We start from the raw sequence: 72,089 nt of genomic DNA on the forward strand, positions 1-72,089 counted from the left end.
AACAGAAACAATATTGCAAGGCCTAACGGGAGTTCAGGCATACCTAGATGACGTTCTCGTGTCCGAAAACAACCGAGGGCACAGAAGCTTAAGCAGTGTTACAACGCTTCCGCGAGCACGGTTTCAAGTCGCATTCAGACAAGTTCAGTTTTTATGAGCTATCGGTAACTTATCTCGGCCATTATATCGATGTGAAGGGTTTACACCCAATCCAGAAAAACGTTGAGGTTATCAGATTAGCCCCGGAGCCGCGGACGTCAGTGAACTCGGTTCATTCCTAGGCTTGAAAACGTTTTATAACAAGTTCATGTCTAACTTGCCTACGATGATGACACCATTGTTGAAGCTTCTGTAAAAAAGCGGTAAGATGTGTGTGGGTTGCGAAAGAACAAACTGCTTTCGAGAGTGCAAAATATTCACTTTGTTCAGCGCCTGTGCTCGCCCATTTCGATCCTGACCGTGAGCTCTTGTTAGAATACGACGCGCCGCCTTACGGAATTGGTGCCGTTCTCTGCCATCACATTGATGGCGAGCAGCAACCTATAGGATTCAGATCCGGAACGTTGACAGCTGCCAAAAAGAACTACTCTGAAATTGAGCGAGAGGCACTCGCTCTTGTATTGTTGTTACAAGGTTTCTAGATTACCTTACTGGCAGAGAATTTGTTCTTCTTACCGATCACCAGCCGCTGCTGGGCCCGCTAAGACCAGATCGCCAAACACCCGCAATGGCCGCGGCAAGAATTTAAAGGTGGGCGGTTCTGCTAGGCGCTTACAAGTAGCGTCTACAATACGAGTCCAGTACGCAGCTAGTAACCGCTGATGCACTGACTCATTTGCCTCAAACTTTGCAGCGCGAAGTCGGTGCCTATAAAGACGCGACGGAGTTCGTGCTCATGCTTCACCAGTGGGACGAACCGGCTATTCTGGTGAAGAAACTACAAGCCTCGAAAGCTATGGACGTCACACGTTCTGCGGTGTACAGGTATGCCCTCGACGGCTTGCCAAGAAATGCGAGCAGCTGTGAACGAGACATTGCAGAATACCACAAAAAGCAGCACGGGCTCTCGTTTCAGCAGGGGCTGCTGTACAGAGGCCATCGAGTTGTAGTCCCATCAGTTGTCCGTACGAGGCTTTTGAAATTGTTGCATGCTGCCCATCAGGCGGTTTCTACCGTGAAGGCGGTTGCCCGGTCAAAGTTCTGGTGGCCCAGGCTAGACGACGACATGCAGAGAATTGCCTCGAGTTGAAGCTGCATCCAGGCTTTCCCAGTGCCACCTGCGCAGAAGCCTGTAAGCTGGCCTGAAACGCATGACCTAGGCTACACGTCGACTTCGCAGGACCAATGCAGGGCAAAATATTGTTGATATTAGTTGGCTCGCGTAATAAACGGTTAAAGGCCATTCCTTTGGGGCAGGCAATGTGCCGGAGCACTGTCGACGCATTGCGCACCCTCTTCAGCCGTTTCGGGTTGCCTCGCACAGTTGTCTCTGATAACGGTGCGCAGTTCGTCGGCCGGGAATTTCTTCAGTTTATGCACCGAAATGGCATTGTTCATATTCGCAACACTCTCTACCATCCTCACAGCAATGGAATGGCCGAGCGCACAGTGCGCACTGTGAAAGACGGGTTGAAGAAGACGGGTGCAACATACCTTCACACATCGTTAGCCAGGCTGCTATGCCATTATCGGAACGCGCCGCAAGAGTCCGGACTTTCACCTTCGGAAATGCTGCTGGGTTACAAATTGCGAACAAGGCTTGATATGTGTTTTAGCTCCAGGAAGCCGCAAGCACCCCGACGAGATTGGTGGGCGGTGAGCAGTGGACGATCCCGCCAGGTTATGCTGTGTATGTTCGTAATTACGGATCGGTGACAGGTTGACCCCGGGCAGGGTCAAGACAAAGGCGTGTTCCAGAGTGGTGTCTGTAGACAGACGACGTCATCGTGCACCGTCATGCAGACCAGGTTCGCAAACAAATGCCAGACACAAGATACGCTACAATCCCAAGCAATGGTCCCGAGGGAACCGGTGCGCAGTCCAGTGACGGAACGGCAACCCTTCATTCAGCACCGGCGGACGTCACAGCAGTTCAACCCCAGCTGATGTTCAACCCCACCCGTGAAATAAAGCCCGTCGTGCGTTTTGGATTCTAAGAGAAGAGAAATGCTGCAATCTGCAAGTCACCTGTTGCTGATGCGCAGTTGAACACTGCGCATGCCTCGTACCTTTCTTCCTTCCTTCTCCCCCACCCATTTTCCTACAAGTAAGCGTGCTTCGAATAAACGCAAGTCTTGCTGGTCGACGCCTGTCTGTTCATTGCGGTGCAGCCTTGTCGCCCGCGTTTGCAACAGCACCTTTATCAACATTCTTGTTAACATTTATCGCATGTTCCAACTAGGCCCAAATGAAGTTTTATTGAAGTTGTTGAAGCTCGCCGTGATTTGTTTGTCGGAAACAGAAATTGTCATCATCATCATGAACCGGCAGGCACTCCCTACATCCTCTTCTTCCTCTTCTGCTTCGCTCCCAGAACACGTGCGCCGATTTCTCAGGCGTAGCCTGTAAGTATACCCGATGGGTTAGAGTGAACGAGTACAGAGAGAGCAGTGGCGTAGCCAGGAATTTGTTCGGGGGGGGGGGGGGGGGGGCTCACGTTGCAGCGCGACCTCCTCATTGAATTTTTCGAACGACTACGTATACGAATAACATGTATTACCGGTAACAATTTGTATTAGGTGCTGCAAATCACTTCTTGAATGCTGCGCACTGTCAAGAACGAGTAAGAAATGTAATTTTCATAAAAATATGATGTTACCATGCCCGCAAAATCTTTTCAGGAATAACTGTCTTCAATCTTTTCAAATTTTTAATTTTTTTGTGCGTAAGAGGTACACCAAATATCACGTAAACTTTGGAACGTTCAGTGTTAAACTGAAGAAGCGCCTGATAACAAAACAATGAATTCCACAAAATAACCAGGATGAGATCAAATATTTTAATGCAGATTGTTTACGTAAAATGTTCATCTTTTCGGCACAAATGATGCGGCCAGGGAAAAACTAGAATGGGAAAGTACACTTCGAATACGGGCAAAACATGTCACCGGAAACAGTGCGTAGTATGCTTACAGAAAACATCACAAATGTACATTTAAATATGCAATCAATATACGGAACTAAGCAATGATCACTATGCATAATGCCCAAAATAAGGCAAAAGAACATGCTGCACAATCACAGAAACTGATATGTCCTTGGGCCAAGCTGCTGTCTCGGACGCACCATGTGGACAGAACTATAAAGGAAGAGCGCAGAAATAACGAAAGAAACTATTTCAAAACTGTTTTAAAAGTGCGAACAACTATTGTGCACTCAATATAAAAGGAGGGTTGTCGCTTCTAGTTCAAAAAGCAATAAAGAGCAGAACCGACAAATGAAAGTAACAAACAATGCCGCTAGTACGGCTTCCCAAGAGCTGAATTTGTTTGGTAACGCCGCGTATGCCGACCTCTCAGTGAGAAGGTGAAGCTGTCGATTCGCTGTTAATATCCACCTGATGCCCGTATTCGTATGTTTATATTAGGTCACGGTGTTAACTGCTAAAAGGTACAAAATCCTCACAGCTTGAAAAGTTAGTGAACAATAATATTGCGTCAGAATTACGGGCTCATTGACCTGAACTCTGGAACAGCAGTGTCTTTTCCTTTCGTTTGCGCTGATTTTTGCCCTGCTCGGTATCAAAGGACAAAGTTGACCCGGCGAGGAAGCTTAGCGAAGTGGTCAATGACTTCCGACAAGCTGATGTCGACATTTCTGTGGGCGTACAGAAGTGCCAGGCCTACCACGCGTTCCTCAGACATCGTGGAGCGTAAGTAGTTCTTAAGTAACCCCATGCTTGAAAACGTTCTTTCTGCGCTGGCAGTGGTCACTGAAAGGGTGGCTGGAATATGGAGTAGCTTGTACACATTCGGATAGAACCTGCTGTCGCAATGAGAGAGGGCATCGGTTCCTGTACTGGGGCGATGGTTTGCTGCTTTGTTCACCCATTTTGCCCACCATAGTCGCAGTTCTCCCAAGGCAGCCCACGTTTCGACGTCATGCGCGAAAACTGTCAGGAGATTTTCTGCTCCTTTCTCCCGATCATCTTGGATTGGTGGTACTGCGGATGGTACAATTATTGAAAAGTTCTTTAGAAGTACCCTTTGCTTTTCGAACCGTTGATTTAACTGGGCTAGTACGTGGTCCATGAACGGAATGAACAGGGTTCTGCGAAAATATTCTTCCGCGCTTTCGAATGCATTGTTCCCAAGGTTTTGCTTCCGGACACCGGCTCGACGGCTGGTGATCTCCACATTCAGTTTTTCTGCCAATACCTGCACTTGTGCAAATATTTTCGAGAAAGAAGCATTCGCGGTGTTGCAGTCATTTTCAGTTGTCTGCTGTACCGCTTCTATGTGGTCAACGGCAGCGCTCATGTCGATACTCCTCGTCTGCAGCTTCTTTGACAGTGGCACAGCCAGTGCTAACACGGGCTCCGCCAAATGCAGGCTTAAAGGAACGCTGGTGACAAGAGTGCCAACATTAGACTGTTTGCTTGCACTGGACTTTCACCATTTCCGTTAAACTTAATCTCCTGTAGTGCTGCGATCAACGGCTCAAAGAGGCTCACAAATGAAAGCACTGCTTCTCGACCCAGCGTGTTTCGCATAGTCCCAAAAGGCACTGCCTTGTAGACTCAGGACAGCTCAAACTTATCATTTTTCGCAAAACGTGTGAGCGGCTAGAAGATTTACGGAAAAAGACTGACGTCGACTTTAGAGTACCAGAACAGTTTCAGATGTCTGTGATGAAGCATGCCGCACACAGAAGTAGATTAAGGGAGTGACTGGTGCAGTGAGTGCGGCTGGATATGTCTCACGAACATCAGCTTGAACACCATTCATTTTGTAATTAGTAGTTTGTATTAAATGCGAAGCATTTCTTAGCGAACCTCTGGCACTTTGAGCGTTTCTATCTACGTATCTATCTATCTATCTATCTAGCCGCCTACGTCTGGGTGCTCTCATGATTGCCTCCTTAACTTGGTGTAGACCAAAATTTGCATGGGAGGGTAAGAGCATTTGGCGAATATGAGTGCCAGGTCAGGACATGAATTACGTTAAAATCCTGTCGCGTACGTCGTCAAACCCTTTCCACCAGACACGTGTGGCACATACCCGTTTACCACAGGCTGCGGTGTACGGGTATGCGCCACAGGTGATTGACAGTTTATGTCTACCCAGGAACGGCGAGAACAGACATTGGTAACCTAAATGCTAGAGCGTTAAGGAAAACCAACATCGGCACCCTTGACTCAACGAATGGAAAAAATGAAAATTAGGATCCCGGAGGAATCGAACCCAAGTAGTCTGCGTGGCAATCAGGCATTTTACCACTGAGCCACGCCAGGTCTATAAACTGGTTTGCAAAAACAGCCTACGCAGGCGTAATGTCGGTGCAACGTCAATTGTGGTTGTGGTGCTGGCTATCTAATTTTACGAGAAAGCAATAAACACTACATGATACTCCTACGATATGTACACTCCTACGATACAGGCGTCATATCAGATTAACATCTGTAGTTCCAGTGATGGCTCCGCTTTTATAGCAGTCTAATAAACGTTACGTTTGTATTTCTATCGTTCAGCAAGCTATATTGAAGCATTGCTCGACCCCCGAGAAATACATTAACGAAAGTTACATATGATATCCACATCACCGCACCGTAAAGTGCACTTCGTCCACCACAACGACGCAGTGTCCTCTTCATTTCTTACGAGGCTGGGCGATGGCCTCATGCTGACCGAGGATGATGCCAGATTGATTGACAGCCATTTGTAGACTAGGCTACGTAGGCCACGTACGCCCAAGTAGTCTACGATTACGACAAACATCATCCACTGATGTTGGTCTACGTAGCACTATCCAGGGCTACCAGCCTCGACGGCCTATACCTCACCAACGCGAAGTTTGGCTTCAGGTTCCGGCATTTCGCCGGCTCTGTCGACAGATAATTTGTCGACGAAATGACCGAGGCATCCACGAATTCCAACAGCTCTACTATACCACATACTTCCCTAGACATGGACCCCTCGTCACCACGATCACGACCGGATCCTATAACAAGTCATGACCAGTTGCTGGTGCTCACTGATAACGGTGATGATGCCCTTGTTCAAGAACTCTCAAGAACTTCTTGCACACATGCACATGGGTTCGTGAAACGTGCGTGCGTTCTCGGGACATGTATAAGCACTATATATCAGCTTACCGCTTCTGGTGTTGGTAATACCCACGTTGCCATTGGCAGCGTTACCCAGCCGTAAACAACTGGTTATATAACACATATGCGTACCTTCAACATGTATATCTGTGCCTATAAAATTTATACAAATCTTTAGCGTCATTTTGTAACGTGTCGCTTAGCAAACAAAGTTACGCCACAGTCACCTACCCGCCGCATGCTTCGCATGACGTCGACTTCCGCGGTACGTGGGATCTGCCGAATTTTTTTTAGTTGTCGCATTGACAGCAAAAACAGTAAGGCACGGAATGCTAAATATTTTTTGTCGTGTTCTTTTCCGCGCGATTTTTTGTAACCACGGAAAACAACACGCGAAAAAACGTATTGGCGCCTTGCGCTAAATAAATGTGAAAAATAATCTCTGGGGATTAACAGCTTATCTGAACTGGGGATAAAAAAGAGCATTCGCATGCAGTGTGTGAGCGGACCGACTATTCGTATGGCGAGGTGATCTGGGAGGACCAAAAGTTGCCTTGTAGAAGTACTGCTAAAAAAGAACGGATCCCTGAGGTTCTTGGACCTGAGGCTCAGACCTTTTCGAGTAGCCATGTATATGGAGATATGAGCCTCGTGCAAAAAAAAAAAAACCTTTGTTGCTTTTGCCTCTGCACACAGCAAGCTGGTCCAGCGCGGAATTGCTCGTGCCTGTTTACACAATGCATTGACCAAGTCTTGCTACCATTCGATGCAAGAAAGCTTCTGCGGGCAAATTGCTCGTTTGAAGGCAGCTGGATATCCACGCCGCCTGCTGGCATCTGTTTCAGAGACGTTGCACAAGTTTTCAAAGATCAGTGACACGTGCACTGATTCGCAGGCAACAGTTCGTAAGAAGGTGGCTGTGATTCCCCACCTGCATGGTATATCACACAATCTCAATAAGATTGGTCTAAAAGCGGGGATTTCAGTTGTGTTTTCTGCGCCTAATAAGTTGTCGCAGTTATGTGCCAGAACCATTCCTGTAGGAAGGCCTTCCAACAGCTGTAAAATTAGGCACCGAAATGAATTTGTTGAATATGTGAAGGGCGTAGTGTATAACATACCTTTGTCCTGCGGTCAAAGTTACGTCGGACAGACAGTTGTGATGGTTTCTTGGCGGCTCATTGTGCGGAACGCACATGCGTGCCTTTATTTGACAGTACAACAGAGTTGGCAACTCACCCTAAGGATAGCACCAGGATCATCATTGAGGCGGCAGCGATTGCTAATGGAGCTGCGTCAGCAAGCCATCCATCGCACTAACAAAAAAGGAACTAGATTACTTGAATTCACCCGCACGTGTTGGTCCCGCGTAGTCTTGCTGTTTTTTGTTTAGGTTTTTCCTGTTGTGCGTTGACTGATACCGTTGTAATCACATGTGTCAGGTATATATCTGTGTGTTGCTTTAATAAACGATAGTTGGAAGTTGGCGCTTGTACTCGTCGTTTCTTTGTCCGCTGTGCACTTTTTGCGCTAAAGTTTTAGTAGTATGCAATACCAACTAGCCCGCTCCCACACCTTGCTTTGTAGAAGTAACTGGAGAGTAACTGTTAGACCCGGGGACGTTAGTCCTCTAAAAAAGAATGTAGTTAAACGTGCATTGCCTTGTAGACATTCTAGGTTAGGAAGAACACAATGGCAGACGCCGGCTGCGTGAAATTAAGATAAAAATAGGAATAATCGTACCAGAGTAAATTTTTTTATTGTTCAAAAAAGAAATAAGAGTGATACCCTGTTTCACAAACTGCATGGTTGAAAAAAATTCTTGCAGAAAAGCCACCTTCCGGAACCTTTCAACTGTCCACGGCATTGTCGTGCTCAAAAAATAAACACATTTTAAACGACATCCTGGGTGGTTTTCGGTGAAGGTGGTTATTTCGGACAGCGGTGTATAATAGAACGAAAAAAAATTTCAAGGGGGGCAGGTGGCGAGGAGGCTGAAGGCCAATAAATCCCACCCCCCGGGTGACGCCCCTGGTCGGTGGTGTATGAGAGCACGAAAAATTTCGGGGGTGGGGGGCTGAAGCCCCATAAGCCTCCCCCCCCCCCCCTGGCTACGCCCCTGAGAGAGAGAGAAACAAAGAGCGAGAGAAAGAAAGAAAGAGAAAAGTTCTTGGCTAAAAGATTCTTCACGAGGCGGAATTCGGACCCGCGTAATCTGGATCCGAAGGCGAGCGTCCTAACCACTCGGCTATCCAGGCACTTTAGCAGATCATATCAAAGCCGTGTATAGTATAGTGTAGCAAGGCGGTGCAAAAAGGAAGTGAGCGTGAGGAGGAGAGATGCGATGATGAGTAGAAGGAAAAGGTGGAAGAAGAGAGTAAAGCGTAATAATAATAATAATAATAATAATAATAATAATAATAATAATAATAATAATAATAATAATAATAATAATAATAATAATAATATCTGGCGTTTAACGTCCCAAAACCACGATATCAATATGAGAGATGACGTAGTGGAGGGCGCCGGAAATATTGACCACCTGGGGTTCTTTAACGTGCATTTAAATTTGAGTACACGGGCCTCAAACATTTTCGCCTCTATCGAAAATGCAGCCGCCGTGGCCAGGGAGAGTAAAGCATAGCACAGAAAGAGGGAACTAGAGAGAAAGAAATGCAGAAAACGAAAGAAAGAGAGAGAATCAAGAGAAAGAAAGAGAGAATCGAAGAAATAGACAGAAAGTAATAGAGTGAGAAATAGAGAGGCTGAAAAGGAGAGGAGGACGAAGAATGCTAAATTTGCCCCATGCTAAATTTTTTTGGTAACCGCTAGAGCAAGAAGTAAATACTTACATGGTTCATTCACGCTACACCATTGCTATTGTTGTATAAGCAGAACACCAGATAAAACGTATAAATAAAAATTGTAGTGGCTGGGTACGGCTATGCCAGGATATACGTAGTGTGAGCTAAGGTTCAGATCATTGTTCTTAGCTCTCCTGGTTGTCTGTGATTAGCTTGATTATTATGCTTACTGCTGCTTCAATGACACACACACGGTATACGCATTATGTAACACATGTATATTTATTTTTTGCTCAACGCCATTTCTTTGTTGCCAAAAAGGCGGCTCGGTGGTCAGTGTAGTAACACGCTGCCGTCTCTATCGCCCCAACGCCCGGCTCAGCGTCAGACGGCCACTGCGCAACAAAGGCGCACAGCAGGGCGCGCGCCGGCGCCAGTATGTCTGCCGCGGCTATGACGTCACTCCTCTGGAATGCGCAGATCGGCGAGGCGCGCGGCGGCGGCTCCGGTGCGCCGTGTGACGTCACTGCTTCTCGCGCATGCGCAGCACGGCTCTCGGACTGCCACGCGAAACTGCTCCAGCTCGGCCAGTGTAGCTAACGCTACAAAACAAGAAAAAACGTCGAGCACGGTGCGAAAAGGCCCGACTGCCGCCGAAGACCAGCACACCAATCAATGGGAGATTGCGCTTCTCCCACACGTAAAAACTTCGAGGACGCTTGAGCTTCGCCTTCAAAAGTAGAACGCGATGGCGTAACCGGTCGCCCCGCGCATCACCTTCTGAAATGCTAGCCTGGCTTCGGTTCTCGGTGCATGCCTCAGCCGCTCACTCAGCCGTGCCGTAAAGAAATGAGCGACGGTGCGCGTAAGATCGGCTGTTTCAAACTATCCCAGAATGCTTAATCCAAATACATTTGTTAAGCGCCCACTACGCCATAATTCCTTTTGCTAATCAGCGAAGGGCCCACTACGCGTCCGTAAGGCAACACGCAAACCTTGGTAGCTGTTCCCTTTGTTGATGCTTTTGCCGACGATGATAATTAAATATGTGTGAGGGATTTGTAATGAGTGGGCTTTTAATACACCCACTCGTTGGGCAATTCACATCATTTCACGCCTGGCGCGATTCTACGCTTCTGCCACGCAATATTGCGTGCGTCATAGGGACTCCTTCCACTACATGACATTCATATGGAGCTTTTTTTTGAAGCAGCTACAAGAAAGGTCGTAGCTCTGTGGTAGAACACCTGCTTGCCACGCAGACGGCCTCGGTTCGATTCTCACTAGGGGTGTGCGAATATTCGAGTTTCGAATTCGAATCGAATAGTAAGTAATCGAATAATTCGATTCGGCTTTCGAATAACTATTATTCGAAGTTGCGAATAATTCGACAGGACGAATATCTAAAACGTGAAAAAGGCCAATGGTGCAACTTGGTTAGGGGGGGTGGCTAAAACTAATGCTAACCTCGTTACAGAGGCCTCCAGTTAAATCTTTCACCGACATCTTGGTTCAAAAGCGAGCGCATGCCGATCTTAGAGGAGATTATGTCATTTCAGCTCGTAGAAAAACACATGAGAAAACTGTCAAGCCCTTCACAACTCCGTTCGCGAAACGAAGGCACGGACTTCTTGCGTAGTTCGGTTGCGTATGCCGCAAGCGCCGTAAAACGTCCTGACTTTGGCCTGCGAAACCCTCAGTCATTGGCTTTGCATGTAAAAATTTGTTCACGCTGGGCAGTCGCCACTGCCGCACCGAGCAACTGGTTCAGAAACTTCCATCGTTTCGGCCCGCAGGTAAGACGCTGCTGTGAAAGGGCACCCGAAGGTTTTTGGGCCCGGAGCACCTATGGCGATGAAGCACAACATTACCGTTGTCATACGAGCCGTATTGCGCGATCATAGGAAAAAGAGTCACCGTACACCCACTATTAGTCGTTAGGAGGTTTGCAGTGGCGCTTTTCACTATAATGGCGGCTCTTCTATCAACATGCTTGCGCGTCCATTAAAGCTGAAAGAAATAAAACTGTCGGCACGCCGTAGCGTCCCTGATTTTTCCTTTGTCTTGCCGTAACTGGCGGTACACATTTCGTGTAAATATACTATTCGATATTCGATTCGATATTTTTGGCCACTATTCGGCACTATTCGATTCGAATGCGATTCGAGGTGAAATTACACTTTTCGCACACCCCTAATTCTCACTCGAAACCGAAGACATTTATTATTTATTTTATTTGCATCATTCTCGATATTATGTCACGGACAAGAAGATTCTTCGCTCACAACCAACGATGCCGACACCAGCACCGGAATTACTGCGAAACGAGCTCTTTAACGCTATCGCGCTAATAGGAACGTTACGCCGGCTTCGTGCATTAATATTGCAATGGAGGGCGTATATACCACGACTAGGCTGCCGTCAACCATAGGTCGGCAAAAACTGTGGAGCTCACTCAGACTCACTCGTGGAATATATTTTGCCCTTAGGGATTACTCGGACTCAGACTCACGGAAATATTCCTCAGCCGAACTCACTCGGACTCAGACTCACTAAAATTTTTCTCAACCGGGCTCACTCGGACTCAAACTCACGTAAATATTACTCACTAGGACTCACTTAGACTCAGACTCACGACTCACTCTGAGTCTGAGTGAGTCGACTCGTGAGTCCGTTGGCATACAATTAGATATTTTCTTCAGGACGCCAATGCACATAAACGCGAATATCTCGCATAGTCAGTACTCTGCGATACTCATTTTGATCTGATACCTTCACATACGAGTTAACAATAATTGCAAGCTAATAAGGACATATTTATTGAAAGGTGTGACTCACACGAGATCTTTTTATTAAGAACTTGCTTTGAAAAATTTTGCGGGAGGGGGGGGGAGGGGTCAAGGCACGCCTCTGATCAATAAATATTGAGCTGTCGTATGAAAGCTAGTGTGTTGAAGTATCTGTGAGTAGAAGTGAGTATCAATGTGAGCCTCCATAAGGCTGATAGTAATGCTGAAGTTGAGAAGCTATCACCATAAGCCGGCAAAAAAATTTGGAGCTCACTCAGACTCACTCATGGAATATATTTTGCCCTTAGGGCTCACTCGGACACAGACTCGCCAAAATTTTCCTCAAGCGGACTCACTCGGACTCAAACTCACCAAAATATTACTCGCCCGAACTCACTCAGACTCACGCTGATGGCTCGATCCGAGTCTGAGTGAGTCTGAGTGAATCGACTCATGAGTAAGTTTGCCAACCTATGCCGTCAACGCACTTTATTCGTCGACAATCTGCTCAAACCACTCGCAACGAAGCGTCGCTGTGTACAATTGCATACACACCGCCGACCACCTATCTACACTAACGCGATGATGGTGCAGCCACATGTAGCCCGATCTCGAGGCGAATCTACAGCTTCTTGATTTTTAGTGGGCCGGAGGTGAGTGGAGGGACCTGTCTGTGGCACATACCCGGCAGGAGCTGTGCGCACTACGTAGGGATTTCTACACACTCAATTCGTAACACTCTGATTCAGCTATGAAAGCTATAGGAAAGTTCTATAAAGGAGGGAATATTAACCCGTTGAGCACACCTGTGAAATATGCTATTCAGTGAAATGCTTGTGAAAATTTAGTAAAGCGCTGTAACAGCTTCACGTAAGCTGTGAACATGTAGCAGTTTTTTTGTCTCGTACTTCCAGGAATTGTCTCGTAGAGGCGCGTCTGAGTTTCGCGTGTATTTTAAAATGCGCCATAGCTTTCGTATTCGTGATGCTCTTGGCATTTTCAATGCGTACATGCGAAGTATATACCTCGTTGCGGGATCGGCATTGAGGAGAACTGGAGCGCATTGCCTAGATTTCTTACTTTTTCACCATTGCCAGAATATCCGCGTCCAAACGTTCATTTGTATTTTTATCTCAATATGGCGTGCATGTGCGCATGGACTAAATGGTAGTTCCAAGGAATGGCACTCGACGCAAATCAAGCTTCTTAAAACGCTACTTACTCGATTGAGAGATGGTATAACAACAAAGCTCAGCACTCTATCGTTGCAAGATCTCCAGTGTGGCGCGACAAGGCTAGAGAGAGAGCAGCATTTTATTTGAAAGAAGCACTTCCAGCATGTAATCGTCGAGCCTCTTCAGCCCACGAAGATCGGTGGCCTGACGGGGATGTGAGTGTCGCACATGCAGCGGAATCCCTGGCAGTAGCCCGTGCTTCCAGGGTAAAGCCGCATGCACCTTCTTTGGCACGCGAAAATCATTCCCCGTGCACAACCGAAGTCACGACCTGCGATAAGAACTGGGTTAACGCAATACCGACATATTTTGCCACCGGGTGCGTTCAGATAAGAACGTTGGTCCATGTCCACGGACACCCTGTCATTTCACTGAAAAAAAAAATTTCCCTGTCAGAGCCCTCAGGGACACGAAACCAATCTTCGTCTAGTGAAAAAAAAATTGCACTAGCCCAAAAAATTTGGAAGTCTCCACTCAGCAGAACCGCTTTTTGCGAGTTGCGCGAAAATGAGATTTTTGCCGACATCCTACAAAAGAACTACTGTAGGTGAAAGTGTCCAAATTTTTCTTCGCCTACTATGAGTAACGTGCCTATACAAAGCGTTGTTATCTCGCAGTCTTGTTGCCCAGAGTTTATGAAAAAAATCGCAAATACGGCAGATTGCCCAATAATGCTCTAAATGCAGATTTTTTCGCTCCGCGTCTATAACACTCAGAGTTTCCAAAACTTTTCAGATCGTTGCCGCACATTAGGTTAACGGTTGTGCTAATATGATTGCCGAGAATGACGTCAAACGCAAACCGAAAATGCATAAGTGAAGGCATGTCTCTAACAATGCAATAGTATGAAATCCAATGAAAAGCCACCACCTTCGATTTTCCTTAAATCCCCACAATTAAAGCTAAGGGCGTGCTCTAACTTAATCTGTAAAAATATGTTGCATTATTTTTGTAAGGTCGGAGTTACAAAGCCACCAAAGTGTCTGAATTGACGTTCACGCGTAACCACTTATATGAGCGAGCATGTCGCCATAGTTACCACACTCATAATTTTTAGGTCTTAAGTATGTTGTCACGTATTCACGAAACATCCAATTGACAGAAAAAAAGAAGATTTGCTTCAAAGTGCAAAATTTGTACGTATGTACTAGTCGTCGTACTGCTCCTGGTGAATATTAATGAGAACTAACAGACAATAACGCCAAGGAAAGTATAGGGGGTGTTATCTGTAGTATTTAGAATATAAATGTGAAGAAAGTAAAGTGGACGAAAAGATAACTTGCCGCCGGCAGGGACCGAACCTGCGACCTTCGAATAACGCGTCCGATGCTCTACCACTGAGCTACGGCGGCGGTCATCCTCCCGTCCACTTTATATGTGCATTAAACCTTGGAGTGTTAGTCAGCGCCATTCGCAGCCATGGCGGCGAGCGTGGAACTCTTTTTCTGCCTTTCTGGCGTCACGTAGCACGTGATCTTTTTACGAGCTGGCAGCTGACCAATAATCCCTCGCATACTACCTGAAGGCATCAAGTCTGCCAGAACGAGACCCTCGCTATGAATGAAGGAAAGAAGATGGCTCTTAAGGGCTCGTTTTGTTTGTTAGACACAATATTAATGAGAACTAACAGACAATAACGCCAAGGAAAGTATAGGGGTTGTTATCTGTAGTATTTAGAATATAAATGTGAAGAAAGTAAAGTGGACGAAAAGATAACTTGCCGCCGGCAGGGACCGAACCTGCGACCTTCGAATAACGCGTCCGATGCTCTACCACTGAGCTACGGCGGCGGTCATCCTCCCGTCCACTTTATGGGGTATATATGTGCATTAAACCTTGGAGTGTTAGTCAGCGCCATTCGCAGCCATGGCGGCGAGTGTGGAACACTCTTTTTCTGCCTTTCTGGCGTCACGTAGCACGTGATCTTTTTACGAGCTGGCAGCTGACCAATAATCCCTCGCATACTACCTGAAGGCATCAAGTCTGCCAGAACGAGACCCTCGCTGTGAATGACGCGTTATTCGAAGGTCGCAGGTTCCGTCCCTGCCGGCGGCAAGTTATCTTTTCGTCCACTTTACTTTCTTCACATTTATATTCTAAATACTACAGATAACACCCCCTATACTTTTCTTGGCGTTATTGTCTGTTAGTTCTCATTAATATTGTGTCTAACAAACAAAACGAGCCCTTAAGAGTCATCTTCTTTCCTTCATTCATAGCGAGGGTCTCGTTCTGGCAGACTTGATGCCTTCAGGTAGTATGCGAGGGATTATTGGTCAGCTGCCAGCTCGTAAAAAGATCACGTGCTACGTGACGCCAGAAAGGCAGAAAAAGAGTGTTCCACACTCGCCGCCATGGCTGCGAATGGCGCTGACTAACACTCCAAGGTTTAATGCACATATATACCCCATAAAGTGGACGGGAGGATGACCGCCGCCGTAGCTCAGTGGTAGAGCATCGGACGCGTTATTCGAAGGTCGCAGGTTCGGTCCCTGCCGGCGGCAAGTTATCTTTTCGTCCACTTTACTTTCTTCTCATTTATATTCTAAATACTACAGATAACACCCCCTATACTTTCCTTGGCGTTATTGTCTGTTAGTTCTCATTAATATTGTGTCTAACAAACAAAACGAGCCCTTAAGAGTCATCTTCTTTCCTTCCTGGTGAAAGTAATTATTGGAAAAACTTCGTCTAGATGCACACTCGAGTCGGCTTTTCGCATGCAACAGTTTCTTCAGCCCTAGTGCAGAGAGGACGCGAGACAGGCATTGAACGAAGGCTGGGTCCACGCAGAAAGTATCCTGGAGACGGCACCCACTACCTGCGCCTCCTTGGGCCTGGCCTAGGTCGTCCGACAATGACGTTTCGTCTTCACCGCCATCTTAAGAGGAGATGTTTCTGTTTAGTAAAATACTAAGTTTATCTCTTCAGCAGCAGTTTGCTCAGGAACAAAATTTTTGATGGATACAGACGCATCTGTACATTTTACGCCGATCTGTTTGAAGAGGCTGAAGGAGTTTCGAAGACGGAGAGATCTTCTTCTGGCATAAAGCTCATGAACAAGGCGTTATCCAAATCCTTCATACTCCGAAAGTTCCGCTTATAGCTGAACTTTTCCTTGTGCTTGTTCAGATAACGCTAAACGCTCGCTTTGAGCTGTGCAACTGAGCCATACATCTCAGGAGAGTGAGTACAAGAAGCGCTGCATGCTGCTCAGTAGAGGACTGCCTGGCAGTCGGCGACACAATTGACGGACAGGGTCGCCAGGTCGAAAAAACAAAAACAGCCAGAAAATTAGAAAAACTAGGCATAAAGTAACCAACTTGAGCCAAGGGCAGTAAAAGTAGCCAAACGTAGGCACGCATGTGCGACAACAGCTGCCAATTTTTTATTTAAATGGCTAAATAGCTAAACTTTCGCCTGCAAAAATGTAAATATGTGCAGCACAAACACTTCAAAATTAGTTCCGCAGATTCCAGCATAAATTGATGACTTCAGCAATCATTTCATGGATGATGCCGTAGTCCCGTAGTGCTTGCGTTGTTGAAAAAAATGCCCCCACCTCCCCGAAGGGAATTGTGAGGAAATGCGAATGCATTTCTTGCACCGAGAGTACACGGCATAGTAATCGCTTCACTACATTTATATATACGTGCGAGCGAGCGGACGGGAGAGTGGGGCGCAGGGAGGAGAGAGAGCGAACGGCGAGAGAAGGAGCGGCGAAACACTACACCTACCTTCTCCTACACTCTCTGCACACACGCGGGAGCTCCGCCGAGCTCCCGCGATGCGAGCGCCCTCACACGCCAGAGCGCGCTCCTCCTCTCCACTCACTATCCGCTACTTCGCCCGCACCACCTGCTCCGGTTGCTAGGGGCGAGGATAAGCGCGCGCGCCCACAGCTTTTGCTATGGGAGAGGGAGTGAGAGCGGATAGATAACACCTGCCGACGCGCGGACACCGACAGACGCCTGACATGCCCCGACTAAGAAATACATTCACATTTAAAGAATGTGGCAGATCCCACGTACCGGGGCAATCGATGTTACGCGAAGCATGCGACGAGACGGTGTCTGTGGGGTAATATTTTCGTATTGAGCAAAACGTTACGAAGTGACGCTAAAGAGATGTAGAATTTAAATGTTGAAGAGAAGCCCATGTTTTATATATAACCAGTTGTTTACACTTGTGTAACGATGCCAACAGCGAGTATTTATATGCTGTATTTTCTGGCTTTGAGTGGCCTTACCAGGGACGTCGACAACACTGGCGTTTAAAGGGTAACTTACGGTGTGACGTAACGTCAATCCTCAAATTAGTGTACATACTGTAGAAGGGTACGCATTTGGGCTGGTTGGTTCATGATTACGGGTGAGAAACAGCGCTAAAAAGACAGGACAAGAAAGGACACGAGACGACGGCGCTGACTAACAACCAAATGTGCTTTATTCCTTCAGTCAGCATAAATATACTTCACCACTAACGTAATGAAAATACAGAAAACTCAGCCTGCGCAGAGGCAGTAGGGCGATCAACGAGACATGAATTCTATCTCCTTCGGAAGGAGGGAAATCGAGGGGAAGCTTACACATGCCTCGCCGCTATTGTAGATGTGATAAGCTTCTGAAATGAGGCGCGCGCGCTCGTCATGGTATTTTGACAAGAAAGTGGTATCGTTAAAAGATGGATGGCAACCGCAACTGTTACAGTGAAGAGATAACTGACTATCTGTAGCTTGTTTTTGAACCTTGTTCAAATGCTCGCGCATGCGGTCATTAGCTAATTATGCTGACTGAAGGAATAAAGCACATTTGGTTGTTAGTCAGCGCCGTCGTCTCGTGTCCTTTCTTGTCCCGTCTTTTTAGCGCTGTTTCTCACCCGTAGTGTACATACGTCAGTATTATCGAAAGTGTAATTTATGGGGCAGTCATGCGAATATCATACGTAACTTTCGGTAATGTATTCCTCCGGGGTCGAGCAATGCTTCAATATAGCTTGCTGAATAATAGGAATACAAGTGAAATGTTTATTAGACTGATATAAAAGCGGAGCCAACACTGGAACCATAGACGTTCATCTGATAAGACGACTGTATCGTAGGAATACATATGTAGTGTTTATTGCTTTCTTCTAAAATTAGACAGTCAACACAGCAACCACAATTGACGTTGCACAGCCATTACGCCTGCATAGGTTGTTTTTCCAAACCAGTTTATAGACCTGGCGTGGCTCTGCGGTAGAATACCTGATTGCCACGCAGAATGCTTGGTTTCGATTTCTGCTGGAATCCTAATTCCTGTTCTTTCCATTCGTCGGGTCAATGCTGCCGATGTTGGTTTTTCTTAATGCTCTCGCATTTAAATTACCAACGTCTGTTCTCGCCGCGCCTGGGCAGATGTAAACTGTCAATCACCTGTGACGCATACCCGTACCCCGCGGCCCGTGGTGAACTGGTATGTGCCACACGTGTCTCAAGGAAAGGGTTTGACGATGTACGCGACAGGATTTTCACGTTTTTCATGGCATGACCCGAGAGTCATATTCGTCAGATCCTCTTACCCTCCCATGACGATTTTGGCCTATACCAAGTTCAGGAGGCCATCATGGAGCACTCAGACGTAGGCGGCTAGATAGATAGATAGATAGATAGATAGATAGATAGATAGATAGATAGATAGATAGATAGATAGATAGATAGATAGATAGATAGATAGATAGATAGATAGATAGATAGATAGATAGAAACGCTCAAAGTGCCAGAGGTTCGCTAAGAAATGCTTCACATTTAAAAACTTGGAGGACGCTTGAGCTTCGCCTTCAACAGTAGAACGCGATAGCGTAATCGGGCCCCGTGCGCATCGCCTTCTCAAATGCTAGCCTAGCTTCGCTTCTCGGTGCATGCCTCAGCCGTGCCTTAAGGAAACGAACGACTGTGCGCGTAAGATCGGCCGTTTCAGAACTCTCTTAAAATACCTATTGCACGTACAATTGGTAAGTTCCCCTACGCCATAATTCCTTTTGCCAATCAGCGACGGGCGCACTGCGCGCCCGTAAGGCAACACCCCATTCCTACGCAGCTGTTCCTTTTGTTGATGCTTTTGCTGCTGCTGATGAACAAATATGCCTGAGCGATTTGTAATGGATGGGCTTTTAAGCCACCCACTCGTTGCGTAATTGACATGTTTTCACGCCGGGCGCGATTCTACGCTTCTGCCACGCAATACTGCATGCGTTAAGGGGACTCCTTCCACTACACGACATTCATATAGCGTGTTTCTCAGAAGCAGCTTCAAGAAATAGCTCTTGAAGAGCGTAGCTCTCCGCCATGATCGACGAGTTCTGTCTTCCGAGAAGAAGCTGCTCGAGTGCGCAGTGTTGTTGAGACTTTTGAGCCCGTTCCGGAGTGGCTTGCACTTCTGGACGCTTGTGTGCGTTTGCCTGACTTTTGAAATGCCTCCTACCGTAGGGAACGGTGTGGGTGTTGTGTATTTTAAGGTAATTCTAATGTGACGAATTATGTAGTGCGCGGTTCACAGCAATAACAGGTCATCTTTCCAGGAAATAAAAAAGAAAAAGAAATAGTGTAACTCTGAGGTAGAACACGCTTGCCACTCAGACGGCCTGTGCTCAATCCTGACTCGAACCCGAGCTTTATTATTTACTGTATTTACATCTGTCTCGATTGTTCATATAATGTTTTTTTCCGAAGCACTTTAAGGTAATATTGTTGCTGTGTGGTAGAACACCTGCTTGTCACGCAGACGGCCTGGGTTCGATTCTGACTCGAACCCGAAGAGTTGTATTATATATTTTATGTGCATCATTCTCGATTTTTTGGTCACGGACAACTTGATGATTTTTCGCTCGCAACCAACGACGCCGTCACCGACGCCGACGCCAGAATTTCTGCAAAACCAGCTCTTCAGAGCTGTCGCGTTAAAATGGCTGTCTCTTGAAGCGTCTTGCATGCGTTTTCTTAAAATGACAAGAAGTTGTGACAATAAAAACGAGTCTACGGCATGGCATGATGATTGCGCTCAAAATCACAGTTGCTGACATTGAAACATAAATTGTAGCCTCTTTCGCAATAATTTCTTCCCTGATGACGAATCCGGAGTCGCAGTCCGTACCAAAGTCTAAGAAATGATACAAGCAGTTCGTCGGATATCGTAGAAGGATTGGTTGGTGGCCAAGTTGGTACGATATTATAAAGGGAGCACTAAAGAACCAGGACAGAAAAGGCAAAGCCTGCAACACAAGTGCTCACTAAAAACTGTTGTTAGTCAGCGCTTGTGTCGCTGCCTTTGCCCTATTTGTGTACTGATTTTTCAGGGCTCTCTTGAAATCTTGGATACCCGATTTCTAATGTCGATGAGTGCAGGGTGCCATGGATGTGCAGCGCTTTCGATTCCTGTTTACTTCCAATACTGGTTTGAAGCTGCGTTCAGCAATAGTTGGTATGCTAACTGAGGCCCCGTGCAACATCTCTCAGTGAGTCCCAGCTGCATGTATCCAAGAGAATTTTGCTTTTGCGTGCGCGAGGCCTGCTCGGCTGCGAAATTATAAATGTGTACCTTTTTATCTTGTAGCGACACGCTCTGCGCATAATTCCGCGCAGATAGTGGGTGCCGTCTCCGGGACCCCTTCCGCATGGACCCAGCCCTCGTTCAATGACTGTCTCGCGTCCTCTGTGCATTAGTGCTGAAGAAACTGTTGCATGCGAGAAACCGACTCGAGTGTGCATCTAGACGAAGTTTTTCCGATAATTACTTTCGCCAGGAACAGTACGACGACTAGTATTTACACCGAATGTACAAAATTTGCGCTTTGAAGGAACTCTTCGTCTGTTTTTCTTTCAATTGGATGTTTCGTGAATATGTGACAACATACTTAAGACCTAAAAATTATGACAGTGGTAACTATGGCGACATGCTCGCTCAGTTAAGTGGTTGCGCGTGAACGTCAATTTGGACACTTTGGTGGCTTTGTAACTCTCACCTCACAAAAATAATGCAACACATTTTTACAGATCAAATTAGAGCACGCGCTTAGCTTTAATTGTGGAGATTTACGGAAAATCGAAGGTGATATTTTTTTTATCGAATTTCAAAATATTGCATTTTTAGAGACATGCCTTCACTTATGCATTTTCGGTTTGCGTTTGACGTCATTCTCGGCAATCACGTTTAGCACAATCGTTAACCTAATGTGTGGCAATACTCTAGAAAATTTTGGGAACTCTCAGTATTATAGACGCTGAGCGAAAAATGTGAAATTAGGGCATTATTGAGCGATTTGCCGTATTTGCGCTTTTTTTTCATAATATATGAGCAACAAAACTGCGAGATAACAACACTTTGTAAAGGCACATTACTCATAGTATGCCAAGAAAAAATTTGAGACTCAAAGCTACCAATAGTTGTTTTGTAAATCCTATTTTCGCGCAGTTCGCAGAAAGCGGTTCTGCTGAGTGGAGGCTTCCCAATTTTTTCGACAAAGGCAAATTTTTTTTTCGCGTGACTGGGGACTCTCACCGCAAAATATTTTTTTTTCAGTGATAATAAAGGGGTCCCCGGACATGCACCGACGTTTTTATCTGAACACACCCCGTGGCAAATTGTCAGCCGGAAAAAAGTAAAACACTTGAGCATGAAAAACGCAACTCATGTCCCAGGAACTCGCCGCTTCTGCATTTTATTACGTTTCTTGATATGTCCTTAAGATGATGATGACCATCGCCGTTGCTATCACCTTCAGTTATAGTGACAATGCTTAGATAGGAACGGTAGAAATGAAATGTAGTTCTTGTAATAGGTGACTGCCGCGTAAGCAATTAAGAGTATCTAAGCTGAATTTCATGTGACGGCTGTTTAGGTAGACATTCTAGGTTTATCTGATCGAGAAATGACGTGCGTCAAGGCAGGCCAACAGGCCGATAGCGACGGTCAGTGTAGGCTGTAGAGAGGATAGTGGCAAAGGACATGTTCACTGGTGTCCCCATCACGAAAGAGGTTTTTGTAAAGCGAAAGACCTAGATCACATAAGCAGTAAGGTGCCTGCCTGCTCTCTAGTGCTGCCAGAAAAGGCGCATAATTGGCAGAAAAGCAATAAGTTAAAAGTAGTTTGCCATTGCGGAATAATTCGGCAAGTGGGCAAATTAACCACCTTTCGACATCGTGTGTTTAAATGTGCTAATTAAAAAAACACCAAGTCAATGAACATTTACACCGACCCATATTACAGATGACGAGACTCTAATGTGAACTGCTGTAACAAGAAGGAGAATATTATTTTCTATTGATTGTTCAATTCTATACATTAAAGAAGCATAAAATGAATCGGCTTTTACAGAAACCCAAAGCCATAATGTCGAAATTCTGATATAATACCTGCAACGGAAACCACATTCCTCATTCCTCAATATTTCTTGCCATCTTTTAAAGGGGCCCTGCAACACTTTTCGAGCATGCTCAAAAAGCGCTGCCGATCGGTAGTCGAGGCTCCCGAGAACACGCGAGCCAAATATTATAGCGATGCGCACGGCCTGGAATTTACAATAAATTCTCAAAGTCAGCTGAAAATCGCTCCCTCTTCTCTCGACAAATGATGTATTAGTCCGCAAAATATGACGCGATTGTCGGCAGTTCCACCATTGGCTGATGTTATAATCACGATAACACGCTCATTATTACTTTCGTTGTTAATCTTGAGTTCAATAAGTAGATAATATGTATGTTTATGTTCTGTTATCGCGTTAAAAACACCGAACAAACATTAATATTAGCACTTCCGGTCTCACCGACAGCTCGTAGTTGCGTGGTTCCGTTTTCTTCGCCATGCGCAGTGCCGAAAACGTGAATATTTCTGTGCTTTTGACCATCGCCGGTTGCCGTTGAGAGTGGCAGCCGTTCGAGTGTTGCCTCGTCAGCTGAGAACTGCATCGTCGGCACGTTCTCACGACCGACCGAGGCACGGGCGCAGCGTGTCTCCGATAACAATGCTGGCGTACGGTAATGGCGGCGCTTCGGGGTCGTCTGCCAGTGCCGTCTTAAGAGGCGGTGTATCGGAGTATGGGCCGAAACCGATCTCAGCTGCCATTCGTTTCAAACGAGCGCGCAGGTTTGCTTCCATGGTTGGCAGAGCGATGAAAACACTACGGCGTTCGAGGTGCACACCCAACATTACCAAACCGACGCGCAGTTTGCAACCACGCGCGATACACAGTGCGATCATCGTCCCTCCGCTCGACGAGAACGACGCAAGCCGACCGGAAGTGGCGGTACAGACCACGTGGTTGCGCCCAGACGTCAGAAAGAAAAAAATGAAGAAAAAAACTCCGCCGGCGCTCTTCGGCGGTGCCTCGCTCCTCTGCGCTGCCTCCCTCGACTCGCTGCCTCGCTTTCCGCGCGCTCGCGGCGTTGAGTTGAGGGAGAAAGCTGCGGAACGTGATCTCTATAATTTGGTAACACCACTTAGACTTGACGGATTCGAAAAATTTTTGCGGCATATGACTCGTGAAGAGTCATACGTCAATAATGAGACTATTCCAACATAACTAAGAAAGGTGTTGCAGGGCCCCTTTAATCCTATAGCTTAAACAAGCACCAAAAGAATAGGCATTTACGCGAGAACAAATCCATGATATCGATTCTCTGAAAAAAAAAAACATCGTTGATCCCTCCGTCATAGGAATCGGAACAACACGAAAGTAAAGCGTGCCCTTACAGAAGTACCTGAATGTTTACTGTACATTGATATCAGAGAATTTGCAAAATGTATATTGATGTCTGGCAGCTATAGCATCGTTTAACGTGGATGTACCCACTTTGATCATTGGTGGTACATCTCCATCCCGACGAATAACGTCCATGTTAAATGACTAAACAAACCCTTGTGGTAGCTGTAGTAGTTAACGGTGAAAGCGTAATCAGAGAACGAGGTGTGGTAGCCACAAGAGCGTCGCATATTGGACGCAGAACTTGGTCGCCATCCCGCGGCATGTTAAAATGTGATTGAACACCACGGCCGGACTAGAGGGAAACGCAAAGCGTGCCGTGCCGCCCCGGTAGCCTGGCCGCAATTTTTCTTGGGGCGAGCGCGTGAGCGGGGAACGCGTTGTTACAGCCACCTGAGGCAGGTGCGCGTCGCAGAGCTATTTTTGGTTTGGATTAGCGTGATGCCATGAGCGAGGCCGACGCTGTTACGACGCTTGCTCTAAGGTCGCCACCTCGCGGTGTGTTAAGGCATTGACAAAATTGAACTTCTATTGAAAACGCGCCCAATGGGACGGACGTGTAACGCGTTGCAGGTGCTTATCGCGGAGGCCACAGTAATTACGAATTACTTTACCGCTCCCAAAGGGCAACACCACCCCGCCGACCAGGAGAGTGGTAGATATAAAAGGCGGGTTTGTAAAGCCTCTAGAGTCTGTGACCGTGGTGCAGCAATAAAGAAAAAAAAAGTGACCGTGGTGCAGTGGATAGCGTGCCCGGCATCTGTTGTTGCGGACCGAGCGGTCGTGGGTTTGATGCCCGTTGTCGGAACTTTTTTTCTTTGCCATCTGATCGTGTATATTTTTTCGACATCATTACCGCGACGGAAATACGTCAATGAAGTCTTGGTGGACCACGGCGTAAAACACTTTCGTGTTAAAAATTGCTGTAATGAAAACCACGTTACTCATTCCCAAGTTTTCCACGGATTGTCTAATTCTATGCTGTAAAAAGCATGAATTGAATGGGCATTCACACAAACCCCAATCTACGGTGTCGTGATTCTGATATAAACTGCTGTAATAAAACCACATCCCTCATTTCTCACTAGTATTTCCGATAATGTGTTTTATTCTCTATATTAAATAAATATCAAGTCAAATGGGCCTATGCACAAAACCGAATCCATGATGTCAAGATTATGATATGAGCAGTGAAAACTACAATATTATTCCTCAGTATTATTTTCTATCTGGAAAGTGCTGTGATAGCTGGGACAGTACAGGACACCTGGGGGGCGATCGGAGATCTGTTCGTTCCGCTTGCTCATTCTCCTGGGGAAGATCAAGCGCGCTGATTGGCTGAAGCGGGAGATGCCACTCAAGGCAGGGGGGTGTCGCCATTTCTTTTTTTTGCTTGATCTTTTCGTTTTTGGTGACGTCATATCGCGGCATAACGAGTCGGGTCATCGGAGATCTCTGTTCTGCGCCGTTCGTTCTGTACCCATTCTGGCGGCGTACGCGATTGGCCGAAGCAGGAAAAAACCACGTCTCTGAGGGGCGTAGCCATTTTTCTTTTTGCGTGATCTTTTATTTTTTGGTGACGTCATACCGCGTCATAACGAGCATGTCGTCTGTTACAAACGAACGGAGCGCGAGACCGTTCGCACGCGTTCTCTCGAGCGAACAAACGGCTTCGCACGGCATGATGCGGCGGTTGCGGGTGCCGCAACAACTGATTTTGAGAAAATGGCGCTTGCGACGTGTGCTTCTCTTGCGGTTGGAGGTGCGAGATGCGTTTGAAGACATGAGCGAGTGCGGCGTCGCTTTCTGTTCTCGAAACGAACAGTGCGAACAAAATGAACGGGCCTGCCACTGGGCTGTTGTCTTACGCGCAGGGACTTCTTAGTTCAAAAGCGCTACCTGCTACTGCCACGTATCGTCCCGGTACTCACTCGTGAACGACGGCCCTAGTGGGCACGACGGCGTAGGTATCTGTGGGTGCTCTTTTATAAAAGCCAGCAGAAGCTCCTTTTGATGATTCGACACCCGGGAGCCAAGCCAGACATTCCGGTGGGACGACATCTTGAAAAACTGCGCGAACCGCTACTTTTCTCTTTTTTTTTTTCGTGTGCGCGACTTCACATAACGACACATTAGAAAAACTAACACCAATAAATATCAGCGCTCAAACCTATTGCTGTTTCAGAAACTGTTTGAGCTTGAAAAGAAAAACAATATCTTTTCGTATAACAACTGTATTTATTAGAAGGCGAGGAACACTTCGTTTTGAAATATACGGTCCCCTTGCCGAGGACCAACGATGCGCGTCTACTTCCGGAAAGCTCGCCGCTCACCGCTTGACGATTGGCTGTCCTCTTCCTCTCGGCGGAAGAGAGCTGCGCACCGCCCACTTTTGTGACGTAACACCGCCAGAACGAACGCGGAACGAACAGAGATCTCCGATCCCCACTTTAGTGGTTACGTTTTTATTCCATGCATCGTCTTTCATATCTCATTTATCAGCCCTTATCGGCAAATGGATTATATCAGTACTACCACACGTTTCCATGTGCAGCACACTCCTGAACGCACATGTCAAAGTGGCATTGAGTTCACTTTTGTGTCTTATCTGTTTTCCAGCTACAAACACGTCTCTGAGATAACACGCGGTGCTTGCGAGCCAAACGAGCGGCATAATTTTCCTGCGGGTTTGTTTTCGTCGTCATCTTGTGCCCACTTTTACTGCTACGCTAGCATTTGCCTCTTGTGCTCTGCAATCATCCCTTAGAAATGACAAAAGTATGTCGTGCTTTGCGTTTACGAGGTATACATTTCCCTTACCGCTACTAGTAAATGTAACAACATGAAGATGCCGAAAGAATTGAATTTCTAGAAAAGTGCAAATTATGCTGCGAGTCATTAGATTCCTGCAGTCTCTAGCAGAAGCTAAAGTAACCGGGGCCCTGGTGAATATCAAGTACACCGCAAAATGGATAAACCGAACCACTTGAAACACATGTCACTAATATATCGGGTCAACTATATTCAAGTCTTAAAATTTAGCATTTGATCCAGTCACACAAAAGTGTTCCGAACCATATTGTGCCCCCGTGATGCTGGTTAAGAAAATATCCGCTTAGCATCGTTCCTGGTACAAAATAGTCACTCACGTTGACGCAGGTGGGCTTCCTCACTCACGACGGCCGTTACACATCCTGAAAGAGAATTTTGTTCTCAAGTTAGATCTCTCACTAAGAGTTAATAACAACCCATGCTAAACTTGCAGTGTGTCGGAACGAAATGTTTTCTTTTCAATTTTACTTTCGTTCCACCGCAAGAAGTTTCTGCTCGTTTTTGTTCCGGAACGAAAAAAAAAAATGTTACGTAATGGTTCGTTATGTTTTTTTATGCAAATATCCAAAGTTAAATAAAGGATGAAAACATGGGATTTGTGGTATAGTCACTTGCGCTTTTCTTAAGAAAGTGGGACGGGGGTAAACACATTATTCCCGCGTTCTTAAGAGGAGCAGAAGTAACTGTATTACGAATTCTTACCAACTGGCGCAAACCAGTACCCTTCTCAGTTATAGGATTTATTTAGTAGTTATGGTAGTTCTTAGTAGTAGTTATAGTATTATATTAGTTATAGACTCTGCCTTAATACTTCCTTTTCAGTTGTGTCTCTACCATGACACTCGCTCTTAGCCGCTGTGCTGTGCTGCATACTGCGATGGGTGCGGCGTCTATCGCGCAAATTATGATGTCTTTATAGTCTCGTTATAGAAGTTTATCTTGCGTGGTGCTTCGTTACGTCTGAAGAATGCAAGAATGGGATTGTTTTGCGTCTTGCGGCTTTCACACATAAGTCAGTTGAAATATGTCGTGGATGTTTGTTTTACTTACATACGGTGCCATTGAGTGATATGCAAATTAGATTCTAACAATTCTCACACCATCGGTGCCGGCAATAGACACTACAGAAAAAGCATTTACGTAACAGAGCATAGATTGGTGTACTGTATCTTCGTTCTTTCTTCTGATTATTCAAGAATTGTTCAAGTCATAATTTGATAGTTAGCGCAAGTGCTTTTCTTTCCTTTCCTCTGTTTGCATCCCATACATTACGCAGGTATCTGTGTGGTTTTTCCCGTCCGTTTAATGCAATATGTTTTTGTAACCTGCTTGTAAAATACGGTCTGTGCTTTATTCATATTTTTTAATTGTCTGCGTCATTCCTACGGTTTACATATGTACATCCCATTTGAGTTTCCTGTTATGTCAAGGCGATGTTAAGGACAAAGGTAAAATGATGTGGTCGAGCCGGGAGTATAGAGTAACCAACATTCTGGCTACGACTTAGTAAAATAGTGAAACTGAGTTTGCATTATAATAGTAGAAAAGATAAGAAAACATCTTAAAGATGTTAGGAAGGAGATTAAAAAAAACAATATAATACCAGGTACTCTATGTTTCTCATGAGCGTCCCCACGAGCTGTTTCATGCTATTTTCCATGGGTGCTGAGTTTTCTATTGTTTAGCATGTAAGTTTACGATACGTAATGCTCAAGTGGCGCTGCTTTTACGAGGCGCCTGTATCATTTATATACAGTGTTTCAGGTAACTAGAACGAAATATTTACAAAAAAATACGGCAGATCCCACGCACTGTGGGAATCGATGTAATGCGAAGCAGCCAGCAAAGAGCTGTACACATCGCCTTGTTTGTCTTTGAGCCAAATGAAATCATTCATGCCATGACATCTAGTTCACCATATATCGCATGTTTGCCATGCACGCATGCATGCACAATCTGGTATATACCATGCCAATGAAACGTATATTCTGGTATATACAATGACCATATACATATACAATATACATGACCTGTTATTTATGTTCATCACGCACTCGTGTCATGCCATACCAATTTTGGTATACATCCAGTTAACAAAACGGCCGGAAGTGCACCATAACAGTGTCATGTAAATCATTCCGTACATGACATGCATAACATGATTCGCATATTAAGACCTGTCATTTATGTTCGTCCTACAGGCACATCGCGCAATACCAATTTTGTTGTATATCAAACGAGCAAAATGGCCTCGAGTGCGCCATGAGCATGGCATGTAAATCATGTCGTACATGTCGTGCATGTCATGACTTTCATGCTACCACCTCTTATTTACGTTCGTCATACAGTCGCGTCACGAAATACCAGTTTTGGTGTATATCAAGTTAGCGAAACGGCCACGAGTGCGCCATGGTCATGGCATGTAAATCGTCACACATGGCATGCATGTCATGCTTTTCATGTTACCACGTGTTATACATGTTCTTTATACAGTCACATCGCACAATGCCAATTTTGGTGTATATCAATTTAGCGAAATGACCGCATGTGCGCCATGAGCGTGGCATGTAAACCATGTCGTGCACGCCGTACATGTCATGATTTTCATGTTACCACGTGTCAGTTATGTTCGTCATACAGAAATGTCTCGTCATATCAGTTTTCGTATATATCCATTCATCTAAACGGCCGCGAGCGCCCCGAGTCCATGTCATGTATATCATGCTGCACATGACATGTGTGTCATGATTTGCACGTTAGGACCTGTCATTATGTTCGTCATGAGCTCTTGTCACGCCATACCAATTTTGGTCTATATGAAATTAACGGAACGGCAGCAAGAGCCCCATGGCCTTGGAATGTAAATTATGCTGTTCATGACATGCATGTCATGATTTTCGTGTTATGACCTGTGATTTATGTTCGTAATAAGATCATGTTATGCCACACCAATTTTGGTAAACATCCGATAAAAAAACGGCCAGGAGAGCACAAAGTCGTAGGTGGATAGATAGATAGATAGATAGATAGATAGATAGATAGATAGATAGATAGATAGATAGATAGATAGATAGATAGATAGATAGATAGATAGATAGATAGATAGATAGATAGATAGATAGATAGATAGATAGATAGATAGATAGATAGATAGATACGCTCAAAGTCGCAGAAGTTCGCTAAGAAATGCTTCGCATTTAAATGTGGTTAACCTCAACTGAATGAAACCAAGGCCATGAGTTTCCGTCATGTGGCGCTCGTTAGGATATTTTTATATTGCGCTCAATTGATTGATTAACTAAAATCAATTATGCAATATTTTTAATATTCACTGTTGGGCCAAGTGTGTTTCGTTACGTTGTAGGGGGCATTTAAAAACTACCGATCGAATTTTTGAGGCAACGTACGAGCTGCGTGGTGATCTCTGCCGGCGTTTAAAGAAAGCCCACGAAATATGATCACATGACTGCTCTCGGGCGCTGCCGTACTGCAGCGCTCTCAAACGAGCTTCGAGCGAAACAGCCGGCACACGGACTATGGACGAAATAAGCGGCCACAACTCCAGGCATCGGCTACACAATGCGTCAGTATGTTTGACAGCCGCACTCGTCAAGGAAACGCCATCGTCCCCGAGAAGCGGTAGGCTATAATCCGTGCGCCCGTTGTTTCGCATAAAACACACGTCAGCCGATAAGTAGAATATTACAAGTCATTGAAGCGTTGTGTCCTCAATGTATACCTCACAAAAAAGCGTCGCTACCTGCGTTGCAGTTGCTGTAAACGTGTTGGGTGATCCGGTATTGCGAAACCGCTAATATGTTTACGGACATAGTAGACTGCACAGCAGTATTCGGGATCGTGCGAAGGCTTCTTATGGTGCATCCAGACGACGGGCCAAACCGCTCTTTTGGCCCGCGGCCTCGCTGTCACGTGACCCTTCACTTCCGGTTGGGGGAGTCCGTAGCTGGGCCGGGGATCGGGAGGGCCAGCAATGCTGAAAACTACAGTGTACTGAAAACATTTTCACGAACCGCCCGTCCCCATCGTCGCCTGCGGGCCGCGTGCTCAGAGGAGTGGGGTGTCAACAAGACAGGTTTTTTTTTTGTTCTTTTTTCTGTAGCCGAATGCGCCGGCGGCTCTTCGAACTTGCGGTTTCTCTTTCGAGACGCGCGCGCTGCATCGTCTGCGATAGGCCTCCAACGCTCAAGTTTGCGCAGCGCCGTCCGCCGCCCCAGCGGAGAGAGGGGAAAACTCCGGTAGCTGGGACGGGTCGCTCTTGCTTGGTTTTCCCATCGCGCGCGCGGAGAACGTGCTCCCCGGGGCTTTTATCTCGCATTTTTCACGCTATGGGTGCCGTTCCTTCGTCGTACTCGAAAGCAGGCACGCAGTCCTGCTGCATTGTGAACTGTCACAAAAGTTTAAAAATGTCGAAGAGCCGAAAACTTCCTGTCATGTTCTACCGTTTCCAATGCAAGCAGTCCGAGGAGCAGAGGCGTCAAGAGTGGATTATGGCAGTTCGCCGCGATGCTTTCGCGGTCTTGTCACCTTGAAGCAGTTTTTGTCGTACACAGTATTACGAACTATTAACGGGGAGAAACGCGATGATCGTGCTCATTTGAAAGGGAAGTGCGTTTGTGAACCGAAGTTACAACAAATAGACAGCCGCTGTACGTTTCGAGATTGCGCGCTGGCTTTCCGAGTCAACCATTTGTAATGTTACAGCAGCGGAGCATTTGGGCTTATTACACCACAGTTTAAATAACGTACCGTGAGTACTAAGTGTTTAATTCAGCTGATTGCGGTACATTTCCCGTCGCGGCTCCCTGTAAACAGAATTAAGCTGTATGTTTGCACTGAGCGTTTATATTGGCCTTGCATGCGACACGCCGTGATTGCTTAGAAGGCTGAAGTGTTGCGCTGCTAAAATCGTGGTCATGGGTTCGATTCACGCATACAGCAGCTGCATTTCGATGGGAGCGAAATGCACTAACACCGGCGTACTTAGATTTACGTACACGTTAAAGAAACCCAGGTGGCCGAAATTAATCCGAATTAATCCACCACGGCGTGCCTCGTATTAATGTCATGCGTTCGGCACGTAATAAAAAGCCTTGCATGCCGCTTTGGAAACGAGCTGAAAAAAGAACCAAGGTGGCAATTAAATTTTCGATGGCTTCGCGAATTCAGATGCGCTTATTATTGGGCACAAATCTCGGCATAATCATACACATGCGCGATCCCAGTGGGTATTGCATAGTATCAGGGGCGTAGCCAGAAATTTTTTCGGGGGGGGGGGGGGTCCAACCATACTTTATGTATGTTTGTGCGTGCGTTTGTATGTGTGCGTGTACATATACGCAAGCAAAATTGAAAATTTTCGGGGAGGGTTTGACCCCCCCCCCCTGGCTACGCCCCTGTATAAAGCGAGCTGTCGAAACAACCAAAGCGACATTCGAATAAGCGAACACGGTGCGTGATGAGGCGTCGATATTATTCGAAATGAAACACGCCTCTGCAAGAAACATCCATCGTCGAAGTGGGCATGAAATATTTATTTATTTTTTGTTTGCGTATATCATTATGCTGTCAAAGGGAGCTCTAAAAAAATCCAACGCGACATTAAACTTGCGATCCGACGTTGTTATCATTCGATGCAAACGTCGGCAAAAGTGAAACTCCCACGAAACTGAACACTGCGCATTGCGATGCAGCCAGTGACTCAACAGGGCAGATGTAAATTTATGCTCTTCACACTGAGCTCATAATAAATTTAAAGCCGCACGACGAACTTGGCATCTAAGCAATTGAAAAGTTATCAATAGAAAACGCACTCGAAAGCGTGCTGGTTGGTTGCTGACAGCTCCGAGTATACACGACTGCCGCAACGAATGTGCGTTTTACCGGTAACATAATTACAGAACTCGCGCAGTCACCTCCCTACTCATGTCAAAGAAATGTGCCCGTTCAGCATCTGCACGCACGTAGCGCTCGCACAAACAGCATCGCCCTTGACGACCTGCTCGGTCCCGAAAAGGTGGTCGATCAGCCGTCCTCCTCTGGTAAGATTCCCACCGTTAAAACGTTTTTTTCCATCTCTGGGATCTTTCTAAACCTTCAGAGCAAGCGACACGTGAAGCTGCACGTGCACGGCGAGCAGAGAACAGCGCGTGCAGGGTGCCTGAACGTGCGGAGACAGCGCAGTCAAAAGGCAGGCGCGGAGAGGGGAGCGACCGGTTTTCGCTAGAAAGGCGGCGAAACGCGTGCGCCGCAGCGCCCCCTGGCCGAGCTTGGGAGGCCTATTGGAACAGGACTCGGCCCGGGCTTTATTCCTCCCGTTTCGGACTGCACGTGAGTATCGCGCAAGCGGACGGGCCACTCGCGTTCCTACTGTCACGTGACTCAGCCGCCTGCGGGTCGGTCCATCGTCTAGATTCACCATTATTGACGTTTTTGTAAGTGGATGGCAACCCGCTAGCTGGTAGGGCAAGCACAGCAGCGACTCCCATCAGTTACAAAAGTGAGAAGCAAATACCACTAACAGCGCAGCGTATAAAGAGCTGTCATGTTTAACAGTGAAATCAATCCCATTAAGTTGTTTCAGAATTAAACTGATACACCTTGAGCAATGAAAAAAAAAATCCGTAAACAGAGGATGGGTGCTCGAGCCGATGTTTCGATGAGTGGGCTTGTCTTCATCTAGGCTGTAACTCCTCAAAGCACCCAACCCCTGTTTACGGCTGTTTTCATCGCACGCTTCCATCTTCGCCTTCCTGCCATTTTTTTTTTTTTTTGGATACCTTGAGCAAGAAAGATCGAACTTTTGGGATTCCAACAGATGTTTGATTAAAATCAAACAAGGTTTGTCGCAGGTAAGAAAATTTGGAGCGAACATTTTTGTAACTAGGCGTTTGCTGATTCATTATATAGATCTATAATAACAAGTTTACAAATATAGTCCAGGGTTCGATGGAACACCGTCTGGCGAGGGGCATACATTTCTTGCGAATAAGCAAATACTCGCCAAAGTTGCAACGAAAAAAGAATTTATGACGTTTCCAGACCACAACGGGTCTCATGTTCACATACAAGCGTAACAAGTTGGGCCGTGCCTTTACATGCGTAGTAGATGGCGCAATGATCTGGTGCAAGTATCGGGTAGATTTCCACGTGTCCGATTAAGTGTATGAGGCGTCGACTGGAATAATAAATATTCCAGAAGAAGGCGGGATGAGAGTGATTTTTGGTGCCGATGACTGTCGCTGAATTCCAATCAATGCTGTGACCCGTGTTAAGATGATGTTCAGCTAGTGCATTGCCGGCAGCATGTCCCTTAGCTACGTGATTTTGGTGCTGCTTGATACGCCGCTTGAAGTTGCCTGATTCTCCTATGTATGATGCGTGGCAGTCTTGATACGGTATCTTATATACCACTCCAGGGTAGCGTTCACGTTCCAATGGATCATTAACGCGGACCAGCTGGCTTCTTAATTTGTGCGAGGGCACGTGTGCGACTTGCACGTCATAGCTCTTGAAAATTCTTGCAAGGGTTTAGCTTACGCCGGGAGCATATGGAATGGGCGCAGTTTTCTTGCAATCGCTTGGTTTGATTCCAGGAGGTTCTCTGGAGCGGAGTTCCTGCTGACGTAGCAGGAACTCCGCTCGAAGTATCTTATATACAATTATCGTAAGTATCCTATGTATCTTATTTACAATGTATCGAAGTATGTTAAGATACAATTGGGAGGTATCGTATCGGATACAATAATTCCGGAAGTATCTTGTATCTGTATTTCAAATACTTCTTGCCCGAGTATCTTGTGTCCTATAGCGATACAATTTCAAAGTATCTTTGCCCAGCCCAGCTTGCAGCTGCTGTCCGGATGAGTTTTTAAGCGCGCAGAACTCCGATATTGTGTTGTTCTCGTCGATTTGTGGCAGCACAGTGAGATCCTCTGACCATTTGGCTCTGGGTGTCGAAGAAAATGGCTGCATTTTCTTGGCCCGAAATCTCCGTCAAAGATTCTACTGCATCTTTCGCCTATGTTACCTTCAATTATTACCGTATTTACTCGAATCTAGGCCGCCCTCAATTGTAGGCCGACCCCCGAAATTCGCAAGGCCAGAAAAAAAAACTTAATCATGGTACTCGAATCTAAGCCGACCCCCCCCCCCACTTTCGCACATTCGAAAAAGAAAAAAAATACATCGCCTCAGAATCGAGGAAATACGGTACTCACATGAAAAGTGCGGTTGGAATTTAAAACTCTGTACCAAGATCGTTCGGTTACAGGCGCTGTTTTTTATTTTGAAATTTTCTCTCGGGATTTTACACAAAAAGCTACAAAACAGAAGATCAAGAGCTCGAGTTGACTTGCGACTCCTTGCGCAGCGCTGGGTGAGATCGCTTGGCGCTGCTTGTGTTTCTTATAGCTACTGCAGCCTGCCACGTGAGTACCGCGGACTGTCATATTAATGAAGCGGAACACCTGCGCCGTAAAACCAAGGAGACATCTTCCGAGGAGTTTGCGCGCGCTACTTCTCATATCACGCCTGGCTTCCGCATATGCAAGTGTGAAAGCTGTTCCCCAACTCAGACCTGTTCTTCGCAAGCGAGCCTGGCGGCAACGATGTCCGCCAAAAGGCAACAGCAGGAGACTAACAAGCAGTCATCATCCGACTGCGAGACCAACCTTCATGCAATCTAAAGAGACCACTTCATTTGATTAGTCGTAAACTCTGGATCTCTGGCATATTCAAGCTGACGCACCACGTACTTCAAGTGAGCGCCATTCATTGCTGCCATGGTTTAGTTAACGTAGATAAGAAAAGTAAGCTGGATGCAAGTGAATACTCTGAATGGGTGAACTTGATTTCCGCACAAGCTGAAACGACAGCGTCATGTATTTCACGAAAATCAACAAAAATGTCTCAACAAACGGAAAAGTTGACCGGCGTTCCGCGTCGGCGTCCCCAATCGACGGCGTCAACACGAGTGATGCGAAAAATCACCATAACGTGACAACGTAACTATATGACGTCATCATGACGTCAAAGACGACCAAAATTTTTGACGTCATTATGACGTCACTTCGACGTCACCACAGGACGTCGTAGCTTGGTCAAATGCGGGCCGATCACGGAGGCACTTAAAAACCAGGTGAGGTGCCTCCGATCCTGGAGGCAGTGAAAAACTACGTTAGGTGCAGAAGGCTTTCGGGAGATGGTGAGCAGGATCCATGCTGAGCTTCTTAAAACAGCGCTAGCATGAGACACAGAGAGAGGCTACAAAACGAAGCGCTCAACCGACGCTTTGTCCTGTCGCTTCTTTCTTTGTCCACTCCTAGCGCTCTTCTCAGAAGTTCAGTACGTACCAAGAAGCCCGCATTAATACTCTATATCAGGATCAATACATCGGCTGAAAAGAAAAAGAAGATGGCTTTCGCCTGCGAGTCGTCTTAGGTGAGTGCCTAAGGGACACTGGGAGTTTTTTTTTTTTTTTCGCTTTTCATATCGCTTAGCTCACGCACATAAAGTACGAATACATTTCGGCAAAACTACCGCTTTTTTTTTCAGTCATTCTTACCATGGACATCAGAAGAGTCGAATCGCCCTCTTCCGCATGTAACCTCTATCACAAATCACGAACAGTTCAAGAATGTCGTGACTAACATTGTATGATTAGAATTTTATTTGTTTGCTCATTTGCTGTTTCGCATATCCCGTTTCTCATGTAATCACTCCCCTCTCTGATGGCTTTGGGTGTGAGGGTATGTTAAATAAATAAATAAATAAATAAATAAATAAATAAATAAATAAATAAATAAATAAATAAATAAATAAATAAATAAATAAAGTGATCGCGAGTAAGCTGAGAATGCCTGCCACATTTATGTAACCTATTTTATGCACCTATATTTCTCAGTCCCACGATCCGCCCTTCACGTGATTATCTGGTCGTTTTCGGACAGCTTCAAGCGGATGAGTACCGCTCTCAATGTTTTTTTTTAATCATTTGGCGTGTAAATACCATGTGAAAACCTGTATTTGTGAAACCGCATTACTGAAGAGGCGATCTTTACTCATCCCGGAAACGAAACTGCACGAGCAAGACCGGCGAGTGGCAGCGCTGTCTGTTACAAAGAAATATGTTGAGGTGCGAGCGCTCTACCACTGCACTTCATGTCGTAGTATGAAACGCTGGTATAATAATAATTGCTGGGGTATTAGGTTCCAGAACCACAATCTGATTACGAGGGACGGCGTAGTAGAGGGTTCCAAAAATGTCGACGGAGGCGTGCCTGAAAATGGGGCTCTGACTATGTCAGCAACATGGCGGCACAGTCAGGCAGGTGAGTCTTATCAATCCTTTGTAATATTCCACTCACTGAGCATGATCACGTTATAATTACCAAGCAATTAGCTGTACTTCGTAAGGTGAATCCCTGAGGTGGTGAATACCGCTGAAGGAAGTGAATGCGCCGACGCCTCGGATAATCGGGGACTTCCTGCAGTCGTTGGACTTACCGTCCTCGCCCACTCTTTCGTAGGTCAGGTGCACGGCTCATTTGTGACCTCTTCGGTCAAGGTCAGTACCTTTATTCCACCGTGCATATATTCTCTGCAGCAAAGTTAGAGTTCAGCGTGCTAGGCATAAACGCCTTTTGGCTCCGTAGCGGAGAACGAAGATTCGACCCAACGAGATCGACACTATAGCTAATACGATGGTAAATCCTTGCTGCCAGAATCGAAGCGAACGTCAAAACTGTTGCGGAACGAGGACGGGGACGCAAACAAGAGACACACAAACACAAAGCGCCCGTCCTGTGTGTCTCTTCTTTGCATCCCCGTTTCTTGAGCGCTGCTTTGTTCTGCATCAAGTGTGAACCAACGTGCCTTAATACGTAATAATTGTCCTCGCTTTAACCTTTAGCTTGGTGTTAGTGTTTGCGCTTATGTAAGTCCTACGCGAGAAGCAGTAAGGAAAACAAGACACAATTTTGTCACACTGGAGAGGGCATACGTCAGGGGGCATACGTCGAGCTACGTGATCTTCGGCCTGCAGCTGAGCACATCTGGCCGGTAAAAAACTCGAGAGTTCGCACGAGTGCGCGTACCTGCTTCCACTAAACAGTGTGCAAAGAGAATATGCAGTGAGCGGGCACAACTTTCTTTCAATCGAACCTTGTATTGCCTCACAAGTGTCATTGGCATTGTAGGTGATACCGCAAACAAATGCGGCTCTCGAAGGTGCGCCAGTCACATGGCAAATTGTATACGCCGTGTTCCAATAAATGATGCTCTCTCGATCGTGGGATTGTCGGCGATAAGCCGTTTCTGATACGGCGACGTTATCTTTTGTTGAGGTTATCGGGGTGACTTCACGTTGCCACATTTCATTGTTGCCCGGACATGAACCCGTGACAGTCGTTGTGGCCTGTAACAACTGAAGTGTTGCTCTGCTAAGCACGTGGGTGAATGTCCTCGTCCATGGAGGAAGAAGTTGGGAGGTAGCATTGCGCAATTCGATAGAAAGAAAGAAAGACGGAAAAGGAGGCCAAGATTCGCTTGCCCCCACTTTCTGATAGGGCGCCTGAATTTTACTTTTTTTTTCTTTGCCCAGTCGCGCAACAGCGACCGGGCGGAAAGTGCATTTTACGAAGCAGCCATAGATCATTTTGCTCCCTGTCCGCGACGTGAAAGAATATTTGACAGGTCGAATGGGACTGCTCTGACGACTCCATTTTGACACGGCCATTTATGGCTGTATCGCGAATAACGCATGGGCGGTACACCGTTTAGCTGGCGCGAGTACTGGTTGGAGGGCATGCCTACGCTTTCATCTCTTGCTGCAGCAGGTGAGTGGCAGTGTGTGTCATACGCCGAACGCTTACACATGTGCGAGCTATGTCCGAGGTTTCATCATCATCAATTGCTAATACATCGGCGATTCATTAGCCTCAATACACCCTTACGTAAAAAAAAAAAAGCCGAACTGTCAGCGGCAAATATGCGTCTACCTATACGGTAAATATGCCTGTGTCAACGGTAAATATGCACGTGCCTGTGGTGGCATGTGTCATGCCACCGCAGATACGTTGAGGTCGCATTCGGGCGCTTCTACAAAAAAAAAACAAAAACCAAACCCATCACAACGAAAGTCTTTGTTTAATTAGAGAACGATGGGTAGAAACGTATCTATTTCATATAAGGCTGTTTCTTTGAGTATATTTTGCTGTCTCTCTATTGCTGACAAACCCATGGTCTGCAATGGTTTACTACTGCAAAGATCTATGACGTTACGATTGGCTGGTAGCTTACGAACAATGCGTAAGAAGGTTTTGTACATACGAGCGGAGCTTTACAGTTTTGGCTAGCGCACACTGTTGAATAAATGACGCGCATGTGCTTTTACATATGCTTAGTTGACGATATGAATCATTTGTACAGTGGCATGCTTTAAAACATTATATGTCGTAATTTTTGTTGAGGTAACTGCAACGACGTGTTCAAAAGCGACTCAGACTCCTCAATGCTTCGCGACTGACGCTGAAAGTACGAGTGCTCTGCTTACAGAGCAACATTAGTAACAGGCGCTGCCTCAGGGTTAACAGTTTTTGTGGGGTTGTAATGTACTGGTAGTTGAGCCAGAACGTTGTCGGCTCGAAGTGCCTTTTTGAACTTGCCCAAGAAGGCAGCGTTGACGCAATGCAACGCCCTTACCTGCAACGAGCAGAAGAAAGCACAATGTCGTCGCCCGGCCGCCCATGATGCGTTGAGTTCAGTAGCAACGTCGCACCTGCCGCGTCGCTGTCTTATTTTTCTGTAGCCGTGTTCAGCTGCGGTTTGGGAGCGACTCCGCGAGAAGCGCAATAACCCGGACGTCTCGGCCGTCACGCACGTGTTTTCCAAGTGCGCCTCTTTATGGCCGCTAAAGCGGGGTGCCTGTCACGCTTCCGAAAGGAAGAGGACTCATCAGTGTCAGCGAGCCTCCGCGCTTGCTGCACGAGACGAACCAACGGAGTTAAGAAAAAACTGAAGGCGTGCGGAGATCCTTACACTGTGTGAAGGAGGATTTTAGGACAGGTGTGATTGCTTAAGCGCTCGAAAAAGCGCCCTAAAGTTCCGCCCCTCGACGTGTGAAAGGGTGTGCTATTTATCATAGCTACATACACTTGAGTAGGAAATATTAAGCACCTACCCTTCGTTTTCACCTCCCACGGCGCGCAAGAGCTATGCTTTGCTGCCTACCGTTGAAACACGACGTTCTGGTCTTCGTAAACGCTCTTAAATGCTCTGTAGCTTTCGACGTTGCAACTCAAAATAGCTGAGCGTCGGGTCAACCATAGGCATCAACGTGTTAAGAGCTTGTTGTGCTGGCCTTTGCTAATATAAGCATGGCCTTTGCTAATATAATTACGGGTGTAGAAGGGAAACAGAAATTTATTGCAACAGCCCTCGCACACAGTTCCAATCTTGTTCTCAATGGTACGGATAGATAGATAGATAGATAGATAGATAGATAGATAGATAGATAGATAGATAGATAGATAGATAGATAGATAGATAGATAGATAGATAGATAGATAGATAGATAGATAGATAGATAGATAGATAGATAGATAGATAGATAGATAGATAGATAGATCCGACTTCAAACGCGCTGTTTATTTCAGAAATAGATACTGCTACCAGTTCAGTTAGGTTTTCATCTTGTACTAAAGCTTGTCTCTTCACGGGCACTACAAGCACAGAGTGTCCCCTCCCCCCCCCCCCCCAATACCCTGAGGAGATATTCTTTACTCTCCAGGAGGGCATAGTTAAGAGACTCGTAACCGAGTTGAATAAAATTTATTTGTCCAACCGTTATTGCTACTTGCGCCCAGGGCTAGGCTGCCAGGGTTCCATCGCTCGAGGAACATCTTCCGAGGTCCACTGCGATGGTCCTGGCCCGCTGGACGGCTTACCCCTGGCCTTCGGGGACACTACTGAGAAGGGCGGCTTGCCATCGCTCAGCGAAGCACTCCGCTTCAGAAGGACCTGCTCCTTCCTCTTGGTCTGTCTTCCTCGTTGCAAAATTGGTTGGAGGCGAAAATGCTTGAGGCCTGTGTACTTAGAACTATGTGCACTTTAAAATACCCCAGGTGTTCGAAATTTCCGGGGCCCTCCGCTGCGACGTGCCTCATAATTATGCCATGCTTTTGGGAGGTTAAATCCCAATTATTATTATTATTATTGTTATTATTATTATTATTATTATTATTATTATTTTAATTTCGTTTGCATTCCCCAAACACATGTACCGGTGCACGCACGAACGGGGAGCAATGATTGAGACAGCAACAAATTTGAATGTCACACGTACAGCTACAAGCAGGTCGAAACTTGCAGTGCGGGGCTCAAGCACAAAGGACACACGAAAAGAACACACACAAAAGGAGCGCCAACTAACAACTGTCACAGCTCGACACTTGCAGCGCGCTGCTCAAATACAAAGAAGGACGCTCGAGAAGAACGTACAGGTATACACAGGACGAGGGCGAACTAAGAATTGTCACAGTTACTTTTTTGTGTTTGAGCAGCGCGCTGCAAGTGTCAACTGTGCTTTTTGGTTTGACCCCCTCTTATGCCTAGCCATGTGTAGCCTAGCCGTGTCGGGGGGAAAAATTACACCATCTCCCACTAAAGGGAACCATGTGGGGATGCGAAGCAGCGCATGGGTCGACTTGTTCCGTTCATCACGGGCACCTTGCCCGATGTTGCCGCGTCCTCGCAAGTGGAGCAAACCATGAATTTACTGTAGTTACTGTTGCTATTACTCGTCCCGAACTCTTGTTGGAGCACGCCACGCAAGTTCATCACGCGTCGGCAGAATCTCGTTCCCCGACGCCATCACGTGATTGCTGATAGAGTGTAAGGGGGAGAGGCCACAGCGTCTTAACCAGCCCCTTACACAGGCCCGAACGCGCTAGCGCGTGCCAGCAGACATGGTACTGTCTGCGTTACGCAAAGCTAGGACAGCATACGGCAGTCAGGGCCCCTAAAGTGCTCTGCACGTATCATCATCAAGGCAGTGGAAGAACAATAGGAACAAGACTTCTCCTTGGTGCGAGCGCGTGCTCAGATGGCCATGCTAGGTGGTAGAAATCGGACGGTCGCCAAGGGACAGACACAGTCCCAAGCAAAAGCTGCTTCGCATCTAAAAAGGCCCCGTCACCCTCTGTATGGTGAGGTCGAAGCACACCGCTCGCTAGAGCGACTCTCTGGCGCCTTGCAAGGGGCGACGGACGTCATTCTTTGTCAACCAGCGCAGGCAGCACCTAAACAGTGGCGAGAATCCCTCGACCACTCCAAGAAAGACAACCCCAGTTACAGGGCTAGAAAAAGGTATTGCAAAATAAGCTGATTTCCTCCTCTGCGACGCACAGCAGCAGTGAGTCGTAGCCAGTGATATACATAGGCGGGTAGCCTGAGGATCTTCGAAGACAAGTTGTTATCCAGAGCCAGATAAGACGTGCAAGTACCGAATGGTAAAAAAAACTGAAAATAACCAGCTTACCTCATTCGCCATCAGCCGGCACTGCTGTCGCTCATTCTTTTGTTTATACACGGCAGTTCACGACCATTCATTATGTACGACAGCCGGCACCGCCAACAGCAAGAGCAATCAAGCCAGGTGCAACTCAAACCGTGGTCGAAATATGGATGGATTCACGATGCATGGGCTCGGAGTGATGAATACGCGAGAGATCTTCGGCAGCCGCGTTGTGATAAGGAAACTATAAGGAGCTTTCTTAACAGCACTTAACGTGAGTTGCGTATGCGCTATCTGTTGCGAGTAGTTTAAATTTCCAACTGGAGTCTCTAATTAGAATATGCTTTCGCCAAGCGTCACGCCAAAAAGAAAAGTCTCGGCTCTGTCACTTTCACAACGACGCGGGTACAATGACGTTTTTCATATTGTCACCTACATCGGGAGCGCTTGCAACTCGAATGGGAATGAGAGAGAGGGGAGACGACAGGGGCACAGGAAACCCACTTTATCGAACAAAACAGCAACGGCAAAGAATCCACAAATACTGGAAATATACACACTCGCCAGCAAACTCGCACACGGAAGAGATCCGGTAAAAAGCGAAACTAGAACTAGACACAACTGAAGCTAAATTCGACTCTAACTCTCATCCAGTGTTGCCACTATGGATTCTCTGGGGCTATCCAAACATGTCGCGCGCCCTAATCGAACGTCTTGCTGTTTATCCTGTCCGCTCGCAACAAAGGCTCAGCTTCCCGTTCTTTAAGTGCTTGTAGACGTCTCACGGTCGTCGTCGTCGTCAATCTGCATCCGCGCTGATTGCCTCCCTTGCTCGTACTCCGGTCGCCGTCAAGGTCGTCGTCGGACTTGAAAGGTTAGGCCTAACCGTGTCTTCGGCCTCTGCTAAGTGCCACCCGGCCGAATCGACGACGTGCCGCTCCGACGACTGTCGCGTGGGTTGCCGCCGTCCTGTTAGGAAGGTGATGTTCTGCCGGCGCACCGGGAACTGCTGCGATGAGGCCGCTGCAAGTCCGGGGCGCCTCTCTCGGTGTCTACCATGGTCGACGGCTGCTTCCCGGACCGCTCATGCTGCTGCCTCTAGAACCGGGCGCCTCGCCGTGAGTCCAACGCTGACCTCTTCAACCTTCCTCGTACGGCGCTCCACCCAACAATGCCCGTTTCATCTCCCGGGGTTCCTCACCACGGCGCGGGTCGCGTGCCACGAGCCCTTCCCCGACCACTGGCGTGCGTCGACGTGGCAACATGCACACCATCGCGGAATTTTCCGCTCCTCGCGTACGATCGCTACTTTGCGACGTTTGTCACGTGCCTGGTTCCCCTCTACTCATGACAGATATAAGTATCACTTACGGAGGCAGGAGCCAGAAGAAGCCTGTGCGCAGCGCGTGCCAACGTGTCAGAAGCGCAGAGTGTCTTGACGACATCGGCTTATAGCGGCCGGCAAGTGTGCGGCAGCGTTCTTGTGTGGGGCGCTTCCGTGCAGTTGCCACTAGATGATAAAGTTTCACCAAGTGTTGAAATTGCCATTCAGGTAACCGTTAGCACGCCGGGTATGCAGAGGCGTGAGTTTGGTTCTCTATACGGAAGCCGGATGGAATAAGATTTGCGACCCAATATTGAAAACAAGTGATAGTATACAGGTGGCAACAGTATGTGGATATACAAGAAAGTTATTTAGAGCATGCTATTTTAAGCCGCCGGGCTGCAGAGCTATGAAACGCGGTCGGCTCGAAGCAGCGCGAAAATGTATATGCCACTCAACCTGTAGCAGGTACTTCACAGGAATAACGACGCAAAGGCATCGTAAATAGGTCACGCGATGTTATCGAGTGCTGTCTTCAATTCATTTCCTTTTCGTGCATACAGACTATCCTTGCGGACCCGGATTGTAATCAGGCTGCACGTCGACATAAACTACGACAGCTGCTGATTCATCAGCGTGCTTCTCTGAGAATTCTGCGAACGCCACTAAGAAACCAGGTACAGCACTTGAAGGGAGTTACCTAGCTGTTTACACTCTTTTTCGGAGAATTTTTTTACTATCAGGAGGTATAGTTTGGGAGTGTACTTAGGATTCAAGAAAAAAGAACGTCGTGCTATAGTCTTACGGCCTGAAAAACCTGTTTGACACTAGCGCGATTTAGTAGGCTCGAATGCTCTCTTACATAGAGCGCGCATTTCCGAGTGAGCACCGACGTGGCGCTGGAGTCCATCCCTACAACGTGCCTAGTGTGCGATTCCCTGTAGCGCTGCCATGGGTTCTCGGACGCTGCTTGTCCTCTCGCTGCTGGTCACAGGTGATTAATTTAATCGTCTTGTTTGTCAGAGCTCTCATCGCGCGTGATCTGTGATAATTTGCGAAATGTCAGTCGAGTGTAGCGAAACACCCGCTAAAAAGCGTGTTCTAGTAAGTCGGATTGTGAGTAAAACCAAACATTTTTCTACAAAGTGACGTAATGAGGTACTGTAACCCGCGCGTGATGTCCGGATATTTCAATTCATTACTAGACGACTTCCAAACACTGCGAAAAACCAGAGATGTAGTGTCATTAGCAGGGGCGTAGCCAAGGGGGGGGGTTGGGGGGGTTCAAACCCACCCCCCGAAATTTTTCAGTTTTGCTTGCGTATATAGGCACGCACACATACAAACGCACGCACGAACATACATAAAGTATGGTTGAACCCCCCCCGAAAAAAATTTCTGGCTACGCCCCTGGTCATTAGGGACTTTGAGCTTGTACGTATAATTGTTTACGTTACCGTGTTACCGGATACCGGATGGAATCTGCGCATGCGCGAACCTTTACGGAATGTAAGCTACTCGCCGGATAGTCTTTACGTTTACGGCCCTATCTCGCAAATCCACCTTCTTTCGTACTCGCGATAGCCGCTTTGCGGAGACTCCTGCCACCGAGTCAAAACAAGCCGAAATGCGAGCGCCACTTACGATCACGTTGTTTCAGCCGGATTACCGAGGCTAGAGCGACGTAGAATACCGAATCCGTAAACGTGAAAGGCGTAAAGCTCCTGACAGGCTAGATAAGTGGCGCCATCTAGCGGGGCCAACATGAACCAGGCAAGCGCAAACACGGCCGCAAACATCGGGCATTCCACTGCCAATGTAAATGCCTTGCAGCGGCATAATTACGAATGAGTTGCCTTTTTAATCATTTTTTCCCTCAAAAACACTAAGCGAAAACAAACGTGTCTGTGACTGGGGTTGCACGAGCGTCTCAAGATGTCGATACCATCGTCCGGTAACCCAGTATTGCTACATCCCTTTGCGTGTACCGGGATACTGCACACGCTAAAAACCTCTCTTATAAATATGCCTTCTTTACATTTGTGCCAGTTACTAGAAACTAGAAACAGAGCTAACAGGCACAAATGTAAAGAAGGTGTTTAGATATGTAGACGACTACGTTGTCTTTCTAGAATCAAGTCCAGGCGAATTTGGCAATGATTCTTCAAACGTACTTGATCTGTTCACGCGTTTCCTGCAACCGCTCGCAGTCACGCGTGAAATGCCGCAAAACAACGCCTTGCGTTTTCTTGACTTACGAATGTTCTTCGAGCGAGACCAGGTCTGCTGGTCGTACGAGCTTAGGGCCAATAAGCCGCTTCTGCCGTTTTCTTCGGGCCACTCCAAGCTAGTTAAAAGGGGTATTGCAAAATTAACCCTAATGAATGCGCTTCGCCGCTCATGTCCTCACAAGTGTTCGTGTAGTTTCCAGGCGCAAGCTGACTGCCTGAAAAAGGCGGGGTTTCCTCAGCTGTCCTGTGGCAAGAAATACATGGGGCAGACGGGACGGTGTGCCAATGACAGGCTGCGTGAGCACGCAAATAACGTGCGAACTGGAGGTGTGGGACATGTGGCTTTCCACTGCAGGAAGTGTGGGTGCGATCACATGTATTCGCAGTGCACTGCGACAGGAAGGAGCCAGGCACAAACAACACGCGAGATAATTGAAGCGGCGAAGATTGCAAGTTTGGGAGACATGTGCATTAGTGCACCTTCAATTGACCTATCCAAAAAGAACTAGACTTTCTAAGCAAGGCCCACAGGGTGACTAGACGATAGTGGTAGTCAGGAATGACCGCTTGATCTCTTAAAGAAGAAAAAAATCCGGTATCAGGTTGTTTGATTGCTTATCATGCATACTTATTTGTGGTTTTACATGAAGCCTTCCTGTACAATGCACCTGCGTGCGTTGCTTTTTGTTGTCTATATATATATATGTACCACTGTAGAAAATAAAGCATATGTTGGAAGTCAGCGCTGTGTCCGCGTCGTTTTTCGTCCCTGTTCTTTTGCGCGCTCAAAAATGTCAAACACACACACACACAGATATATATATATATATATATATATATATATATATATATATATATATATATATATATATATATATATATATATATATATATATATATATATATATATATAATATATATATAATATATATATATATATATATATATATATATATATATATATAAAATGCTTAACAATTGTGGTGACGTGGCTAAGGACTACGCATTATTCGCAGGATGTTGTGCCTATAGTTTAGGTGCTTACTGATAAAACAGTAGGTTGTCATTACAATGTGAACATGTATGAAATGGCATGAAGTGTTTAAAACCGATTCAAAGAATAATTTTACGAATCGCAGAAATTTGAGTTTGTTTATAGGATGAAGGCATGCAGACGTGAAAGAGAAGACACAGACAAACCAAACGCTAGCGTTTGAGCTGTCCGCATCTCTTCTGTTTCCGTGTTGCATGGCTTACTTTCTTCTAGAATCAACATTTTTTGTTGTTTTACGCGAGCGGAAATTGTTCTGAGACTCATCTATATAAACTTCGAGTAGTATTTTATTTCCCCCAGAGGAATCGAGTGCAGCACTGTAAAGTTGCTACAAAAACTTGTTGCGGCTGTCATGCATCCACCACAGTGTTCCTGTTTGAGTAAACCCGGTGGAAGTGCCTTGTTGAGTAACAAGAGGTAGCGGCACCAACTTTCGTCGATTGTCAGATAAAAACCCTAATGGTGTTCGCTCTGATTTGAAGTTCTTTTGAAATTCTTGATCAATCTCTATAAAACTTGTTTAGTTTATGTGTATTTGTACGCTGATTTTGAAAATGCAAATATTTTTCTACTATTATATGTCGTGTTAAGTATATCAAACATTTCATGTGCCATGTTAAGCCTGCACGAGTTACAAAGTAAGCATGTCACAATAATATGAAATGGGAACTGTATGCAACATAACCAGAATGGATGTCCTAAACCCACTTAACAATAGTCATAGTATGCTGAACATTGACCAGTAAGTGTATGTCTAGCTGGTGATTCGCTCACGAGAGTTCAATATTACGTAACTTTTAACTCAAATGGGTTTAAAACGCGAGTTCGTATGTGGGCTAGTGGGTTCATGAACATTATGCCAGAACAGCGCAGTAAACTCCTTTAAAACTATTGCATACAGTTTTTATCCCCTAACTATAGCGATATGTCGATTTACTTTGTAACTCCAAGTTTGGAAAGGCTTGCTCATCAAGACACATGAAATTTTTATGTGTAAAAACTGCGTTTTCTTCCAGATAATTGCATATTTGAAATCGCCACATAAGTAAACCTAAACTCAGCAAGTTTCATCAAAATCGACCAAGAAGAAAAATAAACGCATTATTTGTTGCAGAGTGTCTCATTGAGTACCACGAAGTGGTCACACTGACTCTTGCCAGGGGAGTCATGTACACCACTGTCCTTAAGGACAACGGAGTCAAAGGAACGCTCCAGTGGGGGTCAGCGTTACCATGGCAAAGGGGTCACCCTGACTACCTAGAGGTACTAGCGGGAAATAAAAGGTAGTCACGTAGACTCCTGCGTTGGGAGTAACGTAGACTCTCTGCTTGTGAAGAAGGGAGTCGTTGGTCTGAAGAACGAAGGGAGTCGTTTGACACCCCAAATTGTGAAGAAGGGAGTCGTTGGTCTGAAGAACGAAGGGAGTCGTTTGACACCCCAAAAGGTCATCATATGTGTAGCGAGGCGATTACCACCCAAAGGTAGTCAGTACAGACACCCTTTTTTTTAAGAGTGTAGAAAATAAAGACGGCGCTTGGCAGTGGCACGTCAAGCCACGGCTCGCATTCCCTGCGGGCGTCGATTCTGGTCACTAAAATAAAACTTCATTTGGGTTTAGTTGGTACATATTCCTGAGGCTAAGATTACAGCGCAAACTCGCTTCTTTGTCCCTAGACCTATCACAATATGATTTCATGTCTTCGCGTGTCTATTACAATATCATTCTTGTTCGACGTTTTCGTTTAGAGCTATTGTGCGCGCACGTGCGGTAAGGTTGCCCTGGGCTTATATATGCATTGGTGTATGAAAGAATAAAGCAGTTGTTACAGTAAAACCTCGGTGATACGATCACGGCTCGTACGAATTTCGGGGTGATACGAATTTTTCTGTGGTGCCGGTGAAGGCCCATTAGCCTGCAATCTATTGGAGTACGGTTGGTGCGAACCGATTTGCACCCCGCGACGTTTGATACGAACGTACGCTAGTGCACAGGTACGAACAGGGGCAGCCCGCACTGTCGCGGAAGAGGACGCGGCAGTCACGCGCGGGCGCGGGCATGCGCGCTGCGCGACCATCAACGGTGCGTCGCGGCCTCAAAGATAGTGCGCGCGAATATTGGAGGCCTTTAGGCGCCTTCGCGTTTAGGTTACAGATGACGTTGACGTCGCGCTTTTTTTTTTTCGGCGCGTGGACGTGTGCTCCTGTGATCGAGGGAGCAGCGTGTTTGTACTGTGTTAACACGTGCTTGCCACGTCGATGCAATCCATGTCCCCGCAATCAGACGTTCTATGAAACAAGACTGAAACTTGGGCTGCGGGTCCGCCATGAAGTCCCATTAAAGGTGGACAAAGACCCCAAGAGAAGAAGCAGACGGTCTTGGCGAAGGAGCTTGGCCTCCAGCTATCGTGTGAAAGCGCTTCTTAAGTCACTTTCATCGCAGTACTTTGTTGTCATGCAGAAAAGCGTAGTAAGATAAGGAAGGGGCACGGGGCACAACACATCTGGTTCATTAATTACACAAACGCGCATGCACCTTATATACGAGTACAAGTCTGATCGTTGTCGTTTAAAAACGTTACTGGCAATCATTCAGAGCTCTTTATGACGTCGCTGCGGCCCTGAGAAACAGTGAATCAAAACGTATACCAACTATATTTTGTCGCATACAAATTTTCCATGTTTTCAGGTGATACGAATTTCGGATGATACGAATATTTTCGGTAACCCCGCGAGATTCGTATCACCGAGGTTTCACTGTAGTCAGCGCTTGTGTCGTACGTTTCTTTTCTTCGTGGGTGCCTTGTGCGTTTGCGCTGTAATTTTACCCTCGGCATTCTGGTCACGGTGAAACATGTATACTATGTTTCTGGTTCCGCCGTATCGTTTTTTCCGTCCTGTGGCATAAGCCTACAAGAGCCAAAGCGTTCCCACTAGCTTGCGCCGCCACGAGCCGCGGGACGCTCTTCTTTTTCCCTGGCCGACTGGCCACGAGCGGCTTGGCGCTACAGCCCCAAAATGGAGAACTAGCGTGTGTCACCAGCGATAGGACTCAAACGCATCGCGGGCAACGATGCAGCATGGTCTAGCATAATTTTAATTTCGCCACGTGTGGCGTCCAGTTCCTTTAACCCAACGCCGCGTGCACTTGCATTCTGCCGTTAGTATCCTGGAGAACGAGTGACGCCTGGTGTAATTGTCTAAGGCAGCGCCCTGTGAAGCGAGGGGCCGCAGGTTCGGAATCTTTTCTTCTGAAATAGTTTATTTGTGGCTTTTTCTAATTTATATATATATATATATATATATATATATATATATATATATATATATATATATATATATATATATATATATATATATACATAGATATATATATATATATATATATATATACGGGACATGACGGCGACGGCAACAATCCGTCGACAGTGTTCATATAATTGTTATCGCAATAATAAATGACAGAAGAGTCATCTTCACGTCATACCATGCAATATAGACCAAATTAATGAAACGGCGAGCAAACAATGACCTATAAGGGCACTGGTTTGAGCTAGTTGGTATAGCAGTTCATGGTAAGGTTACTGCGAACAGCTTTAGAACGAAGGAGAGGAGTAAATAAACGCGAGCGCAAACATTTAACTGAATTTGCAATGAATTTCAAGGCTGAACACATATTTATACGCGCACATGTGTGACGTGGCGTGAGTTACACTTCGGTAGCTACATACGTAATCACTGCCAAAAAACGAATAAGAAAGCACATCCACCCATATACTGCTGCAGTCGCCACAGAAGGAAGATATACCAGACGCAAGGGAACGTACGAATGGGATTAGGCGTGTGTGCCCCTTTTTGGCGTATATTTCTGAGTTCCACTTTGCTTTGTTTGTTTTTTGTAGTGATTACGTATGCTGATACCGAGATGTACCTCATACCACGTAACATGTGTGTGTGTATAAATGTGTGTTTCGCCTTTCTATTAAAGTTCAGTTGAAAGTTTGCTGTAGTAAAGTGCGGCCACTCGAGCCTTTTAGCGGCGAGCAAGTCGCGAAACACCTGCTCCTGTCTGAGCACCCACCAGGTGGCGTAGGCGTAGCTATGCGTATTTGCACTCGTTAGTCAGCACGTCTAACACCCGCCTCAGGAGGACCGCCGAAACGTGAGTTTGGCATGTTTTTGCAAAGGAAAAAATTTTAGAAATCTGTACAATCTTCATGTCGGCTTCACATAGTCTCTTGCAGAGGAAGTTTAATGCGCTGCCACAAAACTCAGTAAAGCCTGCACCGAGAGTGTTTCTACATTTGATTTGTACCGTGGGTACACAAGGCATTCATATGGTTTAGATACTGACTTTCATCAAGCATGGTGGTGTAGCCTAGTGGTCATCATGCTCGCCTTCGATGCATGAAGGCATGTGTTCGAATCCCAGCACCGAAAAGAAAATATCTCTTGTCGTTTTCATTTATTTCTTTATGGCAGTTATCGTTCCAAATATCTGAATACATTATCGCTCCGACCAGCCGCTCGTGGCGCTGATAGCAGTGCAGCAGCTCGGCAGCAGTGCCCCACGGCAGTGTCTGCACTTTTTGTAAGTATATTTCTGTATGGTTTGCGCTTGCGTCTATTTATTCCGTTCCTTTTATACTAAAGCGGTAGGCAAATAACCTTACCATGAACAATGACATTACGAGGGTGAGGATAGGCAGATGTGGCGATTTCTTTTTCCACAAGAGCCATGCCCAGAAACCGAAACTGGGCTAAGTTTCACCCCAATGTAAAGCACGCCTAAGTATTTTTCACTTTGAAACAAGTTGTAATCAGAATGGGGCAATTCCGGATTGCAACGCGAACTCAAGAAAGTAGGTCCGAATTCAAAATGAGCCAAATCCTGCAGCTGTTTTAATAAAATGAGCCAGATTCATTAAACCAGCGCTGAGTAAACAATCGTGGCCAGAACAACCAACATGGCCGCCGCATCCAATCTGTTTCATTTGTGTCTCAGTCGCTTTGATGTCGTGCTTTCGTTCTACAATTAGTTTCTGGGCGAGCTGGTTCTCACTGAAGGACGGGATATTGTAGGGCGAAACTGCAACATAAAGAGTAAGAGGCCGACATTTCTACCTCTTTTCACCTATTAACGTTTCTTTTCGAGTTTTGTGCTACAGTACGATGTCCCTCTTTTACTCCAAGTCGGTATGTATTTCAACTAGAAGAATATTGAAATGGACTCATTGGGCACCGATCAATTCCTTGAAGAAGTGACCCGAAACGGCGCGGCAATAAAATTAACTAAGAAGGATCTATGAAAGATAAGGTGAGCTGAACCATTTTTGAAGGCCTTCAGTTTAGAGATACCAATAACAAGAAAGCGCTGCCGTCGATTGCCTAAGGCAATGGACGGCAGCGCTTCCGTGCACGTGCAGAGCTCTCCGGGGGGCACTTGCGGCGCCTCATGATGTGCCGCTTGCAGTACGGCTTCTAGCCACCATAGTACGGCTTCAAAGGGATCTTCAAGCTTGACTGGCACTACCGAAAAGCAAACTTGATAAAAGGAGAAAGCCTCGTAAATCAAGTTTACGGTGAAGAACAGACGATCGACGGCAACGACGCCCGACTCAAAGCGAAATGCATTTGCCAAGTCGCGATTACACCGTGTAGGAAGTATACCTCGAGGTAAGTCTCATTCTGTCATGCTAAAGATGAATAATGGTCCACATGCACTCCGAAATGAAGCCGAGTAGGTTTCACGAACACGGGGAATCAAAACACAAAGTCGTTTCACCTACAACCGTAACTGGACTTTAACAATGCGAGAATACAGCGAGTAATCATTCCTGTAGTCGCTGCGTGCATGCGCCGCGTTACTTACCAATTCAGGGAGTCGAAACGAACGAAAGCGATGAGCTCAGACAGCCAAAATAAAAGGCGAGACAGCGCTGTCAGCTATCCACGCTTGCCGCCTTTATTTCTCGTGCGACACACCCGGGAATCGATACAGTTTCACACGTGAATCGCGTGTCTTGGTGTTGTCTACACTGTTGTGGCAGGCCACGACATCGCAATACTTCGGACCTCGCTTGCGCTTCCGCGGGGTCGCTTCTGCCAACGTGGAAATGCAGCTTCGCACTGCAAGCCTCTCGGTTCAGCGTGCCAAGCTGTCGGCACGGCGCCCCAGTTCCCCGCACCGACTGAGAAGCGCGCGCGCGCGCTGGTTCCCGCTGCCGACAAACAGGTTGAGTCGGCTGCGCTTGCACCCACTTGCGCCAGAGCTTCTCTCTAGAGCCGCAGCGCGGCGCTGTCGTCGCTCCGCAAACTTGAGCTTGGGTTTATAGCTTTGTACGCGCGGTGCTCTCACCGCTCAACCACACGAAAATTGCTCCGCTCACTGAAGCGGCCGTATTCCCTTACGCCACCGTATTGCAGAGTTACGCCAGATCAGGTCGTAAAGGAGTTAGCTCCTAGCCTTACTTAGTATGACATTACAATTTGTTGCTACCGCATTTATAGCCTAGCCCATGCGGCAAAGCATTATTTTATTGCGATAGCAATTATATTGACAGTCAAGGCGGCTTTTTGCCGTCACCGTCATGTCATTCCGGTATGAAGTCCAAATTGACAAGATCCCCCCGCACATTTTATGTTCTACAGCGGGTAAAAGCGCACAAGCGGGGGCGATGAACGCGGCCGAAGCAGAGTTCAAATGAGCCGGCCCATTTCCGTCGCTCAGAGGGTGCATACGATAACATCACCCCGCTCGGGAGGCCTGCCGTAGAAACAGACAGGAAACGCCCCGCTCGCCTTTAACGAGCCTTAAAAGACGCGAGGGGGGGGGATGTCGCGCGAGGAGCAACTTTGAATCTACGGGCGCGGTCGCGATCGCTCGCGCGCGCGCTATCTCGAAAGCCATCACAGCGGGCGGCTCGTATACCCTTCTACGTGCTGCGCTCTCAACGTGAAGTGACTATGTGGAGAGCATCGCTCCCTGGACCGGCCGTATTGTCCTACACCAGCGTTTTGTATTTACGCGAGATCGGATACAAAACAGTTAGCTGCCAGCCTCACTTTGCGTAACACTACAATTCATTGCTTCGCCCTTGCGGTGAAACTGACTTTTTTAGCTACCATCTTGAATAGGCGCCCACTAGGAGGACACAATTTTATCTCGAGGCGACTTATGGCACGCCGTGCTCAGGATAGCACGCCATGCATGTGGATCCCATGGACGAAGATCAGTAAATCGGAGTCTAGCCAGTCATCAAAATTACACCATTTCCCGCTAAAGGGGACCTTGAGGCGATGCGAAGCCGGAGCACTTGCACGATCGCGTTCCGTTGGTGTTCTTTGGGCATGCTACCGCAGATTGCGCAGAGCGAACAATGCAGGGTAGCACGTAGGAGGATATTTGTAACCGGTTTACACGATAAGGAATGACATGCTACGTACGCTTATATTATTGGCTGCTCAATCTCGTCTTAAATGCGGAGCACTTTAGGGGACCGGGCGTCGTCGTCGTCACGGTGTAGGAAGCAGAGGTGACACATCGGCTCGGAAACACAGCGGAGCAGGTGCGTCGAAAAGTTGTTCACGTTCACCGTTTTTAGATGCGAAGCAGCTTTTGCGCTGGGCTTTGTCCGTAGTTCCATTGGCGACCGTCCGCTTTCTAAAACATACCATAGAAACAACTTGTAGGTTTGGGCGAGTCGGTTCATGATGCGAAAACTAGAAGCAGCGCGAAAAAAAACGACGACAAAAATAGGAACACACACAACAGGACTAGCGCTGAACTGCCAACTGAATGGTTTATTGAAGAATCACTATTATAGCTATGCCACCAAAAACGCCTTGTCACACAAAAAACGCCACAAAAAAACCAACGATTGCGGACATGCGTATTGCTAAACTAACATGTGTTTATCGAGAAAAGATGTCTCATGAGTAGTTAAACTAAGTGACGCCGCGCTGACACACTTATCTCCAGCTTTATTGATAAAGTAAGCTTCCACGATTTCTCTTTCTTTTTTGGATTTTCCAAACGTCAAAAAACTAGTTTGCCCGAACTTGGGTGTGCATGCGCATTTTTACAGTGCGAGGCTAGATGGCTGCCATAGCCATTTTTGACATTGTTCTTATGTTGCCTGGCCCTATCATTAAAGCATTGCCCAGTTTGTCCGATGTACACTCTCCCACAACACAATGGTATCTCATAAACAACATCAGAGGTGCACTTGGTGAACTCGTTTCATGGTTAGTAGTACATATCATTTGTTTCGACCTTTCATAGCATGACACAGCGTTGAAAGTTTACGAGGAGCAGAAAATACGAGGTTGACTTGGTGCCTGTTCGCCACTTTCTTCAGTTATGCGATACCTGTGCACATATGGGTATCACATGAAAACGGTCTCTTGTCTTTTTCTTGCTCATCAGTTTTCTTCCTGAACGTTTCAATCTTTGTAGCAAAGTTTCACTCACAGCTGTGATGACGGAAGTAGGGTATGTCCGCAATCGTTGGTTTTTGTGGCGTTTTTTGTGTGACAAGGCGTTTTTGGTGGCATAGCTATAAGTGGTGATCTTCATAAACATTCAGTTGGCAGTTCAGCGCTAGTCCGGTTGTGTGTGTTCCTATTTTTGTCGTCGTTTTTTTCGCGCTGCTTCTAGTTTTCGCATACCATAGCCATCTGCAACGTATTGAGCGCACGCTCGCGCCAAGGAGAAGTCGTCTTTGTCTTGTTCTTCGACCGCCTTGATGATGAATACGTGCAGAACACTTTAGGGGCCCGGGCTGCCGTATGCTGTCCTAGCTTGGCGTAACGCGGACACAACCACGTGTGCTGGCACGCGCTAGCGCGCTCAGACCCGTGTAAGGGGCTGGGTAAGACGCTGCGGCCTCTCCTCCTTACAGTCTCTCAGCTACCATGTGATGGCGTCGGCGACGAGATTCTGCAGACGCGCGATGAACCAATGTGTTGTATCCTAGTCAGAACGCGCTGGCACGCGCTATCGGCTTCGGGCCTGTGTAAGGGGCTAGGTAAGACGCTGTGATCTCTCCCCCTTACACTCTCTCAGTAATCACGTGATGGCGTCGATGAACGAGATTCTGTAGACGCGCGATGAACCCACGTGGCGTGCTCCAACAAGAATTCAGGACGAGTAACAGCAACAGCAACTACAGTGAATTCATGGTGTGCTCCACATGCAAGGACGCGTTAACATCGGGCAAGGTATCCGTGATGAACGGAACTTTAAGTCGACCCATGCGCTCCTTCGCATCCCCACATCGTTCCCTTTAGTGGGAGATGGTGAAATTTTCACCAGACAGCGCTGGTCGCCGAGGGCCGGATGACGTGGGTAAAAACTGTTGGGCACCAGTTCACTTCACTCTGTCGGCGACGGCACGTTTCATGTCGAAACGTCTTTATTCGTGTTTATGAAACTATTCCTACTCCGTGACAGTTTTCTTTCATCCTGTGAACTTATGTGAGGTGCGTGGTCTTAGGCAGCTCGCTTCTTCGACAGAGGGGATCTAGAACGCTTTAGCGATCTGGGTCCAAGTCCATTTCGTCTGAATCCTGTGCTTCTTCATTTATATTTTCCCTTTTCCTCTGGTTGCCTACTAGAGAGGGCCTGCAGACTGAGAATTTAACGACACGATCTCGAATTCTGCTTCATTTAATGACCTTGGAAGCTCAGCATTTTGCGAAGCTGTATCGGTATCTCCCGCCGTTCCAACTATACGTGTCATCTGGTTGTTTAAGATTTGTGACATGGACTCACAAATATTTGCAGCAAGGCGCTTTATAGCCGTTTCAATTACCTTTTCGTCCACAACCGCGATGGACAGGGAAAAAGACGCTTCCGTTGCTGTGTTATGACGGACGGCTACACCGGCATACCCCTCAGTTCTGGTCTGAATTTCAGCTATGGCTTCTCTTCGGGAACAACGTGTGGCGATCTACAATTTCGAGAATTTGGATTTCTCGTGCCTTTGCTGAACAATTCGCATTATCCGCACAGTGCGCTTCACTGCAGAGACAACACTTTTCTTCTTTACATTGGCAGTCACTCGAGTTGTGAGTATCACCACAAGTTCGGCATCTCATAGTTGACCTACATCCGTTCATAGTGTGACCATAGCACCAGCACTTTACACACTGGAGCCTTCTTGTTGTTCCCCTTTATATATGTGGCTCACACCCACTGTGGGGTATTGGCCAGTTATTGTTGTTCTTGTGCCTCTATACACGGCTCATACCCACACTGGGAGATTGGCCGAGAATTGTTAATATGAAGTATTAAATATGTTTAGTCATAACTTATGATTAAAGACAAAATACAAGCAACATAAAAGAACGAGTGCAATAATTATTCGTACATTCAGACCAGTCCTTTTAGCACTTCGTCGCTGTCCTCTCTTCCAGAGGGTCCCTTACTGCCTTGTGTCACTAACCCACTACTGCTTGTGACAATATGCGGAATCGGCTTGAACTTTGGTCATACAATTGAATTGACAAAAGCAACTACCAGCTCTCTATGCGGTGTGAATTGCGAATGAAAACACTCTTTTTATTAGTATGATGAGCGAAAAAATTAAGGCAGCTTCGCAATGGTGGTGCCAAGCCCTGAAAGGAAGGAAGTTCTTTCTGTCTTTGTTTCTATTTTTCTCTTTCTCTCTGTTTTTTGCTTCTCTTTTTGGTCCCTGTTTCTATTTCTATTTCTCTCTATCTCTCTAGCTATTTCTTTCTCTTTCCTTGTCCCTTTCTTTTTCTCTCTCTCTAATTCCGTTTTTCCTTTTTCTTTCTCTCTCTCTCTCTAAATATTTCTCTCTTGTTTTTTATTTTCTCTCTTTCTTTCTATTTTCTTCTTACCCTCTCTTCTTTCTAGCCCTTTTTTGCGGCTGTTTCTTCTATACCTTTCTCTAGATGTTGTCTATTTATTTCTCTGTCTGTTATTTTTTCTGTCTTTCATCAATTCTTTCTCTCTTTCTCTCTCTTTGTACTCGTTCTCTCGACCATCAAGTTATTGCATCCCACGCCGGACAAATCCACGCACTTTTTCTTGGAGCGAAGCATAAGACGACGAGCAATATGCGTATATGAACGGTTGTGTCCGCCCATGTCGATGTATAACCAATAGAGGTGTTCCGCAAGGTTCAATTCCTAGGGTCATTCTTGTTCATAGCTTACATTAATGATCTGCCATCCTAACATCGGTAGATTGTATCCTTTACGCAGATGATACTAACATATTTGTAACAGCAAAAAACGAAAATATCCTATACCACAAAAGCAACGACAGCCTTACAAAAATGATCATCCTTCCCTTAATGCGAACGAACTACTCGCCAACAGCTCTAAGAGTATTACATTATCTTTGCCCCCCAAAACACCCAGCTTACTTTAAGTAATCAGCTTAAAATGAATAACACAGTACTAGAAAGGGTTAGTAATACAAATTTCTCGGTGTATACTTGGACGCGCAAACTTTCATGGCACACACACGTACTCAAGACAACACTTAAATATACAGAAAATACCCATGCTTTACAGGCTACGCTACATTTTCCCATAAAGACAATGTTAACATTATATCAGTCGTTCATACACTCACACATCACGTATGCTAAGTAGTTTATGGATTAACCTACCCCGACAACACTGGCAACCCCCTCAAAAGTAGCACAGACACAGCTGTGCGTGCCCTTTCCTCCATACCAAAACAGACTCAGCTTCATATGCTTACAGACTACTAAACCTACAACCCATCGCAGTTTGGTGTCAATTATCGTGTATTCTACTTGTCTACAAACTTTTGCAATAACGCTGTTCAATGTCCTTCAATAGCATTAACATATCAAACGCCCACATATTCCTTACGTTCTACTTTAATAAACCTTATGCTACCCCGCATAAGGATTAACTACGGATCACATTCATTTTCTTATATTGCATCAAAAACTTGGAATACTTTACCTTGTACCATCGCAGCATCCACATCATTTCATTGTATAAACAATGTGTTCGCGATCACCTGCAAAATCACAACAGTCATACTTGAATTAATAAATATTATTTCGATTTCTTTGTGATTATACATATTTATGTAATTGCTATGTATCTAAATGTATTTATTGTATTTCGTTGCACTTTTATGTACTTATATTGCTCTGTAGCTCAGCAGTACCTACTACTGTTAAAAAACGGACCCCTGCAACTGCCTTTCACTGGGCTCTGGGTTATTATAACCTGTGTAATAATAACCAGTCATTATATGTATGTTACACACTAAACTGATTGATTGATTGATTGATTGATTGATTGATTGATTGATTGATTGATTGATGATTGATTGATTGATTGATTGATTGATTGATTGATTGATTGATTGATTGATTGATTGACTGGATGAAGAGAGCGTGTTCCGGTGCACCATGACGATAGTTTTTTCTGTTCGCTCTGCAGGGACCAACGGTCGGTTTTAAACAGCTTCACTGTTAAAACTATTTTCGTTGTTTCTAGTTTTGTTATCAGGAGAGGATCACTTGCCGCCGCAAATTCGAGTTAACCGTAAAAATGAGCCCTTTAAACCAAAGCAATCGTTAATGTTATGTCCTCCAGCGCAAAACTACAAATATTGTTAGAATGGAAAGGCCGTGCCGCGGTTTAGACGGGATCCCAGCGGCTACTATCAGCCCCCAGCTGTTTTCTTCATCCTTCCACGTTCTCTACTTGAGCCGTCACAATCACGTGACAATGTGGGAAGTTCGGTGTGGAAAACTTGCCATTGACTCCGCTCATCATCAGCAGCGGCACAGCACGAGGCCATGCGAAGCACGGGTCTTCAAAGAAGAAGATCACGGCTGAGTCGGCTGAACCGCCTCCGCCCGTTTGCAAGCAGCGTGATAAAACGCAGTACGGGAACCAAGCGACGTTTTCTGACCGTTTATTATTCGTCAAAATGGGTGAGTTCACTGGTGACAACACTCCCGTTATTATTGTGCGTTTCTTTGAATAGTACCACCATGAGGATTCACCGTATCTAGGCCCTCTGTTCCCATGTTCTTCCAAATTTGATTTCAGTGCTTCATCTTTGTGTTAATTATTCCACACTAATAATTATTATAGCCATCCAGGTATCTGCATATCTGCTTTTTATTTGGGACGCCCTTTTAATTGTTTTTCAATTGTCTAGATTGACTGCCATAGACGCTCATGATTCACTCGGACAATTTTACTGATACAGAACGTTTTAACACAAGCGCATACGCGCAAATCGTATTTGGCTTGAATGCAATTTGCCTTAATGTTCTTTCGTACTTTCAGAGCAATCCACGATGGAAGAGTCCATGATGTGAGTAGTCAAACACTTCCTGGCATGCTCTGGTCCAACCCACACTATCTGTCGTGGGAAGCCAACCCTTAATAGTAATAAATTATGGGATTTTACGTCCCAAAACCACGATATGATTATGCGGGACGGGACGCCGTAGTTGAGGGCTCCCGAAATTTTGACCACTTGGTGTTCTTTAACGTGGGCATAAATCTAAATGTACTCGGTGCATGTCGCCTCCATCAAAATTCGGCAGCCGTGGCCGTCACCCAACCACTGGACTACCACGGCGGGTTAATCCAATCCCAAATTTCCGCATGCCACCACAGTGCGCTAACGTTCAGACTAGGAGTCGGAGCAAACCGCTCCTGCAGCAACGATCACCCATTTCGCGTCAGCAAATTAACAGTTGCCTTCGTGACGGATATTTGCCGTGTTTTTCACACGAGTGGTCACCAGCATGCCAAAAACGATGGGACGTATACTATGCGCCTTGCAGCGCGCATGAATACAGAGCGCTTGGCTGGGTGCATCGGAAAAGAACAGGCATTGACGGAGGCGCACGTATGACAAAGCGCACGACTGGTTTTTTAGGAACCTCATAGCTCCTTTGAAATAAGCAGCTGCATCGTCAGTGACAATGAAATGTTCCTCACCTATACATTTCATGTCACATCAAGTGATGCTGCCATGTAGGATTACAAATGAAACCGAGTTAATACAGTGTAATGCAATGCTGACCATGTAATTTTATTGCGGCTCTCCAACTGCATTTTTGCCGGCGGCGTCACCGTCGTCGTGAGGCTGCGGATAAATTCCAAGGGAGACAACATCGCCCCGCGTGTCGTATCTTCGATGTGCGAGTGACAGCTCGGGAAGACAACCGAGAACCGCGGCTCAAGCGCAGATGAAACGCACGGGCAGTCCTCAATCACGCGAAAAGGGTACAGACGGGGCTGCGGTGCTCTGGCAAGAACGCGTACTTTGATCGGCCGGGCGTGGTCGCGACTCACGTAGCAGCGATTAGCAGACGGCTCATGCATTTCTGCTTGCCGTTTTCTCGCGACTTAGTGTGCATTGAAACAACAGACAGCACGACGGCGCTTCGCTTGCTACAGCGGACGCGTTTTATTACGTCAGTGCTTTGTCGAGTAACGTCAGGTCGTACGCTGAAGGAGTGAGCTGCTGGCCCGACCTCGTATATCATTCCAGTTGCTATTGCATTCATTGATTTGGCCTGGCAGTGTAACTGACTTTTTCTATAAGTGAAACCTCAGTGATACGAATCTCACGGGACCACCAAAGCATGGAAAATTAGCATGCGACAAAAGAAAGCTGGCGTACTTATTCATTTATTGTTTTTCAGGGCCGCAGCAACGTCAAGAAGAACCCTGAATGATTGTCAGTTAAGTTTTTAGGCGTCGGCAATCATACCAGCACTCGTAAATATACGGCCCGTAAGCGGGTATTTAATTGTTGAACCATTTGCGTTGTGACCCGTGACAATAGTAGCCCCTTCCAAATTTTAGTATGCTCTTTTGCGTGAACCTGGAGTACTGCAGCAAAAGTAACAAATGAAGCGCTTTGATGCGATGGATCAAGGCCACGAAATTACAGAACCACGGTCCTGTGTTATGATTTTGTTATTGCGGAGGTCTTGGGGATGTTTTGGGGGAAATTTACGGCCGTGCCCGCACAAGTGTGACCTCGACGGTCGCGCATGTTGACGATGTGAGGCCTGACTCCTTCGCCAAGACCGTCCTCGCTTTCCTTCGGCCCTCGTCCACCTTTCATAGGAGGTCTGATGCACGAGGCAGGCACGTGTAAACACAGTACAACGACAGTAGCCCGCGTCGACTCGTTAGAAAGAAACAGCATGGCGCTAATGTCCTCTGTAATCTTAACACGAGGGCACACGGAGGCACATAAGAGCCTTAAACATTCGCGCACACAACCTCAGAGGCCGTGACGCGTCTCTGAAGGTTTATTCTGACCGTAAGAAAAGTGTTTTAACACGAAAGTGTTTTATGCCGGGGTCCACCAAGTACATCCTTCACGGATATGACGTTGATAAAATGGACGCCAACGGGTGAGAAAAAAAAAACCAAGAAAAAGATACACCGCTGGTATTCGAACTAACGACGCTGCGGCCGCGACGGCAAGCGCCCGACGCCTACCGACTAAGCTAAGCCGGGAGATGCTAGAGACGGCGCGAACGCGCCTTAATCTTTCACACATTCTCTTTCGCGGCGGACGAAGCGGGGCAGTGCCGCCGTCTGTGAGATGTGAAAAGATAATGCTTCACGATCGACACTTACTAGCGCTTACTCCGAGATTGCACGCGATATCGGAGGCCATGGTTAAAGCGTCTCGATAACAGAGAGGTAGACTGGCCGTGCTGGCGTTGCCGAGGCACCCTTGACGCACTTACGTTCTATGCCTTTGGCTTCGTGTTAGCGTGCGTCGGCTCATCGGAGTAGTGCAGCTTCCACGTGCACCAACGGGATTTCTGCGCCGCCGACTGCTTCAATTGCGAGAGCACCGACTACCAAAACTGCTGCAATACGCGTTGCAGAAAGGACGCGATTTCGACGGGCGAATGTCGTGCCTTGGCGGAGCGAGAGCAGCGCCTGTGAGACAGAAACCAGCGGGACGCACGCGTTTGCGGCTCAGGCTACGAACCTGTAGCTACCTCCCGTGTTACTGAAGCGCAGTGTGTGTTAGTGTATATGCATGAGCACAGGCGTCGGCTACCCATTACTAGAAAGCGCACACCGTGCCGTTCTCTCCTTAATGACGACGCTTTGAAGAAGTGCATACCGGGTACCAGTGTTGATTATGAGCTTGTTGATATCATCCTTACGCGGGATTCACGATTCGCTGTGTCTATATGTTCACACCGTCAGCTACCACAACGGTTTAATCATGATCATGGGCGTTAGTCGTCGCGATAGAGACATGCTGTCAGCATGGGTGCATCCACGTCAAACAGTGCTATAGCTGCCAAACACGAATAGACATTGTACAAGCTGTCATATATCACTACACTATAAGCACTACTTCTGTGAAGACACGTTTCACTTTCGTGTTATACCGATTCCTATGACGGAGGGATCACCCATGTTTTTTTTCTTACACCGCAATTTTGACGATTTGGCGGTACGCGCACATGCCCACGCTTGCGTTCCCGCGCTCGCACGTGCTTGGTGCGTCTCTTAGCACCTCTTCGTACTGGGTGGTAGCGTACGTTCGTATCAAACGTCGCCGGGTGAAAATCGGTTCGCAACAACCGCACTCCACTACATTGCAGGTCAATGGGCCTTGGCCGGGACCAACGGAAATTCGTATCACCCCGAAATTCGTGTGAGCTGTGATCGTATCACCGAGATTTCACTCTATTCAGCAAAATGAAAAACATATCTGTCTGCATGCTATGTAGGTGCATACAAGCATACAAATGCGCAGTCCTATCGAGCAAGTTGATCTTTTGTAACAATTGCAGCGGTGTTCGACAGTAGAAACGGACCATGAAAGGTGCTACGTCCTGTTGGCTCTGAGAAACATACCTTTCGCTGTATTTAACTCTAGCAGCTGGAGGACGAAAGTGGAAAAAGTGTCACGTGCAGGGTATCACAAGCAGAAGCCGGTCCAACTCGAGGAGGCTTATGTTATTTTGTAAAGGTCACCTGGGTAATTTACTGTAATGAACATTCTCTCTTTGCCACTATTTTCTCGAGACGGAAATTCTTTCAGGATGGCCCAGCATTCGCTCTTCTTCGGGAGTTCCACCGCGCGTGTTTGTGCTTCCGCTGTTCGCCGACTTCGATGTTCTACCGATGCATTCGCCCTCGCTGGCTAGATGCTCGTATACTTGGTCTATCGAGTGCGTGTTCTTTACCGTGTGTGCCACACCTCAAATACCCTGCTCGTGGTCGGCCGACTTCGATGCACTTATCAGAACTTTATATGCAATGTTGCAACCGTCACCATCAAGGAGCGGAAGCCATGTCGTGAAACGCGATGAGTCGTCTGAGGCATTTGTCGTTACTGCTAAAGTCACGACTAGCGCGGTGGCGGTGAGCAGCAAAAGAACGAAAGTGCACGTGCGCCTTAAATACATCGCGCAGTGCTGCGGTCAGCTCCAGCGATTTTCGCGGGGCAGCTTCGACCACACCACGCAGTAGACATGGATCGAATGCAGTTCTCGATCTATGATCGACACGCGCGATTCGCGCCCTCACCTGTTGTCATCGAGACACAGGTGCTCCATAAAATAAGAAACTCCTCCGATTCGAATAATGTGAAGGATAGCGCGAGGCGTGGATACGGTGAAAATGATCGGCCTTCTTTTCAGCGACAGCTAAGAGCGCAAAAGGTGCGCGGGCGTTTGCCGCCGCGCAGCCCCGCGGCGCATCCACTTTCTCTCGTGTTCTGTATTTATTTTATAACTAGTTCTTCATCCCGCACATTTACTATTGTCCTGTCTCTCTGTTTCGGTACCCATGTGCATTTCGCTTAAGCGCATTTGCCATTGGACAGTTCTCAGAAGCACTGTACATACGCACTCTTCTTACATTTCTAGTTTCAGGAATCAAAAGCCTGTTTACAGTTTTTGCTCGCTTTCACAGTTATACTCTTCCATGTTTGCTTCCCTTACTACTCATAATAATATCTGGGATTTTACGTCCCAAAACCACGATATGATTATGAGAGACGCCGTAGCGGAGGGCTCCGGAAATTTCGACCATCTGGTGTTTTTTAACGTGCACCTAAATAGTACACGGGCCTCAACCAATTCGCCTCCATCGAAATACGACCGCCGCGGCCGGGATCGAACCCGCCACTTTCGGGTCAGCAGCCGAGCACCGTAACCGCTATACCACCGCGGCGGACCCCCTTACTCATACTTAAATTTTTGCGCGCTTTTGTTTCATGGTGCGATGTAGCGAAAGCACTCATGCGCTTTTCTGCGATATCTGGCGGATCTCTACAGTTTGCTGTAATGCTTGACAAAACTCGGGCCACTCAAAGGAACTGTTCTGCAATAAGGTCATGATTACGACGACATCGTTAAAATCCCTTTCATTATATAAGTGAGAGTCTGTGCTCATCTAATGATCACGCACAGATCCACGTGAGTTTTGTGTTTTTTTTTTTGTGAGCGGGAGAGTCAATGTTCGAAGTTGATCAATGATTCATAACAGTAATAATCAGACGTTTTTTTTTTTTTTCTTATTCCCACGAGCGTTTTAAATAACAGAGTAACACGGGAAGAAGGACTACATGACATTGTTGAACAGTGTACGCTAGCGCTACGCACACAAGCACTAAGAGCGGCTTTAGGACATAACAGTATCGACGCGTGCTTGCAATGAGGAAAAAGCACGAAGAACACTACCTACAGCAGAACCTTGTGACAAGATTTTGCGTCAGTCGCGCGTGACGCCAATTCCGAACCGTCCACTAGTTGTTGTTGTTCTTACACGGCCTTCACTTCCTTCCGGGCAGTGCCCGAAATGAGTACTGGTTTGACTGATCGTATCCACCAGGTCCGAGTCCGAGATGAGCGTGGTGCATCCCCCTCAACAGTCGCCAGACGAAGACGATAGCGAGCGGAAGAAGCAGATCGCGGCGATTGTGAGCTGCTGCATTCTACTGCTGTTCTTGCTCTTGTACTTCGTCATCAGCACGCTGTTTGTCGGTAAGAGTTATATTGGAATGACAGTGAAGCGTTTACTGATACGGAATGTGCAGCACTCAACCTTAAATGGCATTCCTCTCCGGGGAACTCTAGGAATGCGCAAACTGCGAATAGCCAGACTAGTCACGATGGCGAAACTCGGAAGAGGTGAACACACACAGGGCGTGGTCTACAGCCTCGGCCTATACACTGTTAAATAATACCTACAGTCCGTGACACCGACGAAAAAGGTTAGTCGCCTCACAGGCGAATCGACGAATGCGATAGCAAAAATTGAAATGTCACAGGAAGAACAGCAAGCAGCTAGAAAACCTGCTGTGCGCTGTCGAGCACAAAGGACGCACGAAAAGAACACACAAGGACGAGCGCGAACTAACAACTGTCACAGCTAGACACTTGCAGCGCGCTGCTCAAACGCAAAGAATGAGGCACGAAAAGAACGCACAGGATACACAGGACGAGCACGAACTGTCACAGTTGTTAGTTCAAACCCCTGCTTTGGCTCTTCTAGCTAGCAGATCACCCCTTTCGCAAACGCGGCCGCTGCAGCGAGCGAAGTGACCGTAGTGTGGTCTATAGCCTCAACGCAAACTTTGCGGTGAAAGCACAACACGAACAAAACTCGCCCTCAAGACTTAATCGTGCGAGAACGGTCGACCACGCCCTGTATGCCAAAGTACAAGTCGAAGGCGCACATCCCTACTCCGGCAAAACACTAGACAGTTTTAGAATTGGAGACCCAAGAAATTTGCGAGCCGCCAGGACACATGCGCAAAACGCTAGCCACTCTCGGACTCTTGCGCTCGCGTTGTCCCAACCCTGCAGCGCCTTCCTTTGGGCGGCAAACAAAACCGCAGAGCGCGCTACCTTAAGAGAAGAAAGTAAAGAAGGCGCTTGGCAGTGGCACGTGAAGCCACGGCTCTCGTTCCCGGCAGGCGTCGATCTTGTCACTAAGATAAAACTTCATTTGGCTGTAGTTGGTACATATTCCTCAGGCTAAAATTACAGCGCACAAACACACTTCTTTTGCCTTGTTACTTTTCTTTTACGTCTTTGTTCCTGCACCCATCTGAATACAATTTCATACTTCGTGTACCTCAATCTTAAACAAATACTAGCGCGACAAAAACGAGGACGAGAAAAGAAAAGACAGACTACAGCGCTGACTCGCAACTATAGTTTATTCCGAAAAGAAGCAGAATAAATAGCAACTGGAAACCTAAGAAAAGAAACAACCATCGCGCATGCTCAATGTACATGGGATGTCGCATGGGATGGGATGTGACGTGGGATGCCGCATGGGATTAAAAATGTGGGTAGTAGGTACCAAGTTGATGTATTCAGCGTTGGCCTCAAGTTGCGGCAGGTATGTCCAGCTGTGCATAGGAAGTTAAACAAAGAAAAATATGGAAAACGGCAAGACTGCGCGGTAAAATACAGGAATAAGTATGTAGATTGTCGAGGCAATGCAATATATAAAGTACCATGTTCTTGCAACAAGTTTTACATTGGGCAAACTATTCGGTGTGTAGACATCGGAATGCAGGAGCATGCGCGTAATGTCAAAAACGCCACAGGTTCACATTTGGCCATTAATTGTCAAAGTGCTTGTAAATCAGGGGCGTAGCCAGGGGGGGGGTGGTTGGGAGGTTCAACCCCCCCCCCCCGAAATTTTTCAGTTTTGCTTGCGTATATATACACGCGCACATACAAACGCACGCACGAACAAACATAAAGTATGGTTGAACCCCCCCCCCCCCCCGAAAAAAATTTCTGCTACGCCCCTGTTGTAAACCTTGTTTTGATAAAACGGAAATCTTGCATTGCCACTAGAGCACTGCACGGGCCGTGATTCTATTTACCCGCCCGAGCCCGGCCCGGCGACTCAAAGTGAGACCCGGGCCCAGCCCGAACCCGAGAAAAAATTTCGCCTACCCGGCCCGGCCCGGCCCGACCCCAGATCAGGCCCGACAGAGGCCCGAGCCAATAATCTAGGCGGTGTTGCCTGAAGATAGAACGACCGCAAGAGCGTTTAAGCGGCAAATATCTACGCATGCTTGGCGCATGCTTCGCTAGCAAGTATATTTTAACCTATGGTACTTTCTTGTAAAAGGGGCTGGCTCACCGTGGAAACAGTTGAGAGGACATACTGGATACGATGAACGGTGTACTGTACCCAATTTTCTAGGAATACCATCGGAATTATCAAGAGCGTTTTGTAACATATAGAAAGAAAAGCGATTTCCAGCATGAGTCCGGTTTTGATAAGGAGCGCAATAAAAACAGAGGGGACAGAGAACAGAACGCTCTCTTCACTTTTTTTTATTGCGCTCTCTATTGAAATTTACATGGACATGAAAGTGAGACTATGAATCAGCTTAGATTGATAAATTCTACTTTTAGAAATCTAATGTCGTTGCAATAAGGTACGAATTTGGGCTGGTTGGTTCATGATTAACTTTAGAAACAGCGCTAAAAGACGGGACAAAGAAGGGACCGCAGCGCCGTGGTTTGTGTCCTTTCTTTGTCCCGTCTTTTAGCGCTGTTTCTAAAGGTTAACTAATGTCGTTAGTTTCACCAACAGAGATTCATTAATAAAGGAGAAAATCAAGGTCAACGTTTCATTTTTAAATTTCGCGACCAAATCTCACGCGTGACAACACGAATTTCAATGTGTATATTTCGTATTTTGGCGACTTTGGCTTGTCGAAATTTCCTGAAACTTCGTATGTTAAGTCTATGCCCCCCCCCCCCTCGGAAGACAATGCACTTCATTTTTACCGATTAAAACTGGGTACGATGTAGCAGACGCCGTCAAATTCTATGACGCGTTTGATGCGGGAATTTCATGGTGGCGTTACCAGCCGTAATTCCTTTTTGCGCGTCTTCGCGCTTCCCATGCGTCTTCTCGCGGCAGGCGTGGTGATTTATAGTAATTTGCTAATACGCCAACAATCGTTCTTCCTTTAGTGTCCCTCTAAAGCATGCTGTAACGATAAAGTGCGCCCTTCTGGATGTGTAGCATATGTACCTTCATCATAGTAGCACCTTGCCAATCAAGAGAAGTACAGGAAAAAATTCAAATTTATTAGATTTGCTGTAAATACACTAACCTAGATAAAAATTATAACGAACCACGCGCAGGCCGTGGACTTTGGAAATACGTAAAAGAAGCCGAATGGAAAAAAAATTCGCAGCATATCCACGGGTGAATGATGAAGAGCTTGGGCGAAGCTCCTGAAGCAATCATGGCTACACCGTGAAATCTTCAGTGGTTTCGCCCAGCAGTAATCAAAGCGATAGCCCAGTACATCATCAAAGACGCGACAAACTATATATTTATACAAGAAATTTTACTAATCGTAAGTGGTAGCTAGACGTGGCTTCTGTTCCCCCTTCATTATAACGGCTTTATGGTCGGTGAAGTAATGGATCGGTGGTGGATCGTAGTGGGATGTTTGCAAAGACGAAGCAGTAGGCAGTTTGCAAAGGATCGGTGATGGGTCGTAGTGGGATGTTTGTAAAGACGAAGTAGTGGGCAGTTTGCGAAGGTGGCTTCCGTTCCTCCTTCATTATAACGGCTTTATGGTCGGTGAAGTAATGGATCGGTGGTGGATCGTAGTGGGATGTTTGCAAAGACGAAGTAGTAGGCAGCAGGGTGTCGGAACGAAATATTTTTCGTTTCGGTTTTAGTTTCGTTCCACCGCAAAAAGTTCCGTTCCGTTTCTGTTCCCGAACGAAAAAAAAAATGTTCCGTAACGGTTCGTAACGGTTTTTTTTTTGTATACAAAACATTGAAGTTAAGGTAATTATAAAAAGATTTTATTTGGGATGTAGTTACTTGCCCTCTCCTTAAGAAGGTGGGAGAGGTGTACAATTCTTAAGAGGAGCGTAAATAACTGTACCAAGAATTCCTACCAACTAGCACAAACAAGTATGCGCTTCAAAGTCATAGTATTTATTTTCTCATAAGTCAATTACGATTTTTTAGCGGTATCAATGCTTTGTGTCAAGGGAGTGAGCACGATCTCAGAAGCAGCACGTCAATGAGTGTACTTTCTGTGCGAGACCGCTGTTCTGATAAAAAGCACTAGGCCTGCGCGGAACACGCAGCACAGTCACAACGAAAGCCGAAAGAGCGTCCTTTCTAGAGTCCGTTGTAGACACTCTTGGGGCAACTAATACAAGTACACATGCAATGTACCCACTACGCCACAAATCACCGTAATTTTTCTGAAGTAGCGAAGCAGCCACTATGCAATTTTTCATCATTCGTCGGAGAATCTGATACCCGCTAACATAAGGCATTATATGGACTTGTGCTGTGGACTGATGACGATGAAGAATTTTGGAGGGGCCCTTTGTAACGGGGTTGGAAGCATTCAACGACCCACTCGTTGCGCAATTCGAATTGTGTGATGCCAGGTTTTTATTTTACTCTTCTGCACGCTATTACCTATGTTAACACGATTCCTTGACAGACATGAACCCTGTATAGAGTAATTTAGTGAATGAGTTACAAGCACCAGAGTGGAACTGTGGCGGAATACTCCACTGCCATGCAGAGGGCGCGGGTTAAAATCCTATCCACTCCTAGAAATGCGTTTCTCATTTCATTTTGAATGCGGACAGAGAGAGGACAGAAATAGATGAAAAGGAAAAGGCAGGGAGGTAGTAACACTGGTTTGCTACCCTGCACAGGGATTAGGGGTCGGAAAGAGGAGAGATAGAGAGTGAGATAAAATAAAACATACCAAAAAATGCACACATGCAGGATGTTCCTATCATAGCCATTCTGACAGTCCGGATTGAACGCAGAAAGCGCATTAGCGCCTGCACAGCCTTCTTATGTGACGCTAAGTCCTGTCGGTGGCGCAGGATTCTTTCTTCCGAAAGAGTTCGGTTTTTTTCTAAGCAAGCCCAAGGCAGTCTGAGCGTTTCTATCTATCTATCTAGCCGCCTACGTCTGGCTGTTCTCGATCGTGATCGCCTCCATAGCTTGGTGTAGACCAAAATTGGCATGGGAGGGTAAGAGGGTTTGGCGAATATGACTGTCTGGTCATGACATGAATAACATGGAAATCCTGTCGCGTGCGTCGTCAAACCCTTTCCTCTAGACACGTGTGGCACATGACCGTATGCCACGGGCAACGGTAAGTGGGTATCCGCCATAGGTGATTGACAGTTTATATCTTCCCAAGAACAGCAAGACAGAAATTGGTAATTTAAATGCGAGACCGTAGAGAAAAACCGACATCGGCAGCGTTGACCCGACGAATGCAAAGAAGAAAATCAGGAACCCAGCAGGAATCGAACCCAAGTATTCTGCCTGACGGTCAGGTATTCTACCACAGAGCCATGGACGCCACTGCTTGAAACTGCTTTGGAAAAAGACGCTATGCAGGCGTAATGTTCGTGCAGCGACAATTGTGGTTGCATTGCTGGCCATCTAATTTTATAACAAAGCAACAAACATTGTATATGTACTGATATGATACAGGCGTCATGCCGGGTTAACGTCAATTTTGGTTACAGTGTTGGCTCCGCCTTTATAGCAGTCTAATAAACATTACACTAGTATTCCTACGATTCTGCAAGCTATATTCAAGTGTTGCTCGACCCCGCAGGAATAGCTAACGACAGTTACGTATGATATTCACATCATCGCACCGTAAAGTGCCCCTCGTTTCGATAATACTCACGTCTGTGCTCCTTAAGTTACCCTTTAAACGCCAGTGTAACTGCCGTGCCTCGTAAGGCCACGATGTGCACACAACTTTGCGCTTTCAAAAACACGTCGATCCACCTCGTAACGCTTGGATCAAAGCCAAAAAATGCAGCATAGACAATTAGTCGCTGATTGCTTCGCATGAAACCTCATGAAACCCATTCCCACAAGGCGTGGGATCTGCCGATATTTTTTTATTTCGCGCGATAGCCTTGCGGACACCGGCGGCGGCGGACAACTGGCGCCAAAATCGGCTGTTGTGATCTCATAACAGCTTTCGCTGTAACAAATTCAGCGCCGACAATGTCCTCCCCACGCTGGCCTGCGTGACAGGCGCGCAAAAGTCCACTTGCGTTAATATAAACATCTCTGGTTGCCACTGTTTTCGTTGTTGGAAGAATTTCAACATATCTTTGCTTTGGAATTCCTGCCTAAGGTACGCGCTAATACTGTACCCTGAGATATGCATAATTGCTCGCGTTTCATGACCTCCGTTGTTCCGGATTGCCAAGTTTTCTCGTGAACCGAAAAAC

General features: G+C 46.5%; 1 protein-coding gene across 1 annotated transcript; it reads right to left on the reverse strand.

Moving 5' to 3' along the window:
* Positions 1 to 13,170: 13,170 nt before the first annotated feature.
* Positions 13,171 to 39,552, reverse strand: LOC119384901 (longicornsin-like). The gene is made up of 3 exons (XM_037652542.2): positions 39,383 to 39,552; positions 26,980 to 27,024; positions 13,171 to 13,366 (listed from the first exon to the last, which is right to left on the reverse strand). The coding sequence occupies exons 1-3, from the start codon at positions 39,426 to 39,428 to the stop codon at positions 13,218 to 13,220; spliced, it is 240 nt and encodes a 79-aa protein (XP_037508470.1). The 5' UTR covers positions 39,429 to 39,552; the 3' UTR covers positions 13,171 to 13,217.
* Between the last annotated feature and the right edge of the window lie 32,537 nt (positions 39,553 to 72,089).

Source organism: Rhipicephalus sanguineus, chromosome 3 (assembly GCF_013339695.2).
Source record: "Rhipicephalus sanguineus isolate Rsan-2018 chromosome 3, BIME_Rsan_1.4, whole genome shotgun sequence".
In the NCBI taxonomy this organism is placed as follows: Eukaryota; Metazoa; Arthropoda; class Arachnida; order Ixodida; family Ixodidae; genus Rhipicephalus; species Rhipicephalus sanguineus.

What these genes read in the sequence shown, in the direction of transcription:
- LOC119384901 (XM_037652542.2), bottom strand. Translation starts at nt 39,428, where the DNA reads ATGGGCGGCCGGGCGACGACATTGTGCTTTCTTCTGCTCGTTGCAG. An exon ending in CTTTCTTCTGCTCGTTGCAG is followed by an intron (nt 27,025 to 39,382) that starts GTAAGGGCGTTG and finishes ATTCTCTTTCAG; the next exon opens with GATGTGTAACGGCCGTCGTG. An exon ending in GGAAGCCCACCTGCGTCAAC is followed by an intron (nt 13,367 to 26,979) that starts GTGAGTGACTAT and finishes TTCTTATCGCAG; the next exon opens with GTCGTGACTTCGGTTGTGCA.